Raw genomic sequence first — 53,536 nt, forward strand, 5'->3', positions numbered from 1 at the left:
GGTGGATGGGGTCACAGGCTCCCCAGTGGGAAGGGGCAGCAAGTTGGGTCCCAGATACTTGTTGCCAGGACCTTGGGGTGTATGTAAGCCCGTGCTGACCTTCCCCACCTATGCTGGGGGAAGACAGAGGGGCGGACGTGGGTAGTGGGGAGCAGCCACCCTAAGGGCTTCTCTCTGGGAGAGCCAACGGCACACAGGCCAAGGTGGCCAGAGCGTTCCTTTGTTTAAGTAAATAGGCTCATGGTCCAGTGCAGGTTTGTCAAGTGTTTTCAGTGGAAAGATTCCCTGCTCGGCCTCCCACACGGATAAGGATGAAGTCACTGCCATTTTGATGCAGCCAGAGAATCCAGATACTGATTCGCTTACTCACTTCCCTGTCAGGGTGGTATTGGGGTGTGTGGTCTTCAGCAGCTGGGAACCGAGGGAAACAGTAAAGGCTCAGACTCTGGGAGGGGACGCTGTGCTTCGGGACCAGACAGTCTGGCCGGCTCCGCCCCAGGGGTGCGCTCTGGGGAAATGGGCCCCCTCCAAGAACCTGCCAGGCAGGCCAGGGCCTGGAGACGCAGGGGCTACTACGGAGGGGGGCACAAGGCAGAAAGCGCACCCACCCCACACAGTCCCCTCTCAGCCACAACCGCATGCCGGCCCCATCCTGCTCCAGGGATTCGGGCGTGGACAGACTGATTCCTGCCCCCACGTAGCTGGTCTTCTCCTGAGGGGAGAAGACAAAAACCAAGTAAACACCAAACAAACGGGATGAGGCAACTCCTCTTGGAAGGTGAGCTTTCTTCTCCGATATTATCCTCAGCAAAGACGTGTTGCCTTTGATCCAATCTTGGCAAAGAGACGCCCCTCGGTTGCCTAATCACGAGCAGGAGACAGTTTAAGGAGGACACATCAGCCTGAAAAAGCTTCAGTTAATGGTAGTGTGGGATGCTGATCGGAGTCTATATTTGGTTAAGAAAAAAGGAAAAAAAGAAATTGAAACACAGATTTAGTCATAATCGTGTGCGTCGTATGTTATTTTAAACAAGCCTTTAAAGACGATTTTCAAAAGTAAGATGCAAGGTGGTTTTTGTGCAGAGATCACTAAAGGGTATGTATGTCCAAGATGTGATGGTTCCAGAGATGCGCACATGGATTCCAGGTGCAGAAAGACACTTGTGTGGATGCTGGTACAGCTTGAGTCAAAACCTGAACAGTGTAGATGCTCACGGTAAAGATAGTTGTCCAGAATTTAAACAAAACTCTTTCTTTAAATGTGAGTAGAAAAAGTCATTGTTTCCAAATGAATGTACTTGCCACATTATGTGAGTTTTAAAAGTTAAGCTTATTTTGAGATAATTATAGGTTCAAATGCAGTTGTAAGGAATAATACCAAGATTCCTTGTACACTTTGCCCAGTTTCCCCCAAAAGTAACATCTTGCAAAACACAGATGTACTCCATCACAGCCATAACACAGTTGCTGATATAATCCACGATCTTTTTAAGATTTCTCCAGTTTTACTTGCATTCACTGTGTGTGTATGTGTGTATGTACCTGACACGAGTGTATCACGTGTGTGGGTCCATGTATCCATGCCACAGTCAAGATACGGACACATGTCCCTTCATGGCTTTTGCCCATTTTCTAATTGGAGATTTTTTTTTTTTTTTTTTTTTACTGTTGAGTTTGGAGGGCTCTTTATATACTTTGGATACCAGTCCTTTGTTGGGTACATGGTTTGCAAATATTTTCTCCCAGTCTATGTCTACAATAACCCTTTGATGAGAATTGTATTACACCTACAGATCAATCTGAGAAGACTTGACATCTTTACTATGCTGAGTTCTCTGATCCATGAAAATGGTATCTCTCTCCATTTTTTTAGGTCTTTATTTGTTTCTTCCATTACTGTTGCATAATTTTTAGCATACAAGTCCTGTGTACACTTTGCTGTTTACACCCAGGTATTCAAATTTCTTTGACATAATTGTAAATGGTATGTGTCTTTAATTTTGGTTTCCACACGTTCCAAGTTGGTGTATAGAAATGTGATTGATTGTTCTGTGCTGCCTCCTCCACATAAGAGCCCTCTGGATGGGGAGCGGAATCCCACAGTAGAGCAGGAGCATCAGAGAGGCAGAGAGGAAGAGGAGCACAAGGCCAGCATCATGTCCATTTATGTCAGCCCCACATAGGGAGCTACATAGGTGACCTCAGGAGGAGTAATACTAGGGGAGTCATGGAGAGATGTCCAAGGTGGACCTCGGGGGAGGGAGGAAGCTGGACAAGAGACTTCCTGCGCCCACAGGGGAGCTCTTGTGGCAGAGGGACAAGGTGGTACCTCCCTCCTCCCTGCCCTCCAGCGCACAGAAACCTACATCTCCTAGCTCTGCCCCAGCTGTTTTCTCAGCTGTAAACTGCAGATAATAACCAGGTGGGAGAAGCTGCCTGCCCCCTCCCTGGGCGAAGGCCCATGCTCTGGCACAGCCCTTCCCCTGTCGGAGGACAGGTGGCCCCGCCCTCCTTCCTCTACCAGGACCACCTCTGCCCTACGGGGCTGAGTCTAATGACTAATACGGATTTGAGGCGCTTTGCAAACTGACCCCAGCTTCCTCTTCCAGGCTGGCCTTCTGCTGCTCCTTGTGACTTGTTTGGACCTCAGGAATTGGCGGGGGGGGGGGGCGGGGGCGGAAGGATCTTTCCACAACCCCTTGCAGGAACTCTGGGCCTCCCGCGGGGCGGTGACTTCCCGGCGCCCTGTCCTGCACCCGCCGCTGGGACCACACAGAGGCCGCGGCCCGGCTTGGCCCCTGCGAGGGGACCTTGTTCTTGTTTCTGGGGCTGATTTCTGTCCCGGCCGACGGGGGAAGATCCAGCTTCTTAATTCGTCCCTTTTCCGCCTGGCGGGGTGTTGACCCCTGCCCCTGGGGCGGGGACTGTCCGACCCCACCTCCGAGGGCGGTCCCAGCCCACGCGCGGCTCCAAACACCTGCAGCCCGGGCGCGGCGGCGATGGCGGGCCGGCGGTGGCATGGGCTGGGGTCGCCGCGACGCCCGCCCGGAGCGTGCTGCGGGGCTGCCGCACCTACGCGCCCCGCCGCGTCTTCCTCCTGGTGATCAGCCTGCTCACCTGCTCCAACGCCGCGGTACGGGGCTCGGGGTTCGGGGGGCTGGGGCAGGGGTGCGAGCCGAGGCCGGGACCAGGCTGAGCCCCGACTGTCGCGCCCAAGTGCTCGCGCTCCTCGCACCCGCCCGTGTCCCGGTGCTCGCCCGGCGCCCGCCTCTCCGGAGACTCGGACAGTGAGAACCCGGTTGCGGCCGGGCTAGGACCGGCCCTCCACCTCTCGGGATCTTCGGGACGGCGGCGACCTTAGGGTGGGACAGGCACGGAGAACCCCTTCCCTGGCCGTGGCTGAGCAGGGAGAACGGGGCTTGTGTCTGCCCTCGCAGTGACTGCGCCTGGGTCCTGTCACCCTCGCTGGTTTGGAAAGGATCCCTCTCCTGCCACAGGAGGGGGTCACTGTCCACAGCCAAGAAGGACTCCTCCAGTGGTCCCCCCCTCCCTTCTGCAAAGCACAACCCCTGGCACAGGCCTTCGCATCTGGCTCTGGCTCTTGCCCTCCCCACCCCCTTACCTGTGCCCTGGATGCCTTCCTTGGGTTTCTGACTCAGTTCCAAGGTCCTTCACAGGAGGCCTTCCTTACCTGCCCAACCGTTCTCTTCATAGCTACCCAGCTGGGGTCTGCAGTGACCCGTCACCTGTTCTAGAACTGTCCCCACTGTTGTCTGGGACTGTGATCATCATCACAGCCCCCGAGACCAGAGAAGCAGGCAGTGAGAACCAGGTCTGCCAGTTCCAGGGACCCAGCTCTCCCTACCTGCTTCTCCCCCAGACTCACCCCTGAGGCCCCAGTCGCTCTGCCCAGCCCATCACACGCTGCCTGCCGGGCTCAGCCGATGGACCTCTCTCCTCCCTTCCAGCCCTGGGCCGGGCCACCCTCGTGTGCCCTGGGCAGGCATCTATCTGCACGCGCTTCCCAAACCCGACCCCGAGTGGCCGCCTTCCCTGGGGATCAGGCTGCAGTGCTGGCCGCACCGGCTCCCTGGGCTCCCCTCCCCTGTGCTGCCACTCTGCCTGAAGGAATATCGCTTGGCCTCCCTCAGGATCCCAGGGACTGGCTGGGCAGCCTTGGGTGGCCACAATCATGTAGTGCAGAGCTGCAGGTGGCAGCGGGACCCACAGCTCAGGGAGGTGCCAAGCGGCCGAGGGACAGTCAGAAGCAGAGACCGAGAGGAGGAGAGGTGGCAGGCGAGGCAGGAAGACACCGCCTCGGAGAGGTTCTCGGGTGGCAGCCCGTCTTGGATGTCATTCCAAACTTCTTGGGGCCTTTTCCCTCCTCTCCTTGCTGGCTAGCCCCATGCTGGGACAGGTGGCCTCTGCAGCCTGGGCCTGAGGTCTGCCGGGACTCCAGAAGCCTCTTTTCTCTGCAGGACTCACCACGTCCCTGTGTCTAGACGCTGTGAAGCCAGAACTGGGTTTGGGTGCATTGGTCCGAGAATGCAGAGCAGCGGTCTCCCCCAGCCCCCTGAGCTGCTCTGATGGGTCTGGGTGTGGACAGGCATCGGGCGGCCCTGAGAAGGTCCTTGTACACCGTGGCTGTCCCACTGCACTTCTCTCGTTCACAAGTCATTATGGAGCAAACAGGAATCGCACCGGGAATTGTCATGATCCCTGTGTAGTCACGACAGGGAGCAGGGACCATCAGGTGTGCCCCAGCCAAGTCCACATGGCCCCTTGCTTACTCCCTTTGCAGCTAGATGAGCAGGGCCCTCGGGTTCTGAGGGGCAGTGTGAAGGGCAGGTGGGGCTGTGCTTGGAATGAGGTCTGGGTGGCCCTGGAGCGGGTCTGGGTGAGAGCCAGTGTGTGGGGCGGCTGCCAGCGTTCTCAAAGGACGTGCGGGGGCACCGGGCAGGCTGGGAACAGTGGAAGGGATATGTTGTGCAATGGGGGCAAACAGTTGTCCCCACGCTGCTGTGTGTGTTTTAGACCTGGCTCTGCCCCTCTGGCCACAAGCTCTGGGGAGGAACGAGGATGGGGCGAGGCTGGCGAGGGATGATGAGCTTGCCTGCTCAGCAGGGCAGGTGTGGCAACCAGACACCAGGCTTTCTCGCCGCTGGATCAGGCCAGGCAGGAAGCAGCTGGGCCTGTGTGGAGCTCTTCCTAAACCTGGGAGATCTGCACCCGGCTCTGTGCTGAAGAAAGGGAAGGAAAGGCAGCTGTTGCCCAAGCTCGGTGTCTCGTGTGAGGCTTTGTGGTCAGAGCTCTGTCTGGATTAGGAAGCCTGGATCTCGTAGCCTCCACTGTGGGGGGTGTGGCCCGGGGCGAGCTCCTGCGTTGCTGGGTCCGCTGAGTTGGAGTGGCCACGGGCTTGTTTTGCGACACCTTCATCTCTGGGCCAAGCCAGGCCTGCCTCCCCCTCCCTCCTGCAGTAAGCCCTTGTCCACCTGGGTGTCCCCCACAGGCACTGAGTGTCCACTGAGTGGCCCCCAGTGTGCTCCTTTGCCTGGCCCATCTGGGCAAACTACGCATCCACGTGGCTGGGGGCGGGGGGCCCTCTCCCGTGCTCCAGCTCTGGCCGCACCCAGTCTAGGTGCCCCCTCCCGCCCCCACACGGGGGCCACCTCTCTTCTGCTGACAGCCCTCGGGCCTTCTCCTTGGAGGGTCAGTCCTGGGGGGACTTGCTGTCCTGCAGGCTCCAGCCGGGTTGTTGGCCTCTGTCTGCCCCTGGGACCACACCTGCAGAGATGCTGCTGGTCCGCGGCCCGGGCGTGCTAGCTGAGCCTCCGCTCTGTGCCTTCCCTCTGGTGTGACCGGGTGAAAACCTGGCCCTGACAGGACCGCTGGGCCTTTTCCTCCCACAGACCAGCCAGCCACGCCCAGGACAGCAGGCAGTCGTGGTGTCTGTAAGTGCCCCCTGGGCTGATGCCGGCCTGTGTCCACAGCTGTGGCTCAGCTTCGCACCCGTGGCTGACACGATCACCCGGCACTTCCTACTCTGCACCGAGCAGATCAACTGGCTCTCACTGGTCTACCTTGTGGTGTCCATCCCATTCGGTGTGGTGGCCATCTGGGTTCTGGACTCTGCTGGGCTCTGCTGGGCGGTGAGTCGGACCCCACACTGGGGCGTGCTCTGGGATGGGCGGGGTCCCCGAGTGTGGGCTTGAGAGCCATCACCTCCTCCCTAGATCTGGGTCCCCAGCCATTGCATGGTGGGTGGAGGTTGGGGTGCTGGAGGGGGTAGTCTGGGCTGGTGGGCAGCTCTTCTGACCCCAGCTCTGCAGACCATCCTGTGTGCGTGGCTGAACTTTGCGGGGAGCATGATCCGCTCCCAGCCCTGCATGATCACCAGCAGCCAGGACCCATTTGCTTTCTTCATGGGTGGGCAGAGCCTCTGTGCCCTCGTCCAGACCCTGGTCATCTCTCCAGCCCAGCTGGCCGCCTTGTGGTTTCCCGAGCACCAGAGAGCCACAGCCAACACGATGGGCACCGTGTGTGAGTCCCAGGGGTGAGGCCGACGTCCCCGCTGGCTTAGTGTGTGGCCCGGCACCTGTGCACTCCCCGCTCTTGGAGGGTGGGGACTCCTTCTGGGGGCTGGGGACCAGCCTGCCACTCTGAGCTGACACATGTCCCCGTCTATTCAGCAAACCCCCTGGGTATCCTGGTGGCCAACCTGCTGTCTCCTACCCTGGTGAAGAAGGAGGAGGACATCCCCTTGATGGTGAGGGAGCTCAGGAGTGCGTGCACGTGAGTGTGTGTGCGGTGTGTGTGCATGCATGCACACGTGCATGTGTGTGTGCATGTGTGTGCGCCCGTGTATGGTGTAGAGTGTGTCGGTGTGCATGAATGGCTACGTGTTTGCATGTGTGTGTGTATGTTTATGGACTGTGTGCTAGTGCGTGTGCGCACGAGTGCCATAGTGGCGGGCTCGTGCATCCACACCTGTCTGTGTGAGTGTGCACTTGCCACCTTCTGCGGTCACACGTGGGTCGCACTCCATGCACGTGGGGTTTCCTAATGTGCAAGTACTGGGCACCTTCCCAGTATCAGGCACAACTCCAGGGACTGGGATGTTCGGTGGTTTCCTTGGCGGGGAGACAGCTCGGGAGACGAGAGGCAGCTGGGCAGAAGGAAGCGTTTGTGGGGGGCGAGGGAGGGAGATGTGGGGGGCGAGGGAGGGAGGTGAGGGGGGCGAGGGAGGGAGGTGAGGGGGGCGAGGGAGGGAGGTGAGGGGGGCGAGGGAGGGAGGTGAGGGGGGCGAGGGAGGGAGGTGAGGGGGGCGAGGGAGGGAGGTGAGGGGGGCGAGGGAGGGAGGTGTGGGGGCCGAGGGACGGAGAGGTGGGGGGCGAGGGAGGGAGATGTGGGGGCCGAGGGAGGGAGATGTGGGGGGCGAGGGAGGGAGATGAGGGACCAGCCGACTCTGAGGTGGACGTGAGGCTGAGGGGTGGGGCCTGCAGCCAGAGGCCAGTGTGTCCGCTGAGCAAGGGGAGGGTGGCGAGAACGGTCAGCCCAGGTGGCAAGCATTGGCGTGATGGATACCTCGGGGGGCGTCTGAGGGGAGAGTGACTCCATCTGGTCCAGAATGACTCGGAGAGCCAAGGGTGTGCCCAGAGTGTCCAGGGAGAGAGCCAGGGCTTTGATCGGGTGGGGCAGTGGGGCAGGCTCAGGGCTGGGGGTTTGGAGGTGCGCCGAGGTGAGGGGGGCTTCCAGGTGGGCGAGTGTGGGGTCATTCACAGAGGTGGGAGGGGGGTCCAGGTGGCCGCTGGATGGAGCTCCTGGAGAAGGCTGAGCTGAGGCTGTTGCTGTTGCAGTCATCTTTGGGTGGTATTTTGAAAGCTGGGTTTCCAAATGCAACAAAGCAGAGCAGGCCCAGCACAACCCTGGGGCTTGCCGACGTCCACCTGGGGATGACCTGTGGGGGTAGCCGGGAAGGAACCTGGAGTAGCGGGCATGAGGCACCCACACGCGCGTCACGCATCCTCGAGGGCCTGTGCCTGCACACACACGCGAGTGCACTCGTGCATACCCTCCCCGCAGCTGGGCATCTACATCATCCCTGCTGGCCACTGCTTGCGTCTGGGAGAGCACACCCCCCGCCCCGCCCTCCGTGGGGGCTGTCCACTCCACCTCACAGAAGTTCCTAGCCGGGCTGGAGCTGGTCAGTGCCGTGTGTGTGCTGCGGGATCCCGGGGCCGCGGGGGGAGGCCGGGATGGGAAGGGTGCGGGGCTGCCCTGGGGAGCCTCTGGCTCGCAAGGAACAAGGCCTACGTCATCCTGGCCCCTGGCCGCATGCTTTGGGGGCAGCATTGGCATCTTCTCCAGCTTCTCGTCCCTCTTGGAGCAGATCCTCTTCATGAACGGACACTCCAGCGTGGGTGCTGGCCCTGCCCTGGGGGCCCCGTGGCAGGACGGAGCTTTGGGGGCCTGTTACCCCACAGGCTCTCTTCCGCCGCTGCTCTCCCGCTGGTGGCTGTGGAATGGCCCGTGACCTCCCCAGGCGCTGGGTTTCCACACCTGGATGGGGTGATGTGGGCACTACTGAGATGCTGTGTGAAAATTTGTGTCTGCAGACAGTGGGGTGGTGGCCGTGGGGAGGGGATGCTGGCAGAGCCCAAGTGTGTTCCACTGGGATTTCGTATGGCGCTTACCCCCTGCCCCACCCACCCCAGCCCTGTGGGACCCTCTGATATTGGAGATGCAGAGGAGAGGGACTTGCTCTGCTCATAGCACCTCTGGCCGTGCCCTCCACTGTCTGCATCAGCCCTGGGTGTGGGGTTTGGGCCTCTTGTGTTCCCAGTTTTTCAGGGGTGACCGGCACTGATGGGTGTCTGCAGTAGCCAGGCCCTTTCTCTAGCAATTGTTGAGTTCCTGGGTGGGGGTAACGCAGGGAAATGGCACGTCCAGGGGAGGACACCTCTTCCCCCAGCCAATGGTGCAGCCAAGCCTTCTATGTCATCCTGCCTGGGCCTCAGGCTCTGTTCAGTGACCCTGCCGTGGGCTCCCCAGTGACGGCGTACATCCTAAGGATGAGGGCCTCCTCCTGGGGCCCAGATGACAGGGTGCCCCCGCCTCCTCTCCTCCTCCAGGAATTTTCAGGCCTCTGCGGGGCTCTCTTCATTGCTTTTGGGGTCTTGGGGGCGCTGCCTCTTGGCCTGTACGTGGACTGGACCAAGCATTTTACTGGAGCTGTCTAGATCGGCCTCTGCCTGACATCTCTGGTCTGCGTGGCCCTCGCCCTGGTGAGAGTCCTCTGAGCCGAGACCACCTTGCACGAGTCAAAGCGGGGTGCTCCGGGGTGGGGGAGTTGGCAGGTCGGCCGTAACGGACATCCAGACCCACTCCAGCCCAGGCACTGCTCGTTGGGCTGGGCCCTGAGTGGGACAGGCTCCATGGCCTCTCCGACCCTGGGCACTGCCCTGACCCCCCAGTGCAGGGCCTGGCTGGGTCTGGGCGTCTAGGGCTGTGGCATGTCTGACTCCTGCTGCATCCGTCTGTGCGGCTCTCTGCCCCCCGGTGTCCCAGCTGGGGGGACAGACCATTGCGCTGGCCGCCACCTGCTCGCTGCTTGGGCTCTTTGCTTCTCAGCGGCACCTGTCGCTATGCAGCTGGCTGTCGAGTGTTCCTTCCCTGTGGGTGAGGGTGGGCCACGGGCCTGGTCCTCGTGCTGGGGTGAGTGCCCATCCCCCAGCGCTTCCCTGGGGACCCAGAGACCCTCCCCTCACCCCACCCCAGGCCACACAGCAGGTGACCTGAGCACCTGCCGTGTGCTGGCCTGGGCTGGCCGCAGGGCCCGTGGGTGACCAGAGCAGCACCCTGCCCTCGTGATGACTACGGGTGCCGGGGCAGCAAGCAGTGCCCCGGGCAGGGCGGAGGGCCTCGTGGCTGTGCAGGCTGCCCGGGGGTGTGCCCAGCACGGCGCTGCTCACCTCCCTGACCGTGCGCCACGTGGAGCCATCCTCCTCCACCTGCCGGGACGGCCAGGACCTGCTGGCCTGAAGGGTGAGGACTGCAGCCTTGGGGCTCCAAGGGTGCAGGCCAGCAGCTCGACCCCCACCCAGCCCTGGGAATCTCCCCTCCATGGGCCTCTTGGTGACTTCCGCCGTCCTTGGTGGGCGGGTGCAGGGCACCCACGGTGGGGGTTGGGGGGGTCGGGGTGGAGTCAGAGGGCAATAGGCCGAACCTCAGGCTCAGCCTGGTGGGAGCAGCCCTGAGGCCCTTATGAGAGCTCAACCTCTAACCCCTATGTGACTGGTTTTGAAATGAGATCAAAGAGAGACAGGGAGAGTCAGAGAGTGAGAAAGACAAAGACAGAGACAGAGAGTGTGAGAGAGGCGGGAGTGGGGTCGGCCACCAGAGAGATGGCGTGTTGCACGCCCACGTCCCCAGACCTGGTGCGGTGACCTCGGGGCTCATGGCTGTGAACCCACCTTTGGGGCCTCTTGGGGCTGGGACAGGATCTGTCCCCGGAGTCACTCTGAGGTCATGGTTAGTGGGGTCAGGGGTCCCCTGCACCCAGGTGGGCACTCTGGCACTTGGGGAGCCTCGGCAGAGCTGGGCCACAGCTCCCCGGTGTCCACGTTGCCGATGGCCGGCCTGTGCGTCCTTTTCAGCTGCCTTGGGGTGCTCTTCCTCCACACCCCATACCGGCGCCTGCAGGCCGAGGCCGACGCCAGCCCCTCCATCCAGGAGGACGTGCGCCTGGCAACCTTGGCAGCCACCCTCCAAGGCCCCGCCGCGGCCCCCCCCCATCCCCAGCAGCCCCTCCTGGAGCCGGCGCTCCTGGCTCTGCCTCCCTCCCCCGGGAGTCCTCCGAGATGTCATGGGGCCCCTGCAGCAGACCAGAGGCCGGGGAGCAGTTGGTATGATGAGAAGAGGGCCTGGGGACTTGAAGGGGCGGCCAGGAGAGGCAGGCCCTGGTCTCCTCGGCTGCACCAGTCACACCTGAGGCCGGGACGGTGCCAGCATCCGGGGGGCCCGGGGTCCTCGAACACAGGCAGGCTGGCCCAGGGGACTCCCTGTGGATGTAGCAAGGAGAGCTGCCGCTGTGTAGACAAGAGGCCGCTGACCAGGCGGGGCGTTCCAGCGGCCAGGCCGGACCCAGGGTGGCTGGGGCAGGGGCTGCGTGTGGGGAGGCTGGCCTGGCCTGGGGGCACGGCTGAGGGGCACTGAGTGGGCTGGGGATTCTGAGGGCCCCAGCATGGCTGAGTCTGGAGCGGACAGGCGTGGGGAAGGCCTTCCTTGAAGGAGCCTATCCCAGAGCCGTGCTCAACCTCTGCTGAGCCCTGAATGAGCAGCCCCCCAGCGAGGCGCTAGCACAGGTGGGGGGGGGCAGGTGGGGCCAGGCTGGGCCGGAAGCAGAGGGTGGGCCCCAGGCAGACGCTCCCACCCCCTGAAGACCCTCCTGCCCCCATGGACACTCCCACCCCCAGGGGGACACCTTCTCTCCCCGAAAGAGACACTCGCAGGCTGGTTTGTGGGTTTGCGTTTATTGAACTGGCCATGGCCCAGGGGGGTAGGGGTGCCCCTCACTCCTCCTCCCCGTGGGTGAGCACGTAGCTCAGTGCCTTGTAGTCCAGGTTGCCTGCAGCGTCGATGGTGGAGAACTGGAACATCTGGTCAACCTGCGAGTTTGGTGGGGGTCGTGAGGCCCAGGCAGGGGTGGGAGGGAGCGTCCCCAAGGCCGCAGCCAGCAGGTGGATTAATTACAGGAACTGGACTCCAGGCTCTGTCTTGTTGCTGTGCTTGGGGGGAAGGAAGTGGGGGGAGACCCTGCAGAGCAAGGGTTGGGGCCGGGGCGGGTGTCTCCTCCCCTGGACACCGGGCGTCCCACCCTCCCCAAGGCTGAAGCCTCTGGGGGCTGAGGCACATCCCCCTCCTGAGCCCCCAGAGCCCTGAGAGCCATGCTTGGGCTTCACAGAGGGCCTTGGGGAAGGAGGTGGGGTGGGGTTGAGGGGACAGACCTCCTCAGCAGTCATCCTGTCAGCCTGGGACATGAGCAGCCGCCTGATGCTGAGGACAGGAGGGAGGGGCCACATTAGGCTGCTTGGGAGAAGGCATGGCCCTGAACTGGAGGAGTGGCCCCAGGGGAGCCCCGTGACGGGTCCACATGGGGGGACAGGGCTGCTCCGAGGTGGGTGTGCCCCCCCCTTCAATCCCACCCACTCACAGGGCAGGTGCCTTTTGGGAGCCTGGCTCCGGGTGAGTCCTGGGCACTGGGGTGGGGTGGGGGGGTGCCCACAGGGAGCCTTCCCTGACCCCCCCACCCCTGGGGGCCAGTGCCTGGCACACCGAATAGGTCCGTTCACAGTGCCTGGCTGAAGTAGCCCCCAAAGGGGCTAAAGACCCAGCGATGGTCTGAATGGCAGTGACCACTGGCCCCGTGTGGGTAGGGCTGATCCTGCCCTCAGTTACCCTGAGGGACTCAGGATCCCAGGCAGACCAATCAGGACCTGAAAGCTGGGTGGGGGGCTGGCACCCCTCCTACCCTGGTGACGCCCGGGCGCCTGCGGCCACACTTACTAGTCCTTGTTGATGCTGCCTTTGCCGTCAGAGTCCAGCATCTTGAATGCGTTGAGGATGGTCTCCTCAGCATCCGTGCCTGCCCACAGGAGGCCTTGAGTCCTGGGCTTCTTGGGGTCCATGCCCTTGCCCACTCAGTGCCCTGAATGGCCTCCCCACTCTGAGCACCTGGGAGACCCTCAGCTCCCACCCCAGGGGTACTGTTCTCGGGGTCCCGTGGGTCCCGCTAGGCCCAGAGCTGGGCGAGTTCTCAGTGAGGGACGGAGGCCCCCATCAGTGGGCGAAGAGTTGGGTCTGGGCTGTCAGCTCACCCACCCTGGGGGGCTGACGGGGCCCCACAAACGTGGGTCCCAGAGTGCCAGGTCCTGGGGCTTTTCAAGAGGTCTGCAGGTTTGGGTTTTTATGTGAGACGTGTGGATCTCTAAGTGCTTGGAACCAAGTAAGCGCACACACTGCGCTGGCAGACCTGCGGGCTGGCCCGGCACTCACCGCTCAGCTTCTCCCCAAACATGTTCAGGAACATGGTGAAGTTGATGGGCCCCGAGGCCTCCCTGAGCATGGCGTCCAGCTCCTCGTCCTTGACGTTGGTTTTGCCTGTTGCAGACGTCGGGGGTGGGACGGGGGCAGGAGTGTCGCCCTGCGGACTCCAGGGCAGGAGTGTCGCCCGCCCTGGCTGCCTTGTGGTCCGAACAGGTGCCCCACGGGGCCACCCCCCTCCATCATTCTCCAGGCAACCCCGGAACAAAGATGGGGTGACCGGAGAGAGGAAGGTGAGCCAGTGCAGGCACCCTTGGCCCAGGCGTGGTGGATGCAGGCTCTGAGGGTCAGCAGAACCCCACACCCCAGCCCTGGGAGGTGGACTGAGTTGGGGGAGGAGCCAGAAGGCCTGTGATCTGCTACCTGGGTGTGAGGGGGCCTGGAGGAAAGGCGGGCACCCCCCAGGTAGAAACCAGCCTGCCCCCCCACCCAGCTCCAAGGGCAGGACCGCCTCAGGCTGAGGACAGCCGTCCCCAGGTGGGGAGTGAGGGAGGGCCGCGGGCTGGGCCGCGCCGCCTGCGAAGGACGAGCCTTTGGCTCTTCGGAGGAGCACAGGTGGGTCTCCCTGTCCTCTCCCAGCTCCATTCCTGGGCCTCCTTACCGTGCCTGGGGGTAGGAGTGCCAAACTCCCCCGGGCAGAGGCATCAGCCCCTTCCTCGAGCTTTTTACCCAGCCTCCCTCCCTGGGACGCCCATGCTTGGGTTGTGCCACCCACCCCGTGATGCCCTCTGCCAGCCCTGATCAAACTAGAGGGGAATTTCTCCCCAGGAGAGGCCCACCTCCTCCTCAGAGCCCACGGGAAGTCAGGTCAGGCTTTAAGGCCCAAGAGCAGAGCGAGGCTCTCTGGGACTGGAGGACACTCCTGGGAGCCGGAGGGCGGGGGAGTCGGGGTGCTGTGGTGGAGTTCTGCCCCCGGGGCACATACCCAGGGAGGCGTAGGTGTCCTTCAGGTCCTCCTTGTCAATGAAGCCATCTCGGTTCTGGTCCATGAGGGTGAATGCCTGGAACCGAGGCCAGGTTCACTGGGCTGCCCCGAATGAGGGCAGGCGCCCCCTTTCCTGACTCTGGATCGAGGGTCTTGTTACCTGCGTTACATTTCCCAGGGGACCCCTCAGGCATGAGCTTCTGGGTGGAGGGGTTCCCGTTACAAGAGCAGGGCCTCACCTCCTTGAACTCCTGGATCTGGGTCTGCTCAAAGTTGGAGAAGACATTGGATGATGCCCTCTGGGCCCGCAGGGCCCCCCCTTCCTTCTTCTTGGTTTTCCTGCTGGCCTGAGATGAGAACACCAAGGCTCAGGGTCCCCCAGCCTGCCTGAGGGTCTCCTTGGGGGCACCCAGGCATTTGGGGAGACTTAATGCAGAGGATGGGTGGACCATGGCATTTGGGGCTCCAGGGGGCCCCAAGCCTGTGTCCCTGGGCTGGGGCAGCTGCAGGTGCTTGGCATGGTCAGAGGGACCCCTGGGGGGCCCCTGACAGAGCACAGCACCCAGGGTTCACCCTGAACTATGCCCTGCCCAGTCTGCAGTCCAGCCAGGAGGACCAGGGAGCAAATGAACCGTGCGGCGGCCAGAAGGTGGAAAGGCTTGTTCTGGGGATCCCACTAGGGTGAAGGCCAGGACCCCCACCTTCCAGCCCCAGGCTGTCACCAGGGCTGTCATAGGGCACAGATCTCCCCCAAACCCCAGCACACGCAGACCCTCACACGTGCACAAACTCAACTTGTGTGCACACGTAATCAGGCAAAACACTCATGCATGTGACACGTGCACACACACCCATCCACATGGTCCCACACGCAATCAGGTACAGACACACTCGTGTGTGTACACGCAGCACACTCACCATGCCTGGGTCTGCCTGATGCTATGGTCTGTGCCCTCCCTGCTGAGGTCGTCCGTCTTAAGCTCCTACCCAGTCCCCCAGGACAGCTCAGACTCCGGCTGCCACTCCCTACAAGGACAGGCTCAGGGCTACCCGGGGGACCGGACAACTGCAGAGCGAGCTTTGGCAGCCAGCAGTGAGTCAGACACCCCCATCCTGCTGGCCCAATAGGCCCCCAGCCTCCAGGCACCTCCCCACCTGCCCCCTACCCTGGAGCCTGTGTTCTCCTGGATTCTGTGCATCTCTGGGGTGACCTGCACATGGGTCAAGGGCCTGGGGACTGCGGGAGCCAGAGGAATGGGCACCTTTCCCAGACTTGCACACAGTTACTGTGAATGACCCTGGTGGCCAGTCAGCAAGCGCTCCCCGAGTATGCCTGTCTGCCCTTGCCTCCCCGCCTTGGTGGCAGAGACGTCCCAGGCCCTGACCCCAGCCCTGGGGCCAGCCCTCCTGTCCCCACGGCAGGGAGCTCCTTGCCTGGCCCTCAGAGGGGGATGACATTTCTGGGATGGAGGATGGCCCATATGGGCTGGGCTGGGCCCAGCACTCAGCCAGATCTTCCTGCTACAGCATGGCCCCAGGGGCAGAGTCTGGGGAGGGGACCTGGCTCAGGTGCCCGTTGGTGGCACCAGATGTTGGAGGCCACCACAAAGTCAGGGAGAAGATGCCCTGGTCCTTGGTGGTGGGGTGCAGAGTTAGTGGCAGGAAGGGGTGGAGGTGGTGGGTCTGCAGGCCGAAGAGGAGGAGGAGGCCGGTGGGTGGATGAAGTGGGCAGATGGGATTCCACGGTCTCGTACCTGGAGAACAAGTTTTCTTAGCCTCCGGGGCCAGGTCTGGGTGGGGTTGGGATGAGCTGCAATCACTGGATGGGGGTCCTCAAGGGCACATCTCCGAGCCACACAGCACCTGCTGCGGCTGGAGGGCGAGGGGCACACACCCTCCGTCACGTGGTGCTCCTGCCATCCGCGATCCCAGGGTCAGCTCACCATTTGAGGAACCTGGCTGGGGATGCGTGACCCGCCTGGAGGGGCCTGGGGGCTCCTGGGGGCTCTGTCTGGAGGACCCCTGGAGGGCTAACGTGTGACCGATGTGGGACACCTGGGCCTGGGCTACGTGGGGACCCCATCACTCCCAACCAGGCGGGTCTGGGTGCAACGCCGGGACGGACCTCGGCCGGGCTGCGGGAGTGGGGAACAGCACACCGAGAGAGGGGTAGGCCCATGGGGTCTGTGCTCAGGAGGCCCAGGCTCGGGGAGGGCCAGAGGAGGCTAGCTGAGCCCCTGGGGAGCTGTCCTGCGGCTGGCCTCGGTCTGAGCACAGCTCTAAAGATAGCCTCAGAGCCTGGCTCCTGGGAGAATATCGGGATTCAGCACAGACAGCTGGCCCTGACAGGTGCAGGGGTGTCAGCAGGCAGCCCCTGCGTCCTGAGCCAGGTTGGATGCCAACCCCCCGACCCCACCCCACAGTCCCCAGGAAGGACTGTGGGCCAATGTGGGTCTCCCCGGCTTCAGGGGTCTTCCCTGGGCGGTTTCCGTAGCGTGTGTTCCTGGGCCTGTGCGCGCCCTCCACTAGCCGCCACTCCCCCGGGCACCGTGGAAGCTACCGGTATGTGGTCCCCCCACCAGCACTCTGGCCCCACCTTCAGCCCCAGAGAAATTTATTTTTGATTCTGGAAAAAGGAGTTGCTGAGGAATCTGGTTTATTTTAAAATGCAGGGAAGGGAAAACACATTTGCCTCCTGAGGTCATCTGCCCGGCTACTCCAGGGCAAAATGGAGGTGGAGGGGTGGTGCTCAGCATCCCCACACAGCATGTGGGCGGTGGAGGAGGATTACTTTGTGCCTTGTGGAGTCAATGTGTGCTTACAGCTCCTTGGGAAGGAATGAGTGGGGAGGGGGCGGGTCAAGAGGCCCTCCCCCTACCCCAGGCCCCGCAGAGGCCACAGAGGATGGGTGTCAGGCAGGAGTCCTCAGAGGGTTCAGAAAAGAGCCCAGCTGCCCTGTAGGATCCGCCTTGGCGTTCCCACTCCCAGCCCAGGAAACAGCACAGGTGATTTACTAGTTTCCCAGTGGAAGGCCCAGAGCCAGGACTCCCCAGCAAATGGAGAGGGAGCAGGGTCTGCTCAGGCCCCTGGTGGCTGCCAAGGGGCTTCCCCTTGGTGCAGATTTACTGAGCACATTCTATGTGCCCTGGAATTTCTGTCCCTGCATTCTATTCTCTTTAGAATCGGAAGTGATCTCCCCTAGCAGTGGAGCAGGGATGCTTGTGAGCCCCCAGCCCTGGTTCTCCGGGAGTTTATGCCTGGAGCAGCGCAGGGCCCAGGGCATGGGTGGTCCTCCCACCAGACCCCCAAGCCCCGTTGCCATGGGAACTGTGTGTCAGCACAGCAGGCTCAGTTGGGAGGCTGTCTGGCCACCACTGCCCATCTCTGGGCAGCCTCTTTGCACACCTGGGCTCGGTCAACTGTGTCTTCGCTAGGGCCGACCACAGATCTGGAGGAGACAGCCTTCTCCTCTGAGGGGGCCAGTGTACCCCACCAGTGCAACCCCTGCCTCCCCAATAGAGGGCAGCAGAAGTGAGAATGAGGACTTGTCTGATGTGAACCGTGAAGCTTGGGGCTGCATGATCCTGAGGGCAGGAGTCGGGGAGACCCAGGGAGCAGGCTCTGCTAGGGTGGCCTTCTCAGGAAGACCTGAGCCCCCTTCTGCTGGAGAGGCTCCTAGGGTGAGGAAGCTCTAGCTCTGCTGGGGGGCTGGGTCCGGGACCGGGGGTGGGGGTTGCAGGAAGGGGCACCCCAGGCAGTGCACTCCCGGGAAGCGACTCGGAGGCCACATGGTCGGCCTGACCTGTCTGTGAGCCCAGAGGGGCCAGCCACGGCCACCCCTCTCTGCTGGGAGCCAGCCTGCACTCAGGTTACATTTTGTACCCGGACCCCGGATTCCCTGCCCAGAGCCTCGAGCCCCTTCCTGGGCTGTCCTCTGGGCTGGCCTGGGGCTGCTGCGGGCCTGGACGTGGCTCGGCGTGGTTGGGGCCGCACTGCCGCAGTGGGCGGGGCAGGACAGCCCAGGGAGGGAGGATAGCAAGCACTCTATTTCTCACTTTGTAATGTGGACTTATACTTTACAAATATTTGTACCTGTGGTGTGCGGGCCTCGATTTGTGCTCAACCTGGTCCGAAAACGTCAGTGCCTGGAGGGGTCGCACCCGCTCTGGGGAACCAGCACGTGCCGCCTGGGCCACTGCGCATGCGGAGCCAGTCGCGAGCCGCGCGCCTGGTGACGTCACCCCTCCGCGAACGGGCGCGCGCGCCGTTCTCCCTCCGGCCGCCAGGGGGCGGCTCCGGCGCCTTCTCGCCGCTGACGGCGCATGCGCCCACCCGGGTGAGCTTCTGCGTCTCCAATGTTTTCCGGGCCCTTGCAGCGTCCTTCTCGGTCCGCGTTGTGCTTCCGGTACGGAGGTCACGGGCAAGATGGCTCCGCCGGTGCAGGTCTCTCCGCTCATCAAGGTGAACCAGGTTTCCCGGCCGCGGCCGGGTGCTCGGCTCCGCGTGGGCCCGCGCGTGAGCGACTCCGCGGAGCTCGAGACTTCCGGCCCGGCCTCCGCCCGGCGGGACAACCATCCCTCTCTCACCCCACCGCGCCCCGACCCGGAGGCTGCGATCCCCCCCCCCCCCGCATCGGCCCCAGACGCCGCGGGTGCGAGCCCCCCTTCCCCGCACCCGTCCCCAGCGCCCCGGACCCCCTGCGGGCTGAGAAAGCCCCCGGACCCCGGTTCCGCTCCGCCGGTTCTGACCGCCCTTTCCCCGCAGCTCGGCCGTTACTCCGCCTTGTTCCTCGGCGTGGCCTACGGAGCCAAGCGCTACAGTGAGTGACCACGGGCGGATACAGCCGTCCCAGCCCACGGGGCGCTCACGGGGCTTCTCGAAGGCGATGCGGGGTCCCCGGTGCCGGGCAGTAGACGCGCTCGGGCAGGAGAGGGGGCAGGGCGGGAGGCTCCAGACCCAGAAACCCGAGCGGGCTGGACCCTTGAGCGCCGCCGCGGCAGGCGTGTAGTTTGGTCCGGCAGCCCCTTGCAGCACAGAGACCTGAGTGAGGGGCAGCAAGACGCCTGGGGTGGCAGCGGGGACCCTATAGCTGCCCTCCGGGTTGGGCTCTCTGTTGAGTGAGTGTCAGGCCTTGACGTATATCTAGGTAAAGCAGGTACCTGTGGCGTTCACAGTGCACTTGAAGATGACTTTGCTTGTGGACTGAATTCCTTTTGCTCAGCGCTTCGGTGAAAAAGTTCATTGATGTCATCCCTCCCCTTCCCTTTCCTTTAACAGATTACCTGAAACCCCGGGCAGAGGAGGAGAGGAGGATAGCAGCTGAGGAGAAAAAGAAGCAGGATGAGCAGAGACGCATTGAGAAAGAACTGGCAGAAGGTACTCGTGTTGTCGAACCTCATGGATTTGTTCTCCACCCGGATTTCCAGAAACAGCTGCTACTCCAGATGAGCCCCACAGTGGAGGGGAAGGGCTGCCTTCTTGGTCCCTGCTGGCCCCTGGGTCCTCTTCTGGGGGAGTGGGAGGGAGAGCAAGTGTGGGTGTTGGGGGTGCACGGTGATAACTCCCTTTAGTGAGGCCTGGGCCCCTAGGCCTTGGAGGTGAACTGTCTGCCACCCTCAGAGAGGCCCCAGGACCAGAACTAGGCTCACCTCTCCTTGCCTGCGGCAGCAGGTTCCAGTCAGGACCGGCAGGGATAAGGAAGGCCCAGGATGGGAGTGGCAGCAGAGCATAGCCAGGCTCACCATGGAATGAGATACTGGGTGGTTTAACACCGAACGTCGAAAGTGGGCCCTTTGGATGGCCCGAGTGTGTAATGGCGCATCTGTTTTCCTTCCAATTTTTCAGCCCGAGAGGACAGCATATTAAAGTGAGCCCGCCTTTCCCCAGAGCAGTGTGGATGAATAAAGCCTCCTGTACTGTGTGATTCTCTGACTTTCCTTTACTGTCCCCAGTTGTTTAGTTTCTGGACTCAGACTCAGCAGTTGTGTTCCTACCTTCTCAGGTTATGTGGGGTGTGGATGGGGAGGGATTCCAGAAGAACCAGTCAGTGACCAGTGCATAAACCGGGCGGGATGCACAGAACCTCCATCGCCTGCTCTGGGGTATGTGTGGCAGAGGCCAAAGGATGCAGTCTGTAGCGGAGACACAGCTGGCCAGGCGTTGTGAGCGCTGCTCCGTCTTCTATGCTCCGAGCCTGGCCCAGACCTTTGGATGGGCAGGGGAGGGGCAGGCTTTGCAGGTGGTGGGGGTGGAGATGGCCTGATGCCTTTACGGTTGGGACCTGGATTTCCATCGCCCTCCTGCACATTCTCCCCTTGACCCCAGGGATGGGATGTGGCCTTCTGAGGACCAGGCTGGGGTGCAGCTAGGTGTTCAGGGGGCTTAGGCCTTTGTGCCGGAGCAGACGGCAGACTCCACCCCTGGTGGCTGTGGCCTTTCATCCCCAGGCCTGGTGTCAGAAGTCACTGTTCCCAGTTTTGTGCCAGGAACAGATTGCCTAGGCTTAGAGCCCCAGTTTATTTGTCAAATGAGTTCATCTGCAAACGTGAAGAGAAAGAAGCGGCGTACAGCCCTGTTTTCAGTTAAGGTGAGGCTGGAGTGTGTGATGGTGCACACCCCCTGGGGTATCCTGAGGTTGGTGGGTAGCTGGCACTGGGTCCCCCTGGGAACCTGGAGGAGCCCCCAATCGCAGGCCCTTGTCACCACCAGGTGCCACTGAGCTGAAGGTTTTGTGGGGCGTGTCCATCCCCCCACCCCCACCCCCGCCGGGAGCGCTGGCAGAGGGCAGCATCTTGAACCGGGCTTAAAACAACTCATTTGGCCTTGCAGTTCTGGCCAGGGATGCAGCCAAGAAGAGTTTCCACTATCTGGAAACATTTGCTTTGGAGCTAACGTTGAGTTAAAAGTCCTTAATTTGTGTCAGGTAATTTAGTACCCATTTCAAGTGTGGGTCTTGCGTTGTCCCATTTGGGTCTGACTCGCTTTTCTTCCCGGCTCAGAACCATTAATTAGGTCCTTGGAGGCATGTGGTTGCTCCCATGAAGGAAACCTCAGTGGTGCAGGAGGACTTGGGCAGACCACAGGCGCTGGTCCGTCAGTGCAGTTCAGAGCAGCTCCCGAGCAGCGTTTATTACAGATTATTTCTGCACAGATCACTCAAGTCTGATCACTGCTGTTCTTACAGCCTGGACCTTTCTGGCAGGATTTTCTGGTTGGTCACAAATGAACATCCTCCGCCAAATAAAAAAAGGGCAGTGTGTTTTCTTTTGATTTTATTCTAAATTTTTGTGCATACATTTTTTCCTAAACCAGATGGGAATTGGCATCTATGTATCCATTTCTCCACCCATATATACATAGATACATGTGCAGTGTGAATATATTCACCCAGTGCTTTTAGACACAGTTCACAGACCCTTTTTGAAGATCTTGGTGGTATTACTATGCATCCAAAAGATGGATGAGCGTAAGGTAGGCTACACTGTTCAAATTGTTCGTAGTTGGCTTTGGTTCGTAAACATACAAACCTTAAATTCAAAATATCCAAAATGGTCTTCAGTTATTTTCTCAGGCTTCTTAACCTCTTGTACCAGTGGTTAGAGGCACAGCCCCAGTGGGGTGAGGGGGCCCGCTGACCGGCTCACAGGATGCAGCAGGTGGAAGACTGGGGTGCAGGTCCGCCGTTGCAAATTTCTGTGCCCGCTGCAAGAGAAGACAGGAAGGTGAGCGAGAAACGGGCGCGGCCAAGCTCCTCCCCTCCACACACCCTGCAGGAGGAAGGGCAGAGATGGCCTGGTTGGCCTAAGCTGATCAGCCCAGCAGTTCCTAGTTTAGCCCTTGGTGACGCTCCAGCCTGGGCCTCTGAAGCTGGCTTGTTTCTATTGGTTCCCTCCCCTGCGGGACGTTTCAGGGAATGGCGACAAAAGTTCCAGAGCGCAAGCAAGCAAAAACCAAGGCAACAGCTCACAGGTTCTGATTTGGGGGGTGTGCTGAGCGGTTATAACAGAACCACGTTCCCGCAGTGCAGGGTGAAGGTGAACAAGTGACCTGCACGCAGCGCAGGGAAAGACCCCATGCACACTGACTCCTAGCTTGCGTCCTGTCGTCTTCTGTGGGTCTGCTGTTTATCTCTGAGGCTGGCGTGGGAGTGTAGGTAGAGTTTCTGAGCTCCTTAAGGGCACTGGTGATTGATCATGGGACAGAGGAGCTGTTAAGAGTTCACGGTGTTTCAGCGGGGCTTTCCTCCCCTTTATAGAGGAAGTAACACTCAGTTACTTCCCTCTTGAGTTCCTGGCTAGGACCCCGAGCGCGCCCTTGCAGCCCGTGCTCGTTAGCTACACTGAATCAGCAGGGCTGTTCCTGTGGGATGGGCCTCCCCACGTGGCCGCCTGTGCCCTGTGCAGCCAGGAGCCCTGGAGAGCCGACCACAGGGCCTCCTGAAGCCTGGCTTTTCTCCAGATTGAACTCTGTTGCCTCATGCCCGCCCCCCGCAGGCCGGGCCCAGCTGTGTGGTCCTGGTGGCGGCAGGGGTGGAGCGCAGACCTTTCTTGGCCGCCGTCCTCTCCGCCTCCTTCCTCTGCTCCTCCTCCAGGGCCTTCACCTTCTCCTCGTGCTCGTCGGCCAGGGTCTTCCACTCCTTCCTGTTGTTCTGCAGCCGGTCGAACATGGGCAGGATCTCCTCGTGGAAGCGGGAGAACTCCTGGAAAGGGAACCGAGAAGTCGGGCCACACCCCCAGCGGCTCCTGGGCAGGCTGGGCTGGGCTGGGCTGGGGCATGGAGGTGCCACGTTCCCAGCAGAGGCCTGAAAAGGGAGAAGGACTTGGGGGTTTGTGTCCTTGAGGTTAGAACAGGAGCTGCGGGGCGAGGTCCCCAAGAATAGAGTAGAAAACATCAAAGCAGAAGGGACTTTCCCCCAGCAGGGGGGCTGGGAAGGCGGGCCAGACGTGCAGGTCTTGGGGCTCCTCCACCCTCTCTCATACACACGTTGTACGTCACACAGAGCCCGTGCTCATCCGGGAACACGTGTGAACGCCCACAGGCTGTGCGGGTGGACGCAGGCGGGGAAGGCAGTGGGAGGGGAGTGCCTGGTGGTCCCAGGCAGTGACCACCTCAGGACCTGCATGTGCACCCTGGTCCCGCCTCCCTCCCCAGCACTGACAGCCCCCCACCTTGGTGGGGGCAGAAAAGGGAGCTGGTGTTTCAGTATAGGGAAGCATGAGACCTCGGGGGCTGGGGTGGGGAGTGGGGCAGGAGGGACGTCACTCAACCTGAAAACCTCCTCGGAGTGTGGGGTCTGCCCCCCCCAAGACGGGCGGGACCTGTGACGTCGTGGTGTGTGTCACTCGGGAGGGCTCTGCCCCCTCACTCCCTGGCCAGTCCCCGGAGCTGATGTCACAGCACCTGCCCCAGAACTTGGCATGCGTCCCACTGTCACTCGGCTGTGCCCGGGTGTTTGCTGGGCTGCGTGCACCCAGCTGGCGAAAGTGGACCACCCTCCTCCTCCCAGGGTTCAGACACCGAACAAATGCACTGCACATATACTGCAGTCAGTGCCCTGAAAACAGTGTGCAGGCCCTGGGCGGGGGTGCCTTAAATGGGGTTCGGGAAGGGACGTTTGAGGTACGACCTCGAGGTGAGCAGGAGGACATTCTGGGAGGGAGAAATTGGGGGGGGGAGAGCTCATGGTGCTGCTGAGGAACTGATGGGGAGGGGACCCCCTTAGGGTGACACTGAGGATTTTGATTCTAAGTGCAGATTCAAGGGGGATGGGAGCCACCATCCCCTCCGCCCCCCCCCATGCCCACCCCCCGCCCCTTCCCTTCAAACCCAGCCAGGCCCTGGGCCACCCTGCTCACCTTGTACACGAACGTGCACACAAAGTCAATGAAGCCGACCTGCAGTTTGGGGAGCTCGGCTGCCTTGTTCCGGTCCATCATCGGCTTGTGGGGGAGCAGGGACACGGTGAGGCACCTGGTGGCAGGCATGCCTGACACCTCCCCAACCCCCCAGGACTCAGCCCCACCCTAGCTCGATGAAATTGTCCACGGAGACAAGAGTGAGCAGCGCCCTGGGGATGAGCTGGCCTTGGAAGGGAAAGCCAGGATGCCCCTTCCCTTCCGAGGCACCGTCCCATTCTGGGGAGCTGCCCTAGGCAGCGCTGGGCTCAGGCCACGTCAGCCAGGGGTGGAGCGCGGAGCCCCTTCCTCCAGCTTCCCCCACCTTGAGCTATCCATGGTGCTGACCCAAGGCCTGGCCCGTGACTCCCAAGGGGGCAAACCCCGGATGCTCTTGAAGGAGCTGTCCTTGGTGTCCAGACTCTGGACCCTCTCCCCCGCCCCCACCCCCCCACCCCCGGTTGCCTCCTGGCAGGCTGTTCCCCGGAGTTTCCCCCTGTCTGGAGCTCGGCGTGCTGGAGTGAGCCGTGCAGGACCCTAGAGGCCTGGCCCGGAGGAGACAGACAGGATGCCTGCCCTTCCCCCAAGAGACTTTGCTGGTTGGTCAGGGCACCCTTTCCTGCAGTCTGCGCCTGGCCCCAGAGCCTTCCCAGCCCGGTGCTCAGAGAGCTCTTCAGTAGCTGGAGTTGGCTTGTGAGACAAAATCTCTCTCCATCTCTTCTGCCCATTGTTGGGTAATGCTCGTGTCCTTGTCCCCATGCAGGTGCCACTTCGGTCTAACAACAGATTCCTGACCCCCACATTGCTGAGCTGACGATCCCGGCATCGTTATGGCCCTGAAGGCAGACTAAGTTCTAGTCACGCCCAGACTGGCCTCCCTCCCTCACCTCCGCCCCTGTGAGGCCCGGTGACCGTGGCGCACAGGTCCAAGCCCCAGGTCCTTCCAATACTGGACGGCCCTACCCTGCACACCACTCCAGCCCTCCCCCCACCGCTCCCCGCCTCCTCTCCCCCTCCTCCCTGCAGCCTCAGCCACATCCGGGGTGAGCCCTGGACTCTAGCCACCAGCTCTCTCCCCATGGGCCAGGCCTGCCCTGCCCTGGGCCTTCCTGGAGCAGCTCACGGCCAGGCAGGGGCTCACTGCAGAGCTGCCTGGGCCCATGGAGGCTTTCGGTTATGAGCCACAGTCTGGCTCTGCAGCTTCGGCAACGGCTTTCCATCACTGCAGGGCATCACAGTTTTACCCAATCCCTGTCTTTTCCACAATTTACCCAGATTCGGTCCCAGCTAAATTCTCACCAGACTCATGTCACATGACCCCACAAAGTGAGAGTTAGGTCCCAGGACCCCAGAACCCCCAGGGGTCCCCTGTCTGGAGCAAGCCAGGCCTGAGGCTCCCAAGCACTGTGATGGGTAAGGAGGATTCTGGAAGCAACACTCACAATGGGCTGCTGATCCAGAACCGTCCTCTCCAGGTCCCCTTGTTCCCAGAACTCAGCTGCCACCAGCAGAGCGACCTGAAAGGCACACAGAAGGCAGGCATGCTGTGGATTCAGTGCTTGGTCAGATATTGTCCTGAGATCCTGTCAGGTTGGCCAGTGCCCTTGGTCTTCTGCACCCCAGACTCTGGTGTCCCTACCATTCAGGTTGGGCCTGGCACACAGGAGTGCGGCAGCCCGTTCCACCATGGCGGCACTGGCTGGGCCCCAGAGCTGGGCAGCAGCCCTCGGTACTGCTTGCAGATGAATGGGTGTGTTCCCGCATCCCAGGCTCCACCTAGACGCAACCCCATGAGGACGGGCAAGCCGTCTGGGGCCCCGCGTGACTCTGACCTTGCTCTGGACTTCCCAGGGCTTGGTGATGGCAGACAGGTCACACGCCGTCATCATCATGGCCCTGTGGGCAGACGGAGCTCCAGGCACATCCACACTGGCCTCCCTTCTTCCCCTCCACCTCTGCAAGGCCCGGTGACCATGGGGGCACATGTCCAAGCCCCAGTGTCCTTCCGGCAGTGGACGGTCCTACCCTGCACACCGCTCCAGCCCTCCCCCCATGCTCCCCGTCTCCTCGCCCCTCTCCCTAGGCAGCCAGGGACTACAACGAAGGTCAGCAAGTGCTTCTTGGGGACCAGTGATTTACACATACTTCCTAATTGGGCCTCTGGGACAGGCCTGGGGCTGGATGTAGTTCTGAATGTCCACTTTGCAGGCGAAGGGATGGAGGCTCATGAAGCGAGCATGCTATTTAATTGTGCACATGGCCTGTCCAACCCCAAGTCCTGCAGCTGCTCCCCTGCAAGGAGAGCGGGCAAGGCGAAGCTTTTGCGTGAGGCGTTGAAGCTGTCGAGAAGTGAGCTGTTCTTGCTCTGGAGCGTTGGGGGCCCTGGGGCTCCTAGTCCTTCAGGGGGAGATGTCGCCCTGCACTCACATGACTATCTCCTTCCGTGTCGTCTCCAGGGAGAGGTACTCCACCCAGCTCTTCCTGTCCTCGTAGTTCTGGGACTCATCCACAATCTTCTGGAACATCGTCCTCTTCCTGAACCCCAAGGACAAAGGGAGGGAGTCGACCCCCGCCCCCTCACGCCACGCAGGACCACACGTCCTCCTTGATCTCAACCCCACCCGCCCTTCCAGGAGAGGAACCGAGGTGGGGAGTGCAGGCTTTGTGGGGCCCCGGGGCGGGTTGTCTGCCTGGAGCCCCAGGTGCCCCCCAGCCAGGCTCCCTCCCCATGGGGCCTCCTGGTGGTCTCCACGAGGCGGGTGGGCGGCGGTACCCACTTGAAGTAGAGCGCCAGGTCTGTGGCGATGATGGCGATGTCCATGAGGTGGATCACATGCTCGTGCTGCCGCCGGTTCAGGTTCTGATAGATGTTCAGGGTCTGCGAGCGGGGCTCTGGTCACAGGTGCGTCCCCTGCACACCCCACCCGTTCCCCTCCCCCACCCCTCCTGGAGGTCATCCCTCTGTCCTTCTTGGCATTGCTGGCCAGCTTCTACCCAAGGGTCATGGGCCCCAGACCCAGGTGGCCGCACATTGCACCGGGAGGCCCCCAACCCCCTTCTCCCCCCCAACACTCTGGGGACCTGAGCCCACCCCACCCCCAGTGAGGGCATTTCCAAACTGGAATCACCAGGCCTGTCCCATCACCCCCATCGCCACCACCACAAAGCCTGCCTCCCACCAGAGCTGTGTGGTGTGTGGACGCTGGCAGTGGAGTTCCAGGGGTGCAAGCGAAGGTCAGTCAGCCAGGAAATACAGCAAGAGAGTAAAGGGAGGGCACACACCTCCTCGGAGAGCAGGAACTTCCCGAACTCCAGGTGGTGTCGTTCCAAAATCGAGGAGCCATGGAGCTTGGCTAAAGGGTTCTGGGATCTGTTACAGAGGTTTAATTAAAAACAAGCAGTGGTCAGAAGCCCCAGAGCACTCTGTTTGCCCCCAGCTCCCCCCATGAGGAAGGGGCGCCCCTGTGGGTGAGGCAGGCCCTCAGAGGCGAGCGCTTTCCCCAGCTGCTCTGCTGGGAGGCGAGCTCTCCGCAGCGCCCTCCCCAGGGACGCTGTGGCTGACTCCTGTGCACAGCCACGTGGGCGCCCCAGGAGCGCGCCTACTTCATCTGGTACAGGTTGTTGGTGCCCCGGTGGTCGATGTCGTGGCACAGGCCGGCGGTCACCATGGCGAAGGCCTCCAGGTCTGTGTAGTAGCTCTTCAGTTTGCCCGTCTGCAGAGACAGGGGCCCACGATCCTGCAGCCCGGTCAGCACCCTCGCCCGCCCTTGCTTCCCTGCTCTGCTGGGTGGGGGTGGGGGGGTGGGAGGCGGGGAGCTGGGCCCGACCCCACTGCCCCTTCCCAGCTCAGGTGCTCTCCATCCACTTCCCGGGCTGGGGGTGTGCGCCAGTCAGAGGGGCCTCTGCCCTTGAAGGACCCCACCTCCCACATGGAAGAGCCGCCACCTAGGGTGCTGCCCTTGGAACCGGGAGGGTCTTCACCACCCTGATCAGAAGGGTGAGCCCTCTCCCCACCCCTGCCGCACCTACGCACCATGAGAAGCGTGAACATCGTCTGGGCCACGTTGAAGCCGTGGCGCCAGTTGTGGTAGGTGATTCTCCGGTACCCCTTGCTCACGGAGAACAGGAACCGCACCAAGACCTGAGGGAGGCGGAGACATGGGCTCCAGGCACCGAGCGCCCGGTCCCACCGTCGCTCTCCCAGCTGACAGCTGTGGGAAAGGCCCACGTCCCGTCCCCGCCCCACCACTGGCCTTTCGTGGGTGGCACCTGCGGGGTGCACCAGGGGTGGCAGGCAGCCAGAGGGGCGGAGCCAAAGCCAAGAGCAGCTCCGGAGTTCACAGGGCGTCTGGGGCCTCCGTCCTATTGCCAAGCCCCAGATTGGGACAAGGACCCCAGGCGAGGGGGCTGGGATATTTCAGAAGACAAGGTCCATTTCAGCCATGGGTATCTGAATGGGGCAGGATGTGCCCAGTGATGGGGGAAAGGGGATGGTGGCTGAAGGTCCAGAGGCCGAGGGGTGGCAGGAGGGTGAGCAGTTATCTCTGGACGATAGAACATGGGCCCAAGGGAGCCTCTCATTGCTTCCACTGTGGTTTTTAGGGCCAGAAATTATTTGGAAATTTTTTATTCTGTTAATACTTTCTACAGTTTATTTCTTTTGTGTTTTCCCTTTGTTTTTTGTACAGTGTCTTTAGAAAATGCCAGCCTGCTGCACTTGTTCTCCAGGGCATAGAGAAAGACGGTTCCCTCACTTGGCCTTGGGGAAGCAGATGCTCCCTGAGGTGTGAAGGTGGAGGCAGGGCAGAAGCTGGAAAACCACAGGGAAGCAGCACAGCTGGGAAGGCTGTGCCCCCCTCCCTGGGACAGTCTCTGAGGGGCTCTCTGTGCTCACACCTAGAGGGTACTGTGTGCTTTCTGCACAGGTGCTGGGCTGCTTCTGTCTCCTCTTCCCCCAAAACCAAACACCCACTGCTGCCCAGTGAGGCACTTGATGATCAAACTGCCTGGAGTACCTGTGTAACAAACTTCCCATCCAGCCATCCATCTATCCCTCCATCCATCCATCCAGCCAGCCAGCCAGCCAGTCATGTATTCTAGGCACACTTGCCCCATATATTTTGCTGGCCTGCACTGTCCATTCTGTAATAAACATGTTTGCCCCCAGACGTCCTGCGGGACCTGGGACCCCTGACCACCTCTCCCAGAACTGGGACCCTGATCATGAATGACCCCTCACCTCCTGGGGGATCTGGAACTTTCGAACCACTCCCAGCTCGTAGTACATCTGGATGCCGCATTTGACCAGCTCCAGCTCCGTGCACTCCAGATCAGAGAAGTGGAACTCATAGATATCAAACTTGGTGGGGCCCGGCAGCTCTTGCTTCTGTGGGAAGGATTGTGGGGCTGAAGGGGGCAGACCCACCGAAGCCCCGCCTGTTCCTCATCTTTTCTCCTCTCAGGACACTCTGTCCAGCATCAGTCACCTCAGGTGTCCGGTACCATCAAGCCAGTAGCCTGGGGCACTCACATCCCCTCCCAGCTCAGCCCCCTTCCTCTCCCCTTCTCCCACCTGTGGCACAAAAACAAGAACTTGCCAGCTGGGCAGACATGGTAATGTTGTCAGGGAAACAAACACAGAGATACGTACATACACAGGCACACGCAGAGAGAGACAAGGACACGTGAATATAGGCACACGGACGGACACACAGACACACATGCACTGACACGGGCACACACGATGTGCAGGAACGTGGATGCGTATCAGCGGCAAACATCACAAGCCCATGCTCTGTGCCCAAGCTCACTCTGGCCTCCTGGGAATGGAGGCATTGCCCCCCACCCCCACCCCACCCTCAGGCCTGCCCAGTCTCCACCTGCGGGTGGGAGTCAGGTTCTGACCAAGATTTTCGCCAGTTCGTCCTCCTCGCATTCGTCGGGCTCCTTCCCGAGGCGCTCTCTTGTTGGCTAGGACAGAGAACGTGTGCTATGAGACAGAGCGACAGTGTCAGCTACACCCCTCGTGACTGTGGGACAAAGTGACACTGGGCACAAGAGAACAGCGGGAGCCTCCAGAAGCCCCAGCTGGGGCCTCCAGCTTCAGAGGCGGTGACGATGAGAGCCCAGCTGGCTCTTGGTTCCTGCACGTCCCCGCTTCTCCATGCCTGTCAAAGCTCTCCACTCAGACGATGATGGTGGAAGCCTTGCACTGCACGACCAGAAGGGCTGTGGTCACTGCCTGCTCACAGCTGAGGGCCTGGGGCCCAGGGAAGGGCTGCCCTGGCCACGCGCAGCGAGTGGGACTGCAGGTTGTGCCTTCGCTCCTGGGATGCCCCACCTCCCCACGGGAGCACCGACGTACCAGGATCAACTGGATTTCGTCCTTGTCGCATCTCACGTGGTACAGAACCATGTCCTGGGCAATGTCCTTGCGGTTCTCCAGCTTGTTCATCTTGTCGTAGGTGTCGGTGTTCAGCACCGACCAGCCCAGGAACTGCGTGAGAGACTGCAGGAGCGCGTCACCCACCACGGGCACCCCCCAGTGCACAGGGAGCTCCCAGTGGGCCAGCCTCCAGCCCCGGGATGGGACCTCACAGCTCCTCCCGGGTTCACGTGCCAGCTCAGGGCCCGGAGCAGACGGTGTCCCCACCACACAGGCGTCGTCGCTGGAGCCCAGTGGTGACAGGTGCTTACCTCCATCAGGACTTCATCCTGCTCATCGAAGGGCTTCCCGTCTTTCCTGTTGTAAAACGTTGCAACCCCCACAATCTCCTCCTTCTTGTTGACGATGGGCATGGAGAGGACGTTCTTGATGACCCACCCAGAGTCGTCCAGAGGCCCTTCCTGCAGGGAGAGGCGTCTGGAACTGACCGCTGCCCTGGGTCTGGCCCTGGCTCAGGCCCGGCTTGTCAGCCAGGGAGTGTGAACCTCGCTTCTTCGGCCCTCAGACTGCGGAGACTGGGTCACTGTTCCTGTCTGTTGGCCCCCAAGGGTGCGTGTTGTGACTTCTCCCCGGAGGAGAAGGGAGGCCTTGTCCACAGGGGCGGCCTCACTGTGTGAGTGCTGTGGTCGCACAGGGTCCCACTCTTGGAAGGCCCCCCGCTTGATTGAATGCCCTGCTGCCAAGTTCCTAATAATTGTTGAGCAAGGGGCCTAGCACTCCCATCCCAGTGGGCCTTACAGTGGGTCCTAGCTCACATCCCACTGATGCCTGGCCAGTGAAATACGGACCCTGGCCAGTTCCTGGAGGAGGCCCCGAGAGACAAAGCCCATCTCCACTGGTCCACTTGACCTAGGCCTACTTCAGAAAAGAGCCCACCCTGGTCATGTGTCCCCACATGGAGCAGACGTGAACCCTCGCCAGGCACAGCCGTGCCCAGCCAACACGCAGACCTGTGTGTACGGAACACATGTTTGCTACCGTTAGCCTGTGAGACTTGAGGGTGTTCCTTAAACAGCAAAAACGAATTCAGTCCATCATTTCGGAATCACAATATCTTCTTTCCTAAGTACAATACACTTTCTATGAATGAACAGACAGATACCTGAAATTTGAACATTTCATCAGCCCGGGTATTCATAATGTTACAGATCTGAAAAAGGATCAGAAACACAGTTTCACTTGAAGCAGCCAAATATACAGTATGATTCTAAAATAGACTGTCCAAGCTGATGAGCTTCCAAGTAAGCAAAGCTAGGGCACACAGGCCGGTGGGAAGGGGTGGGGTGCCAGTGACCGAGTACAGGGCTCTGGGGGACTCACAAAGCCACTTTCTGCCACGTAGGTTGGAAGGCCACTGGCAAGGGCCCAGTGATCGGCAGGGGGTGAGCTGTGGGGAGAGAAGCAGAGGGTCAGAAGGACCAGACGCTCAGCTGTGTGTTCATGCTGATTCCCTTCTCTGAGCTCCAGGTGGGTTGTGGGAAGAAGGCAAGGGGGAGGTCAGGGGTGAGGTCTGGGGGTACCTGAGCTGCCTCATTCCTCCTTCTCTGCCCACCCTGAGGCCCCTTGCCCTACAGGGGGCCACATGCTTCATCCCTGCGGGCCTGGCCCTGGATCCCAGTCCCTGCATGGGACCTGCAGTGTGGGGTCCTGACAGGCTTATGGGGCCACGGACGTCACATGGCCATGCGGCTGTAGAGCTGGCAATGGCCAGCTGCCACCTGCCAGTCTCTCTAGGCTGCCCTGACCTCCACCCGGCTCTGCTGCCTGCTGGGCTGGGTCCCCTCCTGTCCCGCCCCACTAGGTGTGCAGTGTTGGGCCTCCCCTTCTGGGGGCTCCACCTGCTGGGCTGGCTGGGTCAACCAAAACGAGACCCTGAGGGCCTCAAAGGCCAGTCGCTCCTGACAGAGCCGCCTGGACAGCTCATCTGATCCCCTGGACATCCACACCAACATCCGTGGGGCTTCGGACCTCCTCAGGCCCCCACTCATTTCCTCCCAGACCAGTAAGTGGGCCTCCCTCCCCACCGCGTCCTGCCGCGCCCCCCAGCTCAGGGAGCACCAAGGTGTGCGGGGCCGAGCCAGGGGCCGCTGACTCCGCCGTGACAGGTCCTCAGGCCAATCCAGCCTGGGTCCGGGGTGGTCCTGCCCTTGGGTGATGCTTCTCATAAAACCCTGACACTTACGGGATGACCTTGATGTCTTCCTTGCCATGGAGGATGTAGTCGATGACTTTGTAGAAGACAATTTCCTGAGAAACAGACCACAGCAGACATGAGGGGCTTCCCGATGGGAACCCGTCACAACATATGCCCACATAATTGCACATAGGCACACAGGTGCACACGATGTACACACACGCCAACCGTCGTGGGACACACATTACACACTCTGGTTTACATTTGTCTTCCCTCCGTCTGTGTCCCACTCAAGCCCACGCAAAAACTGGGCCCTGTACTCCTACACACATATGCATGCTGCTGACCCAGGCCTGTACATCTGTGACACACACACACACACACACACACACACACTCACTCACACTCACATAACTATGAGAAGCTGTGGTCACAGCCAGCCTTTGAGCAGAGACTCCCGCATGCACTTGGCACACAGAACCCATGGAATCCTCTGATGCCCTGTTATTATCCCCATTTCACAGGAGGGGAGACTGAGGCATGGCCAGGCTCTGAAGTATGACCCGGGCTGGACGCACAATAAGTGACAGAGATACCTGTCCATGTCCCTTCCCTGCTCACACACACCCATGAAGCCCCACTCAGGCAGATGTTACAGTGATTTAAGAATAGGGCAGCAGGAGGTTAGGGTCAACCAGGACAGATGTTGGTCTTTACAACCAGGCTGACAGCTCTCGTCAGGAGACCAGGCCTGGCCCTCGGCCCCAAAGCACTGCAGGGCTGGCATCAGGGGAGATGGCCCCGGGGGCCTGACCTCTGCAGCGGTCAGATAGCTAGCGGGCCCACAGCCTCATCCTCGGCCCCCACACACTTCCCCTAGCCCTCCTTCCCTCTCCCACCCTGGATCGGGCCGGGACAGACCCCTTCCCACCCTGGGGTTGAAGCCAGGAAATCCAGGGTGCACGGGCAGGGCCTGTCCCTCCCCCCAACCCCATGACTCACACGGCCGTCAGGTGTGCGTGGACCTGAGTACGGCTGGGCTTCCCCCATCAGCACAGGCCACACGTCAAAGAATTCCTGGGCAGAGGAGAGAAAGGAGTGAGTCACTGAGTCAGCAGTGGAGCTGGGCGAGGCTGGCCAGGAGGTCTTTGGGGCGCTGAGGCCTCACCTTCTCCTTGGTCATGTCCAGGAGGCCCACTGAGTATCGGTCACAGTTCAGATAGGCCCGCACAGTGTAGAAGGCCTTGTGGAACTGCCTCTCGATGTCCGTAAGCTCCTCAAACACCTTGTTGGCTGACCACAGCAGCACCTGGGGAGTGACATACCTGTGGGTCGTGGCCACACCTGCCCACACCGGTCTGACCACAGCGACACCTGGGTGTGAGCTGTCACACCTGAGACACACGCATTCACACATGCTCTGACCACGGGAGCCCTGGGGGACACTGATGACAGTGCCTCTCCCAACGGGGTGCCGGCACCCAGGCTTTGATCCAAGCACATGACACTCTGCTCCCTGCCTCAGGGGCCCTGCAAACCTTCTGGAAGGTAAAGTCTCCAGTCTTTGGCCACATGCCTGCCGCTCACTGCCTGGTGCTGGCATCTGGCTGGGTTAGTGAGTGAATGAGTGAAAACTGAAATCAATTGCCATGAGCTTGAAAGGCAAAGATCTGACCAGCCAGCCCTCCATAATTTAGCCTGTGAGAAGCTGGGGCTTGAGAACATGAATTCATTGTTTCCTGGATGTCAAGTGCTTTTGTGGTCTCTGCAAAGTGAGTTGAGAGTGGCCCTGGCCAGACCCTGCCCCAGACATTGACGCCCAACTGGGCCCCAGGCTGCTGTCCAGGGCCACCCATCAGGCTCTCCTCCCCACCTCCTCAGCCACGGCCCACAGGCAGGTCCCTCTAGACCCCACCCTTTCACACTCACTCACCACCTCCGTGCCTTCTGACCTTTAATAAGGGCGGCCTGGTGCCCAGCCCCTCCTCCTCCACTGCAGTTCTTCCTTGCCTGGCTCCCTTCCTGCCAGCCACCCTCAGGGCCCTCTGCAGCACCCGCACCCTTTGTTGTTACAGGTAGGGATGGGCACTGGAGACTCCACTTGCCTAGAGTCCTTTCACCAGGAGGCAGCCCACTGCCCATCTCGATCTATTGGTAGAGGAGGCTTTCCCAGCAGCCCAGCCCCACCCGCTCTGTGCCCACTTCTCCCCATTGGTGGAGGAGGCTTTCCCAGCAGCCCGGCCCTGCCCCCTCCATGCCCACCTCTCCCCATTGGTGGAGGAGGCTTTCCCTGTGGCCTGGCCCCGCCACCTCTCTGCCCTGTGTCTGAATCGCACTCCCACTGTGACCTCAAAGCTCACTCTGACCAACCACAGGGCCTTTGCACAAGCTCTGTTCTCTGCCTTCACAGCCCTCAGCCCAGAACTTTCTCATCCTTGAGTCTCAGCCTAAAGTGGCTCAGGGAAGGCCCTCCTTGAGCACCTGTGGCACCAGATCCCCTGCAGCACCCCATCTCGTCCCCGGCCTCACAGATGTACAGTCTCATTGTCTCTGGACTCGACCACAAACTCCATGAGGTTGGGAGGCACAGCTTTTTCATGGCTAGAGCAGCACCTGGCCCCTGAGTGCTCAGCGTGCATTTGCAGAGTGCATGGGAGGCGGTGAGATTCGCTGTTCTAAGGATCTTTAATCCTCCCAGCATTCAGAGGGCAGAACCTCACTATCCCATTTTATAGGTGGGGAACCTGAGGTGTCGAAGTTACTTGACTTTCCCGAGGTCACAGAGCTGGGGAGCGGCAGATTGGCATCCTTACCCACTGCGTGTGGGGGGAAGGTAGAGAGTTCCGTGCCGGGTGCATTCATTTCCAGGCCATTAGCAGCAGGGGACTGAGGTGCTTAGTCACCAGGTGACAGAGGAAGGACATGCAGGGCAGTGGGTGTGGGTGACCATGGAGCCCCCCCTCCCCCGACACACGTGGGAGACTCCTAGGTGGCAGACTCTCTTAGGCGACCCGTGTGCCAGTGTGAGCAAGTTTGTGAGTGTGGGTGTGTGTGAATGTGTGCATCTGAGTGTGAGTGTGTGTGAGTGTTAGTCACCTGTGCATCTATCCCACAGGTACTTGCTGAGCTATCCCTGGGTACCAGACCTGGTTGGGACCAGAACCCATGTCACAGATGTCAGGGTGGGGGAGGTCGGGCGCTCAGGGATGTCCTGGACAGCTGAGCTCAGGGGTGAGGGTGTCTGGGCCACACACCTAATTTCTGAGCCATCTGAGTACTTCAGTCCCCAAACTCATCCCCTAGGAGGGAGACAGAGTGAGAAGGTGTCCCAGCACAGCCTCTAGGCGAGACCTTCCTCCACTCTCCACCCTGTCCCCTCCTTCTGTCCCGGCAGAGAGTGTCCTGTCTCCCCTGCCCTTCCAGTGCCCCAGTCAGACCAAGGACCAGTCCCCACGTTGGACCCTGCTCTGAAGCAGGTTCTAATATGGCCCCAAGGAAACGGGGGCTCAGCGGGCCAGGCAGCATGTCCACGGTGGTCTGAAGCCAGGTGCACGGGCCACCCCAGGCTTCTGCCCTTCCCCTTCTTCCTGTTTCCATTTTTAACTCTGAGTTGAGTCCAGGGTGCACCCTGAGTGAGGTGCAGGAATCTTCGGAGGCACCTGTAGCCACTGCCAGGTCAGGGTTTAGAGTTTTCCAGCCCCCAAGAAGGGGGCTTTCACTGCCAAGGGAGTGGGTTCAATCCCTGTTTGGGGAACTAAGATCTCACAACCCATGCGACCAAAAAATAAATTAATTAAATTAAATTAAAAATTCAGAAAATTACATTAAGGCAAAGGTAATAAATATGCAAACGCATTGCTTCCTCATTATTTCACTACAGTTCACTGTTATTCATACTCTTAAGGTTTCTGATGGTGGAAAGAAGGTCCACACTATGGCAAGTCTCTTCCCAACCTCGTGTCCAGTGACATCACGGTGGGAGCTGCAATGACAGAAACCAGCCTGCACTGCCCAGGGTGGAGAGGAGAGCCAGCCCCTCCTTGCTGTCTCCAGACTCGCATATGCTGACTTCCGAAAGCTTCCACTTGTTCACAGATCAGGGGTGTGCGACAGCATTGGAGCCTGTATGCTCTCTTTGTAGCTCCTGAATCGGGATGTCTCCCACCCCATCCTGAGAGGGGCAGCACACATGCTCCAGGCTTCACACCAGCCAGTGGGTCGTGGGCAAAAGCACAGCCTGGGGGGCAGCACGGAGGCCAAGGCCCTGCACCCCTGGGGACTTTCATCAAGCTGTGGTGCAACATGGACTGTTGGGCAGTCAGCTAAAGCTGGCCAGTCAGCTTGACGCAGCAGGTCTGAGATAAATTCCAACATCCCAGGGTCAAACCTATGATTTCTTTGTTGCTTCTATGGCCTCTGACCAAAGTGGCTGAGACACTCTCAAAAAGGGATTAACGGGAGCCCCTGAGCCAGAGTCCATGGAGATAGTGATCAGGACTGACTGACAGTGGTTCTTGACTTGGGGAGGGCGGCCTAGGACTCTGGAGGGTTGCTAAGGTCTGGGGGAGGGAAGGGTGGGCACTCTGCTGAGAACTGCTTTAATTCGAGGTCAGGGCTCCCCTACAGCACGAGGAAGAAGCGGGCACCAGGCTGAACCACAGGCAACACGGCAGCCAGGCTTGGTTCATTTTAGACTTTTCTTTGCAAAAAGAGCTGTGAGGTAGAGCTGTGAAGCAATTAGGTTTCTTTAAAATGCTGTTCAGAGTGTAAGGTCTCAGAAACGGCATTCTACTGGGATTAGGCGATGTCTGAGTGGAAATCAAAGTACTTAATTGAGACGTGTATGCCCATTGTTGGAAGTCCCCTTCAGAACTCCCACTGAAAGCACATCTGTACATGCATGCGGTCTGAAGAGCTGGAAACGATGAGTCTCCAGATAGTCGTGTTTCCTAAGTGTCAGAAATTCATTTGCTGGAATGATATTTATTGCCTGCTTTAGGTCTGATATAACTGGACAACAGAACAGACAAAAATCCCCAACTCTTAGAATTCACTTTCTAAAGGGGGGAGGGGGTGGCAGCTAGAACATGAACAAACCAAGCAACCAGATGGCTTGGTACAGGGAGATGAGTAAATGCAGGGGATACGGCAGGTGGAGTTGGGTAGGGAATACAGGGCCAGAGGGTGGGGATGCTCAGGTCGGGGGAGATCTCTCCACAGAGGAGCCATAGGGTGTGTGGGACAGTATTCTTGGCGGAGGGACCTGCAAATACAGAGGCCCCTGAGGGGAGCATGGCCGGGGCGGAATGGTGGGATGGGGTGAGCCAGAAAGGTGCAGGGGAGTCCCTGAAGACCACCAAGTGACAGGACCTAAGTTTTCAAAGTATGGCTCTGACTGCTGAGTTGGGGTGGCTGATGAGAGGTGCAGAAGGACAGGGACCCTGAGACAGTCTGCATGAGAGGGAGCAGAAAAGCGGGGTATCCAGAGAAGGAGGTGAGGGCTCAGGATATGACAGGTAGAGAATCAAATACCTGGCTTCTCCTGAGATCTGGCTTTCCTAGAGGGAACACAATCCCCCTGGGTGAGATCCACTGGGGGAAAGTGTGTGTGGTGGGGTAAGACCCAGAAAATGCTCCAGACTTGCCTCACTAGGCCCACACCTGGGGTATGTGGGGTTAGATTTGAATCTTACCTTGAGACAACTGTTATGGAGCTGCTGATATGAATTTGGGGAAATGTCTTCACAGCAGTTAGGTTAAGGGGCTTGGCTGAGAGGAAGCTGGGAGAAAGCAAGCCTCAAAGCAAGGGCAGAATGAGAGCCACTCAGAACACCTCCTCCAAGGGAGATGGGCTAGACCTCACCTAGGGCAGATGGACACACAGCGAGAATATTTGAAGAAATAAAGCCTGGAAACCCCTGGAATTTGATGAAAGACATGCATATTTCCACCCAAGAAGTTCAAAACACACCAAGTAGGATGAACTCAAAGACACCAACACCAAGACACATTATAATCAAGCTGTCGAAAGACAGAATCTTGAGAGCAGCGAGAGAAGTGACTCATCACATACAAGGGATCCTCAGTAAGTTTATCAGCAGATTTCTCATCAGGAACTTTGGGGCCCAGAAGGCAGTGGCCTGATGTATTCAAAGTGCTAAAAGAAAAGAAAAAAAAATAACGACAAAACTGTCCTTCAGAAGTGAGGGAGAAATTAAGACATCCCCAGAAAAACATAAGTTGAGGGGGTTCATGACCACTAGACCTGCCCTGCAAGAACTGTCCTGCAGGTGAAATGAAAGGACCTCAAAGCTGTATGGAGAAATAAAGATCCCAGTAAAGGTAAATACATGAGCAATTATAACAGCTAGAATTATTGTAACAATGAAAACTATAAAACAGTGCTGAAATAAATTAAAGAAGACACAAATACTTAGAAAGACATCCTTTGCTCATGAATTGGAAGACTTAATATTGTTACAGTGTCAGTACTACCCAAAGTGACCTACAAATTGAATGTAATCCCTATCAAAATCTCAATGATGTTTTTGCAGAAGTAGAAAAACCCATCCTAAAGTTCATATAGAAGCTCAAGGGACCCTGAATAGTCAAAACAATCTTGAGAAAGAACAAAACTGGAGGACTGGGGCTTCCCTGGTGGCGCAGTGGTTGAGAGTCCGCCTGCCGATGCAGGGGACACGGGTTCGTGCCCCGGTCCGGGAAGATCCCACATGCCGCGGAGCGGCTGGGCCCATGAGCCATGGCCGCTGAGCCTGCACGTCCGGAGCCTGTGCTCCTCAATGGGAGAGGCCACAACAGTGAGAGGCCCGCGTACCACAAAAAAAAAAAAAAAAAAAAAAACTGGAGGACTCATATCTTCTGATTTCAAAACATAGTACAAACCTACATTAATCAAAACATGTGATACTGGCATAAAGACAGACCTACAGACCAAAAGAAAGCTTATAGAGTCCAAAAATAAACCCTAGCATATATGGCTAAATGATTTTTGACAAGAATGCCAAGACTATTCAGTGGGGAAAGGGCAGTCTTTTCAACAAATGGTACCAGGAAAACTAGATATCCACATGCAAAACAATGAACTTAGAAGAAAACACGGGAAAAAACTTCATGACATTGGATTTGTCAATGATTGCTTGGATATGACTTGAAAGACACTAACAACAAAAGAATAAAATAGACAAACTGGACTTTCTGAAAATTAAAAACCTTTGTGCATCAGAAGACACCATCAACAGAGTAAAAAGGCAACACACATGGGAGAAAATATATGCAAAGCACACTTCTGATGAGGGATTAATACCCAGATTATGTAGAGAACTCCTAAAATTCAACAACAAGAGCAAAAACAAACAACCAGATTTAAAAATGGGCAAAGAACTTGAATAGACATTTCTCCAAAGAAAAATACAAATGACCAATAAGCATATGAAAAGATGAGCAATATCACTAATCATTAGGGGAATGCAAGTCAGAACTACAGTCAGAACTAACTAACACCGTTAGGATGACTACTGTTAAAAACAAAACAAAACAGAAAACAAGTATGGCAGGGATGTGGAAAAACTGGGACTGCTTTGCACTGTTGGTGGGAATGTAAAATGGTGTAGACACTTTGGAAAACAGTATGGAAGTTCTTTAAAAAATTAAACAGAATTACCTTATGATCCAGCATTTCCACTTCTGGGCATACACTCAAAAGAATTGAAAGCAGGGTTTTAAAGAGATATTTGTACCCCCATGTTCACAGCAGCATTATTCATAATAGCTAAAATGTGGAAGCAACAAAAGCATCCAGCAACAGAAGAATAGATAAGCAAAATGTGGCATCTACATACAATGGAATACTATTCAGCCTTAAAAAGGAAAGAAATTCTGTAATATGATACAACATGGAGGAACCTTGAGGACATTATGCTCGGTGCAATAAGCCAGTCACAAAAAGACGAATACTGTAGGATTGCACCTATGTGAGTTAAAATCATAGAAACAGAAAGTAGAATGTGGTTTCCAGGGGCTGGGATGGGGGTGCTGGGGAGTTAGTGTTTAATGAGGATAGAGTTCCAATTTGGGAAGCTGTGTAGAGTTCTGGAGATGGACGGTGGAGATGGACGGTGGAGATGGTTGCGCAACATGAATGTAGTTAATACCACGGAACTGTACATTAAAAATGATTAAGATAGTAAATTTTTTGTTATGTGTATTTTACCACAATGAAAATAATTGGGAAAAAATTAAAGGGATGCAGAAACATATACCATGCTGACACCAATCAAAAGAAAGCTAAATAGTTATATTAATTTTATACAAAGCAGACTTCAGAAGAAGAAAAATGATCAGGCGTAAAGAGGGATATTACATAATGATAAAGGGGTCATTTCTCCAAGAAGACATAACAGTCCTTAATGTGTATGCACCTAACAACAGAGCATCAAATTCCATAAAGCAAAAACTAATAGAACTGCAAGAAGCAATAGATAAATCCACTACTATAGTTGGAGACTTCAATGTTCTTCTTTCAGTTAATTGATAGATCCAGCAGGCAGAAAATCAGTAAGAAAATAGTTGAACTAAACAGCAATGGATATAATGAATATCTATAGACTACTTCATCCAACAACAGCAGAACACACATTCTTCTCAGGGTCACAAGGAACATTCACCAAGATAGACCATATTCTGGGCCACAAAACACATCTTAACACATTTGAAATAATTAAAAATCATAAAGAATACTTTCTCATACCACAGGGCAATAAACTAGAAGTCATTAACAGAAAGATGTTGGAAAATTCCAAAATAGATTAAACAATACACTTCTAATTAATACATTTCTCTTGAGAAAAAGTCTCAAGAGAAATTTAGAAAGATGTCGAACTAAATGAAAATGGAAATACATGTCAAAATTTGTGGGATGCAGTGAAAGCAGTGCTTGTAGGGAAATTTGCAGCATTGAATGTACATATCAGAAAAGAAGAGAGATCTAAAATCAATAATCTAATCCTACGAAACTAGAAAAACAAGACTAATTTAAGCCTAAAGGAAGCAGAAGAAAATAAGTAATAAATTGTAAAACTCTATGCCCCCCAATTTAATAATCTAGATTAAATAGCTTAGATTAAATGAATGTTTCAATGCCTTGAAAGACACAAACTACCAACACCCACAGAAGGAGAAATAGAATAATCTGAATAGAGCTATAAGTATTAAAGACATTGGATCAATAATTAATAACCTTCCAAAAAGAAAGCACCAACCCCTGATGGATTCACTGGTGAATTCTACAAAACATTTAGGGAAGAAATTACACCAATTCACTATAATCTTTTCCAGAAAATAGAAGCAGAGGAAGACCTTTTAACCCATTCTCTGAGGCCAGCATTATCCTAATACAAAACCCAAATAAAGCCATTACAAGAAAGAAAAACTACAGGCCAAACTCTCTCATGAACATAGGTACAAAAATTCTTAACAAAATATTAGTGAAACAAATGCAATAGTATATATAAATAATTATGCTCCATGACCAAGTGAGTTATCCCAGGTGTGCCAGGTTGGTCCAGCATTTGAAAATCAATTAATGTAATCCACCATATTACCAGGCTAAAGAAGAGAAAAATAACACGTTCATATCAATTGATGGAGAAAAATATTTGACAGAATCGAACACTCATCCAGAATAAAAGCTCTCAGCAAAGTGGAAATAGAGGGGAACTTGGTCAACTAGATAAAAATTCTACAAAAACCCTACAGCGAATGTCATACCTGATGGTGAGAAACTGGTTCTTTCCCTAATACTGGGAGCAAGGCAAGGATGCCCCTCTTACCACTCATAGTCAGCATCGTACTGAAAGTCCTAGCAAATGCAATAAGACAAGGAAAGGAAGAACAATGGATAGAGATGGGTAGGAAAGGAAAAAAAACTGTCTTTGTTTGCAGATGACATGATCATCTATGTGAAAATACCAAGGGATCAATCTTTAAAACCTCTTGGAACTAATTAGTTATTGTCTCAAGGTCACAGGATAACAAGGTTGACATACAAAAGTCAGTTGCTTCCCTTTATACCAGCAATGAACAACTGGAACTTGAAATTGAGAACACAATACCACTTACATTAGTATAAAATTAAATTCTTAGGTACAAGTTAACAAAATATGCACAGAATCTATATGCAAAATCAACAAAACTCCGAAGAAATCAGACAATCTAAGTAAACAGATATTCTCCTTTCATGAGTTGAAAACTCCTTATTGTTAAGATGCCAATTCTTCCCAAATTAATGTGTCAGCAAGCTATTTTGTGCATACGGACAAACCGATTTTAAAGTTTATATGGAAAGGCAAAACCCCACAAAATAGCCTGTACAATACTGCAGAAAAAAAAGTTGGGGGGTTGATATTACCAACTTCAAGACTATAAAGCTATAGTGACCAAGACAGTATGGTATTAGTGACAAAAATAGGAACATAGATCAATGGAACAGAGTAGAGAGCCCAGAAATAGACTCACACAAATACAGTCAACTGCAGTTTGACAAAGGAGCAAAGAATCTCAATGGAGAAAGGCTGGTCTTTTCACTAACTGCTGCTGAACAACTGGACATTACATGCAAAAAAAACTGTATGTAGACACTCACACCTTTCATGAGATTAACTCATAGAACTGAGTGTAAAATGCAAAACTATAAAACTGCTAGAAGATGACATAGGACAAAATCTAGGTGACCTTGGGTTTGCTGAGGTGTTTTAAGATACAACACCCAACTACAATCCATGAAGGAAAAGTTTATTAAATAAATTTATTAAAATTTTAAACTTCTGTTTTTCAGACTCATGGACATAGAGAACAGACTTGTGGTTGCCAAGGGGGAGGGGTTGCGGAGGGATGGAGTGGGAGGTTGGGGTTAGCAGATGTAAGCTTTTATATATAGAATGGGTAAACAATAAGGTCCTACTGTACAGCACAGGGAACTATATTCAATATCCTGTGATAAACTATAATGGAAAAGAATATTAAAGAAGAATGTATGCATATGTATAACTGAATCACTTTGCTGTACAGCAGAAATTAACACAACATTGTAAATCAACTACACTCGATTTTTAAAAAAGAGAATGTAAAACTTCTGTTTTTCCAAATACACTGGTAAGAGAATGAAAAGACAAGCTATACTTTTGGAGAAAATATTTGCAAAATACATATCTGATAAAGGACTTAAACCCCAGTTTTACAAAAAAACTGTTACAACTAAACAGTAAGAAAACAGACAACATAATTTTGAATTGGGCAAAAGATCTGAACAGACACCTCACCAAAGAGTAGGATATACAAAGGATGTTGGCAAATGAGTATATGAAAAGTTCCTCAACATCATTTGTCATTAGAGAGTTGTAATTTAAAACAGTAATACGAACCACCTATTAGAATGACTAAAATCTAAATAACTGACAATACCAAAAGCTGACAAGGATGCAGAGTGACAGGAATTTTCATTCATTGTTGATGGGAATGTGAAATGATACAGCCACTTCTGCATAGTTTCTCACAGAGTTAAACACAATTATACCATATTATCCAGCAATCACACACCTTGGTATTAACTCAACCAAATTGAAAACTTGTACCCCCACAAAAACCTGTCTACAAATGTTTATAGCAGTTTTATTCATAATTGCCCCAAGCTGGAAGCAATCAAGATGTCCTTCCATGGGTGAATGGATAAATAAATGGTAATACATCTAGACATTGGAATACTATTCAGCAACAAAAAGAAATGGGCTGGGAAGAGATATGGGGATGTATGTATATGTATAGCTGATTCACTTTGTTATAAAGCAGAAGCTAACACACTATTGTAAAGCAATTATACTCCAATAAAGATGTTAAAAAAAAAAAAGAAATGGACTACTAAACCATGAAAAGACATGGACGAACCCTAAATGCATATTACTAAGTGAAAAAAGCCAGTCCTAAAAGGTTCCATACCATATGATTCCAAGTGTATGACATTCTACAAAAGGCAAAACTATGGAGACAGTGAAAATATCAGTAGTTGTCAGGGCTTTGGTGGAGGTGGGGGTCTTTAGGGTGGTGAAAATGATTCTTTATGACACTGTAATGGTGGGTACATGTCATGATGCATTTGTCAAGACCTATAGAAATTTACAGCACAAAGAATGAACCATAATGTTTGCAAATTTAAAAATCATTTGGTAGGTTGGGGGATTCCAGGAAAGAATGCAGACTGTGACAAGAGAATGCAAGAGATCTCCTCACGGAAGGGGATGGGGAAAAGGTGCTGACCTCAGCGTTTTTGGAAATGCATGGCGTCTGCAAGAGTAAAGGCAAAGGAACTGCACACATCTCTGTGCTCCAGTGATGAACTGGTTTCTCATGGGTCACAGGTACCCTGCTGTACACGTGCAAGGGGGCTGGACAATGACGTTAAGTGGACAGCAGAGGACGGGAGCCAGGGGTCTTCGTGTAGCGTGGAGTGGGCGGAGGCCACTCCATATGGGGATGATTGGGGTTGGTGACATCAGCAAGAACTCAGACTTAACTCAATATAGATGCAGATGGTTACACGTAGAAGTATTTACAGACGTGCACATGCATGGGCTTGTAGACACACACCTATCTCCTCGCTCTGTCAGCTGAGAGGGCCTAGAAGCTATGACACGCCAAGCCAAGATCACACCTGGTGCCCAGGTCATTGTTTCTAAGACCGTCTCCAGCAAAAAGAACCAGTACTTCTTGAGGAATGGCTAATTCCAGGACTGGGCCGGAAAATACAAATGAGACTAAAGCATTTTGGTAGTGCCAGAGAATAAGGATGTACAGAACCTCCAAACCAAAACAATCCGCCCACCAAACAACCAAACAAATGGGGTCGATGGACATGTCAGAGGGCACAGGAGCTGCTGAGAAAACAAGCTGAGCAAAGAAATCAGTCAGGTCATGCCAGAAACACCCTTGAGTCCAGACTGATAGACAAATGACGGCAGAAAGAAAGAAGCGGGCCTAATAAATCCCCCGTGCAACCCCGTCCCCACAGCGTGGGGCTCAGAGTCCACCTGGTGGCCTTTCTATGTGCACTCTGGAGCCCTCAGTGGGCCCCGAGGCCCTGCTCTCAGCCCCACACTGCAGTCCAGTTGGCCGCAGGCTTCCAGCTCCTCTGTGGCCTCAGGCCCTGCCCAGGGCCCTCTCTCATGCCCTCCCCTCGCCACCGTGTCCGCGCCCCCACCGCCTTCTGCACGGGCCACAGAGGGTGGAGCGCCGTGTACCCCCGGGGCCCCCAGGCCTCCTCGCTCAGGGGGAAGCAGACTCCAGTCCTGGAAGCCACTGCTCTCCTGTGTGGCCAGAGGCAGAGCCCACCGGGAGGCTCGGCCCGGGAGTGGGGGGACCCTCTGCTCTTGCTCTACGTTCATAATCCACCGCTGCTCCTTCCACAGAACGCTTGAGGCAGCTTCTAAGAAGGAGTGCTGACGCCCGTGTTTGCAGGTGGTCACAGCCCTGGGGCCTGAGGGCGAGACACCCGGCCTCGCTGCCTCAGCTCGGCATACTCACAGCTCTGCGTCCACGGACACAAAAGCCCCGGGCCCTCTCCCTCGGCTGCCCAGGTGCCCACAGAACCATGTGCCTCTGTCCAGAGAGACCAGGGTGGGGGGACCTGGCCACACTCAGGCAGCCCAGAGGGCCTGGAGCCGGCGGGGGTGCCCTGGCTGGCAGCACGTGCGGGTACCTGGCCTCGGCGTGTCTCGCAGTTGTGCAGGTAGCTCAAGTGGTAGATCTTCAGGTTTAACGTCCCGAAGTTCAGATACTTCAGGAAAACCTGAAACAGGAGTTGTGACAACAGCAGGTAAAAACCCTGGTTTTCAGATGTGTGCCCAGGTGTGCGTTTGTGGAGGAGACTCCCAGCTGCCTGGAGGAGGGGCCGCACACGCAGCATGGACCTCAGCCCATGGGCCGTGGACTTGTACACACAGATGTGTAGATGAGTCCTCGGAGCCAAGCCTAGGAGAGGTGCCTACACAGACATCACCTGCCAGGCACGGGCCCCGCCAGGCACAGGACTGTGAAGACTCGGGGACAGAGGGCTCCCTGACACTCACGTCTTCATCTTCACTTGTGAAACACGGGCCGTCCAGCTTGTTCACAGCCATGATCACAGCCACAACATCTTTGCCGTTCATGATGGGCGTGGCCAGGATGTTCCTTGTCACATAGTCGGTCAGCTCATCAGCAAAGGAGCTGAAGTGGGGACACTGCAAGGCAAGAGGAGAGAAGGGAGGGGCCGTCGTTCTGTGGACCTGGAGTCTTGGTCTCCCTGGTCCCTGGGGGTCAGGGCTAAGCTGCCCAGACCAGTGCTGAGACCTAGGTGGCCATGCCCCGGGTATCAGGAGCCTGGGAAGCACATGAGGACACGGCCAATGGCCTGCCCTCGGGGCTCCAGCCTGGCTCAGTCTCTACAACCCCATCTCAGAGCGAGCGACCCCCAGATCTCGATCCACGGGCTCTGCAGGGTCCTTGCAGGCTCTGCACCCATCCTGGGCTGCGGGCAGACCTAGGTCCTCCCACATCTGCTGTCATCTGGCCGACTGGCCTTCTAGATGCCTCTTGAGTCTGTCTAGTCCACCTGTCCCCAAGCCCCTCCTTGTCCAGGCTGCCGTCTCCTGCTGCCCTCAGACACCTTGGGCCACCTTGGGCCACCTCGGGCCACCTCCCATATCCAGGACCTATCTGCCAGGCCCCGGGGGGGCATCTCCTGGGCCCACGCTCCAGCAGGCTTCCTGCCCCCACGATGAGACCTTTGCCCAACTCTGGCCCCCAGGGCAGGTTCCCCCAGCCTTAGAGTTGCTCTTTGGGGCCTCTCCCTGGTCAGGGGCCAGTTGAAGGCCTCTCAGGTCTGTCTCCACAGGGAACAGCTCATCTAAGCTTTGTCCTGGCCCAGTTGATTGAGTGTGACCAGCCTCAGGCCCACTGCCCCTGAATCTCACTGCCAGAAACACCTGCCCGCCCCTGTCCCCATTCCAAGGATTGGCATCCACCCTCCGCCCCACAGAGAGGACCTGGGCCTTGGTGCTTCCCTGCCCCTCCGACCCAACCCATTTCTTTAAAGTGCCCCAACTCTCTGCTTGCACTGCCCAGACCCAGTCATTGGTCACCACAGCATCCCCAGGTCCCCCCGCCTCCTGGCCCAACTGTGCTCTGCACGGCTTGCTCAGTCCTGCCCCCTCCTCCCTCATCTGAGCCATCCCAGCTCCTGGGAATTTCCTCCCACAGCCAGCCGCCCACCTCGACAGGGTCTAGATGCCTCGGTGACATGCCGGACCCCCATGACGCGGTTTCAGAGACTACTGCTGAGCCAGGCGCCCCTGCTGAGCCTTCTGGGACCTCCTGCCCGGCCGCCTCCCCATGAGCCCTGGGGTCTCAGGGGCCACAGAGGGGTGGCGGGGTGACATCACAGCCCTGCGGCACCCCCTCTGGCCAGTGCTGTCCACACAACCCCCCGCCACGGTGGGACACAGGCTCTGCCTCAGTTTCCCCTCCATAAAGTGACATCTGGGCTTCATGATACACTTATCGGAGACTCAACTTTTTGCTGATTTTGACTCTGGTCTCTGTTCCACTGCAGCTATGACAAAGAAGACCCAGAGTAGCCCTGAGGATTAAGGCCAATGCCATGCCCCTGCCCCATGAAGGAGGCATCTAGCTGTGCTGGGCGGTTGGGGAAACATCAGAGCGAGCTGTCCCGGTGAAGGCTGGAAGAGAAGCTGAGCCCCAGGGAGAGACAGCCGCGCCCCCGGGTGGGCACAGGCAGTTTGAACCAGACCCTCAGAGACACCAATAGCACAGGTGGGGGGCGCAGATGGAGGCTCACAGAAGGGAGTGGGGAGAGGCGGGGGGAGGGAGGGAGAAACGGGAGGGCGGTGGGGGCAGGGGAGGCGCTCATTGTAGCCCCCCCATTCCTGCCGAACTTTCGTTCCTGGTAATTTATGCTCCTGAGATCCCAATTCACGGGTGACCCATTTCCTAAAAAGGAAGTGAAGATGAAGCTAATCTGAGAGATTAGTATATTCAGGTCGCTGGACCGAGGCTTGGTTGAGCAGATAAGTTAAGAGGATTGCAGCCAAGGAGCCAGGGTCTGGGGGTCTGTCCACACGTCCGTTTGTCTCCAGGGACGAGGGGATATTGGCTGCTTTGGCGGAGGCCTGTCCGCTGGGTAACGCCCTCTGGATTCCTTCACAGAAAGTGGAGGAGGTGAGCCAGCCCAAGGCTGCTGCTTCACGCTCCCAGGCCATACCAGCGGCCCTGGCCCTCTCCGAGGTGGGACGGATAGGATGGGAGAAGGCAGCAGGCTCTCCCTGCGCCCCGTGGGGGCCCTGTCCCTCACACGTGTCCAACAGGCGTGGTCCCCCCAGTCCAAGCCCCCTTCTCCCCTGAGGCATCTGTCCTCCTGGCACCCCGCCCCACCCCTGAAGTGTCATTGGCCTCCCCCTCCCTCCCGTCCAACCAGAACCTGTCCTCCCAGACTTCTCCGCTCCAGGCGCTCACTGCGTCCACCCCTCCGGCCCCCTCCTGGACCAGCTGCTCCTGCTTCTTTTTGTTTTTTTTTGGCTGTGATGCTTGCAGATCTCAGTTCCAGGACTGAACCTGGGCCGCGGCAGTGAAACTGCCGAGTCCTAACCATTGGACTACCGGGGAACCTGGACCAACTTCTCCTGAACCCCCAAACTTGCTCGCCCCAGTGAGCAGTATGGTTAGGGCTCTGAGGTCCACTGGCCCCTCCATTCTGGGCCTCTGCGCCAGCCCCTGCTCAGACCCCGTCCTCCCAAACCCCCATCCAGGGAATTATAGGTCAAGGGGGCAGCAGGGCCCGCCCAGGCTGCCCTCCCAGCCACCCCAGGGCCTCCTTCCTTCCCGCAAGCTCTGGCCTGGACCTGTTCCACTTGCCTCTCTGGCTGCCTTCCTAAAAGCCTAGGGCCCCCTCTCAGCCAGTGGGCTGACCCGTCCTTCGGGGACTGTGGGAACACTTCGCCAACTCCCACGAGGCCCAGGACCCACCTCCGTCACATCCTTGACATTCACCATCTTCTTGGTCTGAGCCACGTGGCCCACGACCCCGATGTCCAGTGGGAAGACGATCTCTGAGTCAGGAGGCACCAGGCAGTCCTCCAGGGCGCTGCCAGGCTGCACGCTGAAGAGGCGTGTGGCGAGCTCGGCCATGCCGTTGCGCTGGCGGTACATGAAAAGGCTGCAGCGGTCGGCATGCAGGAGGGAGCAGAGACGCCGCAGGATCTTGAAGACCACCCGCTCCATGTTCACGCTCTCCTGCATGTCCTGCACCAGCTCGAACAGGGCCGTGCTCTCCTCCACCTGGCACAGCTCTTGGAAACTGGTGCAGCCCGCTGGGCACCCGTCCTCGCAGACGCTGGCCACATCCTCAGGGCTCAGCTTCTTTCCAAAGTACTGGTCCGCGAAGCCAGGGTTCTGGTCCAGGAACGTCTGCACCTGCTCCTCGCTGAGGCTCATGGTGTCCGGCTTCCTGTCTGAGAGAAGCGCCAGCCCCCAGCGCACGAGGCCCTCCCGCAAACACTGCCATCAGCAAAGCCTTTCTTAGCGATGATTACCATACCAGCTGACGCGCCCACACCTGCCCTCCCTCCCCTTAGGTCCCGGACTGCCCGCTTCCTTCCTGGGAAAATCAGACCCCCTGGAATGGGGGCTGCAGCGTAACAGCTCAGGGCCTTCTGCCTGAGGCAGGGATCCTGGGTGCTGGGATAAGCCCGCCTACCCAACCCCTGGAGAGGGGTAACCCCTGGAGTGCCATGACCCCTTCTGCCTGAGCGGCCGCCCGAGGACTTGGGATGGTCCGACAGGTAGCTCCAAGTCTCTTGGGCCCCCAGACCTGGGCTGAGGTGTTGTGGGGTGGCAGGGCACCAGCTCTGCCTTGGGGAGGTGGAGGGACCCCCCGACAGGGCTGCCCACGCCCACGGAGGGAAGTGGGGAGAAGGGAGGAAGATGTGGAAGTGGGACCGTAAGGGGGGCCTGCACAGACTTTCCCTTCTCTTCTGTGGTGAGGAGGTGGCTCTTGTCTGTTAAGAGACAGCACCCTTAGTTAGAAATGGTCTTGGCGAATGCCCACCACGCATCTCCTTTTCCGGCCTAATTCCTACTTATTGGGACCCTTATTCATGCTGCTGGACCCTCTCCTTGCATAGAGCCCACAGCTGCACTGCCGGCACTGCCATGTTTTACTGACGGGATCATTCCTGAGCGTCCGTGCCTCAATCAGGGATCCGTGGGCCCAGACGGCAGCAAGCTCCTCCCGCTGAGGGCACGGCCGTCCTCCCCCGAGTCAGACAATTATTAGCCTCCCTGTGAGCCAGGATGCGATAAGAAAGGTTGGGGGTTACGACTGGAGGACTCATCCCAGGTCAGTCTGAATCTCCGGTTGCAGGAGTGCCCTTCACGTCACACAAGAAACCATGTACAGATGTGTGTGCATACGTGAGTGTGTGTGCTTACATGTGCGTGGGTGCTGGGTGCGCACGAGGACGAGGGTGTATGCATGCGTGAGTGCGCACGTGTGCCCGGGGACTGCTGGACGGCTGGGGGTGGGAGCTCTGTCCACGGTGTGACACACCACACCGCGATGTGTGTGTGACCAGCCGTGCACGTCACTCACAAAGGCTGGGTGGGTGCCTGGCGTTCTGGGCTCACCTTCTGCAGCGGCCAGAGGGGTGCTGACCACCCTGTGCAGAGACGGAGGCAGAGCAGTTCAGCTGGAACTGGGAGTCCCCGAGGACCAGCAGGGACAGAGCCTAAAGTGTCTGTGTCTTTCTCATGCTGCCTGTGTCTATATTGTTACCATGCTCCGAACTGGGAGGCACGGTTTGCGTGCACTGAGCTGGTAGAAACGTGCACGCGTGCATTTGCGTGTGGGGCCTGCGCCCCTTGTGCTTGCACGCGTCTGTTCCAGGGAGCCTTCCGCGTGGGCCCCGGGCGGGCTCCCGGCAGCTGTACCGGCCACAGTGGGCCCAGCGGGCCAAGCGCGGGCACTGGCCTCGGACCGCGACGTTCCTGCCTCCGCTGAGTCACCAGCAGATTCTTTTCACAGATCAGCTCTGAGGTCCCCCACTTCCCTGAAAATAGTGAGTGTGACTGGGGCCGAGGGACAGCCACACGCGTGTGGGAGGTGCTGTGGGTGGGCGCTGGTGCTTGGCTTTGCGGCCAGGGCTGTGGTCACGGCGCTCTGAATTCAGCCCCAGACGGCTTCCAGAGCCCCCCAGAGCTGGAGTCCAGGTCACGCCTGGATGTGAGGCCAGTACCCACGAGGCAGCCATCTGGCAGAGCGGGTCTCTGGGCGGATGCTTCCCAGAACCTCCGCTCACCCCACCCGGGCCCACCCTCCCTGCTTGTGCTCCTCTCCCCTTCCTGCAGGGCTGAAGAGGGCGGGGCGTAGGCGTGGCGCTCACCTGTTCGAGGCGCGTGCCTGCTTCTGGCGAGGCTGGGGGCACGGCCCTGGGCTCAGAGGCACCCCCGCTGGTGGGTGGGGCTGCAGCGCAGAGTCGGTGGGGAGCACTCTCACGGGACACCGGGGGCAGTGAGTGATGTACTGGTGGGTCTTGCTGCCCCCAGCCCTAACGTGCTTGCAGATGTGGGAGCAGAGGCACCGGCATTAGTGCCCTGAGGCGCCCTGGGAGCGCGGCTCCCGGGGTGGAGGTGCCCAGCCCTCTCACCTGCAGCGCTCCTCCCCTCTCACTTTGCAATGTGCCCACTGGTGGTGCCTGGGCCCCTGAGCAGCCCCCAGGGGTGTGCTCAATGCAGTTAGATGCACCACTTAAGGAGTGCCTGCAAGGTGTGCAGAAAGGCGTGTCTGGAGGGGCTCCTGTAGGGTGCGCCTGTGAGATACACCTTTGAGATACACGGGTGAGGTGCTGCACCTGTGGGGTGCACACGTGACGTACACCTGTGTTCAAGGGTTCATCGGATACAACAGGTAACTTCTCCACAGGTGAACCTGGAGGGCGTTTGAGGAGAAATGGGATTGCTCCTTCACCAGGGTCCTGCTAATTTTACCTCATCACCATGTGGGATTTTATCAGCAAGCCCATCCTGGGAGCCGTTTACAAGGCGTGTCTCAATAGCTATTACACGGAGAGTGTTCTAGGTTCTTGTCCCAAACTGTGGAGAGGATGCAACTTCACCAGGAGCAAATGCCCTGAAATTAAAATTAACCAGTCAAGAGGAATGGCAAGAGGTGGAAAGGGTGAGAAAATCGGAGTTCCCATTCAGAAATCTCATGAACTTTGTGGTGCAGAAAATGTGGACACATCCATTAAGACCTTTTACAGGGTGGTTTCGCTGGAGAGATGATGAGGAGGCGGTAGCAGTCCCGCCGTGAGAGGACGGGTGCTAACGGGGGCTGGGGTGAGGGGAGCCACTCAGACTCTGACCCATGCACCCCTGCCCGCCCCCCACCTCCGCTGCCTGACTCCGGGGCAGACTCTAGCCAGCAAGCACCTTGCTGTGTACTGCTGTGAGCCGTGGCGACATGAAGTGCATGGCGCGGGCGTAGTGCATGGCGAGGGACCACTAAACAGGTCGCGGAGGGCCGGGCGGGCAGGCTGGGACTGGGGAGAGAGCAGAGGTCAACCTCGAGGGGGCCTGGGGGGAGGGGGCACAGAGCTGGGAGCAGTGGGACGAGGCGGCGACGTGGCCACTGTCTGGGGTCTGTGTTGGTCTGGGGGGGCCAAAACATGGGTAAGAAACAATGTCAGACCGAGAAGAGAAAGCAGGGCCGGCGCCTGGCGTTTGGGCGGTGGCGTCCAGGGGAAACTGGAACTTCCTCTCTCATGTTTTGTCATTGTCTTCAGTGTGGCACGGACTTGGGCCTTGATGTGCTTGAGCCCGGCATGGGGTGAGGGGACCTCCAGATGGGACCACACACCTAGCGGGGGTGCGGCTCTGGAGCTGCCCAGAGCACAGAGGGCAGGGGCAGGAGGCAGAAC

The 53,536-nt window shown here is 57.7% G+C and overlaps 4 protein-coding genes across 4 annotated transcripts; 2 read left to right on the top strand and 2 right to left on the bottom strand.

Annotated features, from left to right (window-relative positions):
• Positions 1 to 2,235: 2,235 nt before the first annotated feature.
• On the top strand, positions 2,236 to 11,214 carry SLC49A3 (solute carrier family 49 member 3; the record flags this gene model as incomplete). The annotated part of the gene is given in 16 exon segments (XM_081252147.1): positions 2,236 to 2,325; positions 2,957 to 3,133; positions 5,991 to 6,149; positions 6,330 to 6,540; positions 6,690 to 6,766; positions 8,083 to 8,108; positions 8,110 to 8,214; positions 8,301 to 8,325; positions 8,327 to 8,416; positions 9,132 to 9,236; positions 9,240 to 9,290; positions 9,568 to 9,619; positions 9,622 to 9,684; positions 9,687 to 9,714; positions 9,936 to 10,037; positions 10,608 to 11,214. Coding segments are annotated over 16 exon segments (1,968 nt in total).
• A 356-nt stretch (positions 11,215 to 11,570) lies between these two features.
• On the bottom strand, positions 11,571 to 14,976 carry MYL5 (myosin light chain 5; the record flags this gene model as incomplete). Its single annotated transcript, XM_081252277.1, has 7 exons — positions 14,945 to 14,976; positions 14,266 to 14,373; positions 14,027 to 14,102; positions 13,054 to 13,158; positions 12,565 to 12,643; positions 12,006 to 12,054; positions 11,571 to 11,666 (listed from the first exon to the last, which is right to left on the bottom strand). Exons 1-7 carry the CDS (start codon positions 14,945 to 14,947, stop codon positions 11,571 to 11,573), a joined length of 516 nt encoding a protein of 171 aa, XP_081108403.1. The 5' UTR covers positions 14,948 to 14,976.
• Positions 14,977 to 18,332: 3,356 nt separating this feature from the next.
• On the top strand, positions 18,333 to 19,949 carry ATP5ME (ATP synthase membrane subunit e). The gene is made up of 4 exons (XM_081243404.1): positions 18,333 to 18,487; positions 18,791 to 18,845; positions 19,304 to 19,402; positions 19,871 to 19,949. The coding sequence occupies exons 1-4, from the start codon at positions 18,452 to 18,454 to the stop codon at positions 19,894 to 19,896; spliced, it is 216 nt and encodes a 71-aa protein (XP_081099530.1). The 5' UTR covers positions 18,333 to 18,451; the 3' UTR covers positions 19,897 to 19,949.
• Positions 19,950 to 21,665: 1,716 nt separating this feature from the next.
• Positions 21,666 to 50,054, bottom strand: PDE6B (phosphodiesterase 6B; the record flags this gene model as incomplete). Its single annotated transcript, XM_081220156.1, has 22 exons — positions 21,666 to 21,727; positions 22,568 to 22,724; positions 23,881 to 23,964; positions 25,362 to 25,436; positions 25,752 to 25,815; positions 26,347 to 26,454; positions 26,697 to 26,797; positions 27,202 to 27,289; positions 27,523 to 27,632; positions 27,953 to 28,060; positions 29,159 to 29,305; positions 29,824 to 29,889; positions 30,284 to 30,427; positions 30,616 to 30,765; positions 31,467 to 31,514; positions 31,685 to 31,751; positions 32,547 to 32,611; positions 33,501 to 33,575; positions 33,667 to 33,807; positions 46,264 to 46,353; positions 46,634 to 46,786; positions 49,587 to 50,054. 22 exons carry the CDS (start codon positions 50,052 to 50,054, stop codon positions 21,666 to 21,668), a joined length of 2,571 nt encoding a protein of 856 aa, XP_081076282.1.
• Between the last annotated feature and the right edge of the window lie 3,482 nt (positions 50,055 to 53,536).

This window comes from Mesoplodon bidens, assembly GCF_964165515.1.
Source record: "Mesoplodon bidens genome assembly, chromosome: 1".
Classification (NCBI taxonomy): domain Eukaryota; kingdom Metazoa; phylum Chordata; class Mammalia; order Artiodactyla; family Ziphiidae; genus Mesoplodon; species Mesoplodon bidens.

Coding starts and splice junctions, on each gene's coding strand:
- ATP5ME (XM_081243404.1), top strand. CDS start 18,452: ATGGCTCCGCCGGTGCAGGTCTCTCCGCTCATCAAG. Junction 18,846..19,303: donor CTACGGAGCCAAGCGCTACA/GTGAGTGACCAC, acceptor TTCCTTTAACAG/ATTACCTGAAACCCCGGGCA. Junction 19,403..19,870: donor TGAGAAAGAACTGGCAGAAG/GTACTCGTGTTG, acceptor CCAATTTTTCAG/CCCGAGAGGACAGCATATTA.